Here is a 57,248-nt window from a genome sequence, read left to right on the forward strand (position 1 = left end):
TTTCCTCTTCTATAACACATCGCGTGTTGTCTTTGTGTTTGCATCTTTGTAGGACCCTCCATGCATTAAATGTCATATCATCATGCATTTTGTGCATCTTGCATTTATTTGTATGCATTGTTTTGCTCTTGATCTTACTTTTATGTTTCTGCTTTGTGTGAGTAAAAAATCCAAAACTACATAAAAAGTGAAAAATTCAAAAAGTTTGATCGTATATGGTTGAGAACATATCATTTGTGAGTTTGGCCTTGTACCTTTGTACAAATGGCTTTGTGCATTTACGAGCTTAGCTTGTTATTTTTGCACCTATATCTTTGTGGGAAAAATCTTGACATTTTTGTGTGATTGTTGTAAATCGATCTTCAAGCTTGTCATGAATGATTAGTCAATAGTCATGTTGGTTTTGATACATGCGTAGACTTGTGCTTATATCTCTTCCCACTCTTTTATTTTTATTGCTTAAAGAGCTCAATAAATGTAAATCTCAAAATGAAAAGAGATGATGAGCTGCAAAAGCCGTCGCACATACTAGTATTCGACTAGGAAAAAGGGAAAGCGACTTATATGAAAATGTATGATGCCCAAAAAGCCAAAGGCTTGTTCATCAATTTGAAATATCAAAAATTTCAGGCATCAATCTAAAAAATGAGATGTATTGCTCAAAATGAGTTGTATTGATTCAAAATGATCAAATGATATGAATTGTAAGAAGCCAAATGAAAAGCTTCAATCTTATGTAATCATTTTCTTGTGGGAGGTCATATATGTTCATTTCTATAATTGAGATAGACCACTTGACTTAGTACTAGTTGTGTATGACTTGATTGAATTGATCATTGAAACTTCACTCTAGACTAAGGACTATTCCACATTTGATACACACACAACACACTTGCCTAATGTTCAATGAATGTCTTATTCATTTGTTAGATTGTACTTGTCTAAATGTGATGTGCGTGTGCTCAATCTTATATGGATTAATCCAAAAATATTTTTGATCATTTTATATGTTTTTGGAAGTGATTTTTATCACTTTTTGTGTTTATGTTTAGTGCTTACTTTGTTTTTCAATGTTTAAACATGTTCTGGTTTGAAAAACAAGTGTCAGATTTTTTGGCCACTCATTTTGGCTACTTGCGTGAGCTGCCAGCAAGTTGCCAGTTTTGGCTACTCTGTTTGGCGGCTTGCAAGCCACGAGTTTAAGCCGCGAGTTCATACAGAGAGGTTTCGCGGCTCACTCGCGACTTGGCTCGCGACTCGCCAGTCGCGAGTCGCCCAGAATCAGCTTTTTAAAGAGCTTTTTCGTGGGAAACTTGTTTTAAACCTCTCCCATCCTCTCTAAAACCCCTCTTTCAATATTTTTACATCAAAACCCAACCAATTTGAATGGTTTTTCAATCCATTAACATCTCTAAGGTAATTATAAACTCTTTTCATTGATTTTGATCCTTAGATTATGTTTTGGAGAGTTTTGTGCTCTTGGTTGGGATTTTCATCATAGGGGTTGGGAAAACTTATTTTTTGTCAATTTTCTTCATGGGATTGGTTTCTTTTGTTGATATGCATTGGATGTTGGCCCCTTGTGGCAGAAAGAACACGTATTAAGGGTGGATTTCATGATGTTCATGCATTGTTTCACATTTTTGTTCATAGTGTGCATGTTAGGTGTTTGATAAAATGCCTCTTAGACATTTTCTCACTTGTTTGGACTCCGATGAGTACCAAACTTTGGGGTTTCTCATGTTTCCTCATTAGGAACATGTTTGGTTCATTGGTTGTGTATTTTAACATACTTTGCCCCACATATGCATTTTTCATGCATTGGTCATGCATGCACTTAGCCATCTCTTGCACGCACTTAGCCACCTCTTGCACACACCTTTGCTACCCTTGTCATGCATTGGACTTTACCTTATTTCTTCATCCTAGCATGTCATGTTTACCTTATGCTTTGTAGCATGCTACTTTGTCTTAGGTTTGAGCTTCATTTTCTCATTCATCTTGCACCCCTCATGCATCATTATCATTGTTTGTTCATTCATCTCTTGCCTTTTTTTTTCTCCTTGACCCTTTGTCTATTCCTGACAAAAAGGGAGAGAGTATACTCTAGAGAGTATACCGAAGTGTTTTGTCATTTCTATATGACTCTTGTTATGACTCTTGTGCACATCCTTAGGGGGAGAAATTCTATTTCTCGTGCACATTTGTAGGGGGAGAGATTTTCCATAGTGGAGATGCATATATCAAGGGGGAGAAGACATTGTGTTATCTAGAAAACTTTGTTCTGTTTGTTTTCTTGTTGGCTTTATGGTGCTTTGAATTATGCTTTGTTGTTCTCATTGCATCATGTTTGTGCTTTGGACATGCATATATCCCTATGCTATTGTGCTTCTTTGAATGCATGTTCGTATGATCATTTGCTTTGCTATGTGATCATTGTAGTCATTTCTATATGACTGTTTTGGTGTATGATCAAGTTGCTCACATGTTTCACATCATGTTTACTTGATCACAATTTACTTGTTACATTATACTTGTTCTTTTATTACTTGCTTTACCTTGAGGGTCTAATGTGTTTTGTGCAAGTGTTTCAGGTTACAAGTATATATGTTCTAAGTGCATCACAGCTTCTCATCATTTTGAAGGGGAGAAACTTTAAGCACTTTTAGTTTATATTGTTTAAGTTTTTATTCAATATAATGTGCTTTGTACCCATGTGCTTTTGTAAGCTTTTAGGGTTAATGTGTTATGCATGTGTTATGCATAGTTTGTAGGCTTTATGGTATGTATCTTGCTTAATGCAGCCTTTATGCTATGTTGAAATCAGTACTTTAATCTAAATGTCTTGTATTTTGATTTATGTACTGTCACTCTTGTGCCCTTGTAGGATTGTTCCTAGATGCATATACCTTGTGTATTATGCATTGGTTGAGTGTTGAGCATACAAGTGTCTTGCCTTGTGCTTGTTAACTTGTATGTCCTTGTGTTCATTCCAAGTGTGAATGAGCACTGTGATCACTACCTTGTGGTGTTCACTTGGTTGATCAAGCCATGGTTTGTTTCTTAACTCCATCTTTGCTTGATCACATATTGCCTGTTTCATATGCATTTTATGATTTTCTGCTTACAATGATCATGGTGTATTGTTGTGTTTCAGGAGATTCATGTTCATATGATTCAAGAGCTGCACAGCTTCTAGATTTAGGTGTGAGTGAGTTTTGCCATTGTTCCCAAACTCACGTTTAAGTCTAGAGTCTGTTTTAGGGTGTTTTGTCATGGAATAGCCAAAGGGGGAGATTGTAAGGTTGAATTTAATCAACCATGTGTTGGCTTTATTCCATGACAAATTTGCTTGTAATATAGCACTTAGAAACCTTGTATTTAGGTGGGAATCATGTAAGGGTAGTGTGTGAGAGAGTGCGAAGAAATGCTCAAGACAGTGCAGTGAAGCAGAGACTCGCGGCTAGGACTCGCGGGTGGCTCGCGGCTTGCAAGCCACCAAAAGTTGCTCACGTACAGAGCATGCAGGGGAGCTGAACAGTCACGCCACCTGGAGCACTACACGACAAAAATCCAGACTGGCCATTAAGTTAGCTCGCGACTTGAACTCGCGACTCAGTCAAGTCGCGAGGTCAAGTCGCCAACCAGCCCTGTTTTTGGAAAAACTGACTCTTCGCATTCCATTCTCACACCAGTATAAATACCCCTCATTCCCACAAAATATGTATGGCTATTCAGAAAGAAAAACCCTAAGAGAGGTTTCTTCAAAACACCCACCCAATTAGAGAGAGCTACTCATTCTTAGAGAGAAATCTTTGTAGTCTCTTCTCATTCCCTCTCTCATTGTCATACCTATTGAGAGGAGATTTCTATCCAAACACTACCCACACCCATTCAGAGTGTTGAGTGTTTTTGGAGCTTTGGGAAGCATTGGAAGATGCCAAGGATGGCAGATGCTACGGTCTAGTAGCGGAATCCGGTAAGCTAGAAAAGAAAAAGGTTCGGCGCAACCTCGTTGGAGCAAGAAGCTTGGAGGGCTTAGGTACATCGGGTAGATTAGGCTTGGAGGGTCTATTGCTGTTCATGTATCCCAACTACATTTTCTAGTGGATTATTGACCGCTTGGAAGGCGGCGGAGAGGTTTTACGCCGAGGGCTTCGGTTTCCTCTTCGATAACACATCGTGTGTTGTCCTTGTGTTTGCATCTCTCTTCCCTTTATCTTTGCCTTTTATTTTCTGCTGTGGATGTGTTTTTAATTGGCTTAGATTGTTTACCAATTCTGTATTAAGCTTTTGTTCATGTTCCGCACATTAATTGTTTGATTTAAAGCTTGTATTGGTAATTTGTATATTGGGGGTCTAAACGTTCAAGGGTGTTTATACACATATTTGAACTTTCAAGATTTTTATTTGGCTTAGTTAGTTTTTCCAATTCCATATTATAGCTTATGTTAATTTTCCGCACACTAGTTGTTTGACATAATGCTTGAATTGGTTAAGTTGTAATTTGGGGGTCTAAACGTTCAAGGGTGTTTATACACATATTTGAACTTTCATGAGTGATAAATAAAAAATAATTAAAAAAAAAAAAGAAAAAAAGAAAAGAAAGAAAGATATGGTATTAGTGTTAGGTCCATGTGACAGTAACCTTCTACAATTCACAGTTTGTTGTTACAACAAGTTATGAAATAAGTTATGATATAAATAGTATTTATAACAAAGTAATATGTAACATGGTGTTAATGTGTTATAGTGAATCCTAATGCACAATATTTATGTGACTATTGATAAATTTGTAACATCTGCAATAACTAGACATGGCAAAATAGGTCAGAATTTTTTGACCCGAACCAACCTGACCTGATTTTTTTTACTCGAAGCAAAAACAGGTTAACTCTTGACCCGACTCGTGTTTTTTGTGGGTCAACCTGAACAACCTGTGACCTGAACCATTTAAAAAAAAATTGGTATAAAAATAATAAAATTAAGACAATATTGGTTTATTTGTTTATTGTTAGCTTTAATGAAACTGTTAGGTTCTAAGACTTTAGAAAATAATGTATTAGAATTTCAATATGTATTATATTGGTAAACCATAATCAAAACAAAGAGTCTAGGTTTAGGCTTGCTCAAAGTGTGATATATTGTAAAATTGGAATTGAGTGACTGCAGGATTTATTGGACAAACTTTGCAAGGCTCAATCGATCAAAAATTAGACTCGATCGATCAAAACTTGTGTAGATTTAATTTTCTACAGAAACTCCAATTCAACCTAAGCCCATATAACATGTAGGGTTTTGTGTTTCACTCCAAGTATAAAAGGAAAAACCCTAGCTATGTTTTAGAAGTCTTTGGAGAGTTGTGTGTTGAATCTTCTGTGAGATTTAGAGGTGTTTACCTTCATACACACACATAGAGTTGTCAAGATCAAGATTCGCTTCAAGAACTTGATGATATCTTCAATTGCTATATAAAGAACTTTAAAGAAGATCTGAAACCTTAGAGTTGAGTTTCAAATTCACAAGTAGGAGAACTTGTGGTTGCTGCAGATCAAAGAAAAAAGTAGTTCATGGACTCGGAGTTGTCATGTGGTCGTGTGAAAGTTCAAAAACGTGTACAAAAACACTTTTGAACGTTTAGACCCCCAAAAACCAACTTAACCAACCCAAGCAATATGTCAAACAACTAGTGTGCGGAAACTTAACATATGCTATAATAAGGAATTGATTAAACAACTATCTAAGCCACAACAAAATAAACCACAGCAGATAATGTAAAGGCAGAGATAGAGAGGAAGGAAGATGCAAACACAGAGATAACACCAGATATGTTATCGAAGAGGAAACCGAAGACCTCGGCGAAAAACCTCTCCGCCGCCCTCCAAGCGGTAATCAATCCACTAGAAAATACAGTTGGGATACAAGGACAGCAATAGACCCTCCAAGCCTAATCTACCCAATGCACCTAAGCCCTCCAAGCTTCTTGCTCCAACGAGGTTGCGCCGAACCTTTTTCTTTTCTAGCTTTCCGGATTCCGCTACTACACCGTAGCATCAACCAATGAATATTGGCTCCTTCCTAACTGCTTCCCAGAACTCCAAACAACTGTCTCACAGAGATGATAATGGTGAGAACCAGGTTTGGTATAAAGCCTCTCAAGGATTTGACAATGGAGAGGAAGAGAGTGAGGGAATTTGATGAGACTCTAAGGTAGAGATTGTGGGTGAAACAATCTGGTTTTTCTTTAGGGTTTCTCTCTCAAAATTCTCTCTGGAAGCTCTCTTTCAATTGTGGGTTAAAAGGGTATTTATACTGGAGTGAAGAGGAATGCGAAACGTCAGGTTTTTCCAAAACAGGGGTGGCTCGCGGCTTGACCTCGCGGCTTGACTAAGTCGCGAGTTCCAGTCGCGAGTTAACCGTATGGCCAGTTGTCCTGTTTTGTCCTGTAGTGCTCCAGCTAGCATGACTGTTCATCTTCCAGCATGCTTGGCACGTGTGCATCTTCTGGCGGGTTGAAGCCGCGAGTCCACCCGCGAGTCCCAGCCGCGACACTCTGTTTTCTTGCACACTCTTGAGCAATCTTCACACTATCTCACTCACTACCCTTACAACAATCCCACCTAAATACAGGGTTACTAAATGCTGAATTACAAGCAAATTTGGCACGGAATAAAGCCAATTAGATGGTTGAATAAATTCAACCTTACAATCTCCCCCTTTGGCTATTCCGTGACAAAACCCTAAAACAGACTCTAGACTTAACATGTGAGTTGGGAACAGTTGAACAAAACTCACTCACACCTAACTCTAGAAGCTGTGAAGCACTTGAATCATATGAACATAAACTCCTGAAACACAACAATACACCATGATCATTGTAAGCAGAAAATTATAAATGCATATGAAACAGGCAGAATGAGATCAAGCAAAGATGGAGTTAATAAACAAACCATGGCTTGATCAACCAAGTGAACACCACAAGGTAGTGATCACAGTGCTCATTCACACTTGGAATGAACACAAGGACATACAAGTTAACAAGCACAAGGCAAGACACTTGTATGCTCAACACTCAACCAATGCATAGCTCACAAGGCATATGCATCTAGGAACAATCCTACAAGGGCACAAGAGTGACAGTACATAGACCAAAATGCAAAACATTTAGATTAAGTACTGATTTCAACATAGCATAAAGGCTGCACTTAAGCATGGTACATACCATAAAGCCTACAAACTATGCATAAAACAATAACCCTAAAAGCTTACATAAGCATATGGGTACAAACCAACAAATACCTGAATAACATCATCAAACATATATTAAAGTTTAAACCAAGAGTATATGAAAAGAGTTAGAAACAAATATACACCAAAACACAGTGTATCAAAACCATAAAAACCGTAAGTTTAGAAGATAAGACAAAAAGCAAAAGTATGACAAAAGTATGTGTGTACTCCCCCTATCACTATGCACACTTCCCTTTGAACTTTTCTCCCCCTTACTGAATGCTCTCCCCCTTTTTGTCACGAATAGCTAAAGACTCTCGTCCAACTTCCGTTGAATCTCATCTAGCTAATTCTCCATAGTCTCGAGTCGCATTTGGACATGGTTGTTTGTGGAGTAGAGAAGTGCCACAAGCTCATCAACGCGTTTCTGAATATGCTCAAGAACACTGCCAACTCTGTCAGTATGAGAAGCAGTTTGTGCTTGCGGAATACCAGCCGGTGAAGCTTCAGGAACATCACGAGATGCAGATGTGGTATGTGCAGGTGTCTCTGAGTCAGGGGCAAAAGAAGGAACCGGAGAGATGTGAGCACTTCTTGGTGATTTGGAGGAGTGACTTCTGCTCGCTTGAAGAGTGAACAAAGAAATGGGACGTTGACGAGTCAACATTTTACCATCTGCAGGAGGAGTAATGCCTGCACTAAGAATAAGCTTCATGACGAGACTGCAAAATGGGATGATTCCTCGAGCTGTAGATCGACATGCGGTCTTCCTCAAGTTGTAGTAGATGTGAGCACATATATCAATGGGGGCTCCGGTAATGAGATCACACAGAAATATAGCTCTCCCAAGATTGATGAATGTAGTGTTGGACAGTGGGTAGAGATTGGTGAACATGATCAACTTCAGTGTGGTCAGCTCAGGTGCAAACTTTGCGGTGCTGATGGAAGTTCCTGCACTGGATACCTCATGATCGTGTCCTAGGATTTGTAGAATTTCTCCAACCTCTGGATTTCGTTCATCATAGGGAGTTAAATTCACATTTTGAGGTCTGGTGATGCCGAGAAGATTTGCGATGGAGTCTGGGGTAACACTAAACTCTGTTCCTCTGACCCAGAAAACGAGGATAGGTCCAAGATCAGATGCATTGGAGAAGCATTCTTTGACCAGCTCATCCATTGGATCATCAAAGTTTCCGAACAAGTTTGCCCAGTCTCGTTTCTCAAAGATTCGAGGGATGAAAGTAGTCCCCAAGGTGTTGAACTCTACTACCCGCTCCACTATAGTTGTTGACTTGTCAAACACATTTGAGTAGGCGTGTGAGTTAAGGGGAACTCTGAATCTATCCTCATTGGGATCTTGAGATGCTTGAGATGATAGACGCGTCCTTTTAGCAACTGGGGATGCTGGTTCGTCAGCAACAATGTCTTTACCCCTGGAAGATCGACGAGACATCTGCAAGAGAACAGACCAACAGAAAAGAACCAAGCAACAAAACCCCACAAAAGATTGTCAACAAGATTCAGTAAAACCAATATTTCAATATATAAACCCAGACTGAAAATAGTGCAGACCCAACCAAACCTTCCAACAATACACAGAAACACAAACTAATACGTGCATCAAACTTGGTCAAAGTGCACCAAGAAAAAGAAAGACCTCACAACTGTCATTGAGACAGGTTAACAGGACCATGATATGCAATAAGAAACAGCATTTGAATCATTTTGAGCAGATAACATAAAACACTCCATCAGAGACATGAACATGGGGAAAATATTTCAAACATGAAGAAACCAAACATCCACACTGGAGCACGTGGTAGAGTAACACACATTATGTTATCATATCAACTCAGAATCAAAACCAAACACCAACATCAATATTCAGGCAAGTGTAATGAGTAAGTCACATAGACACCAAACCCATTTCAGAAAAGATTCTCAGATTCAATAATAAGCAAAAATCAGAACAATGAAAAACACATTGTGATTGCTCAGCATGAAAACAGGTGAGAACCATAACAAACAAGACACTCCATACCCATTACACATAGAGATAAGTATAACGAATACAATACCAGTCCAAACAGCAACAGAAATATGCAGGAAAAAGAAAATGAGATTGAGAAGACAAAACCCATACCTTTTCTTGATGATTTGGAGAAGAAATGAAGCACCAAAGGGGTTTGAAAAATGGATTCACGAAGAGTTTTGGGAGGAAGAACAGTTTTAAGAGAAGATGAACAGTTACAAAAGTTCGAGGGAAAACTGAAAGAGGTTTAAAAACTGCTCCTGTTTCTGCAAAACACGCGATTTTCGCGACTGGATTAAGTCGCCACATAGTCGCCAGATCAAGCCGCCAAAGCACTCAAGAACCAAATTTTGAAAAAATTTTCTAAGTGTTTCTCGCGACTGGAAGGTCTACCCGCGAGTGAGTCGCGAGCTGAGCCGCGAAAATCTCTGAGTGATCCTCGCGACTGGACCTTCCACTCGCGAACAAGTCGCCAAACATGACCAGCGAAGATGCGACTGAGGCTCGCGACTTGACATACCCGCGACTGAGCCACCAAAACAGGGCAAAACTGTATTTTTGAAATTTTCAGATTTTTCCAACAAAACACATTCCAAAAACACCTAAAACACTCAAAAATATTTTTGTGCTTGAATTAACAAAGATTGAGCATGTGAAAACACATTTTATCAAGTACAATCACACAAATGAATAAGGCATTTATTGAACATAAACTTGTGTGTTGTGTGTGGATATCAACAATGAGATAGTCCTTTGTCTAATGTGAAGCTTCAATGATCAATTCAACCAAGACATACACAATTAGCACTAGATCATGTGACCAATCTCAATTATAGAAATATGAATATATGACCTCCCACACAACTTGATAACATAACTTGGAGCTTTTCATTTGACTCCACTTTCAATCATAACATTTGATCTTTTTGATCTTTTTGAGACAATCATCTCTCATTGTGAGAGGGATATGTAACATTTCTCTTTGAAGAACAGGCCTTTGGCCTTTTTGAATGAAATTTCACTTTTTAAAATAAGGTCGCTTACCCTTTTTCCTAGTCAAATACTAGAATGTGCGACAGGCTTTTGCAGCTCAATATCTCTTTTCATTTGGAGATTTACATTTGGTGAGCTCTTTTTAGCAAAAAAATAAAAAGTGGGAAGAGATATAGACACAAGTCTATGCATGTTTCAAGATCAACATAACCATTCACTAATCATTCATGACAAGTTTGAAGATCTATTTACAACAATCGCATAGATTTCCAGATTTTTCCCATAGTGATATGAGTGCATGAAAACAAGCAATGCTCGAAAATGCACAAAGCCATTAGCACAAAGGTACATGGCAAAACGAGTTTTAAGACAAAAACTCAACAAAGTCAATCAAGCTTTTTGATTTTCAAATTTTTTATGTAATTTTTGGATTTTTGACTCAAGAAACAAAAAGATTGATAAAACACAATTAAGAAATATTCACAAGAAGAATAATCAAGCAAACAACCAAAAACAAAAACAACAAGCATACCAAACAAACATAGTCACAAAGCATAGGAAGTATTAATGCATGGACATGTTGTAATGCTTATGCATGTGTACCCCTTTTCACCCACACGTCACTTGCGTTTGGGGTGATTTCCTTAAAGGATTGGGTACGGGAGTTAGGGCTTTCAAACCTTCGTGAGAAGCTTTCCAAGCAGTTGGTGAATGCACCAATCATCTTCATCACGTTCATCATTCCGGGATCTCCATTTTGCTCTCTAGGTTGATCCCCTGCCCAAGTTCTCCTATCAATTCTTGGTCCTCCTGACCTTTGAGGAGTTGCACTGTTCTTTGCTCTCAGCTTTTGGCAATTTGGTCGAGTGTGCCCTTGAAGTCCGTAATAATGGCACACATACATTCCTCTAGGACCTCTTTGTGGTCGAGGACGTGACTTGGCACGAGATTCAGACCTGCCCACCGACTGATTACGATGATTTAGCATCCGTTGGTCCACCACATTCTTCTTCTCCTCCACCTCGAGCTTCACACCAGTAGAGTCAGCTACAACTGGATCTTTGGCCTTTACAAACTTCACTTCTTTAGTGACATTTCCAGTTGAGCTACTTCCTCCGGCATATCCCAGTCCGGATTTGTCTGAAAAGCTCTTTTGAGATGATATAACATCATCTAGCTTCTTGGTGGTGACCCTCTCTATTTTAGCATTCGCTTGCATCACCTCGTTCTCAAGAAATCTCACTTTAGTGTAAGCTTCGGACAGCTCACCATTCAGAGTTTCAATCTCGCATTTGGCCTCCCTATACCGGATTAGGAGACTTTTGTAGTCCTCCTCAGCCTTCTTCATCTTTCTCACAGCAACCTTGGCTACCCTTGTGTATTCACCCGACTTCTCCAAGAGTGAGTTGTAATTTTCTTGAAGAGTTGCTGTGCTTTCTTCTTCTTCAGCTTCAGACTCTTCAACAATTCCTAGTGAGTCATCATCACTATGTTCTCCAAGGTCTTGAACAAGCAAATTCAATTCATCCGAAGACTCAACATGAGCAATAGTCATGAAAGCTGAATAGTTCCCTTCTCCATCACAGCTCTCTTCAGATTCTGAGTCGGACGAGTCTGAATCACTCAAGGTCGTGGCATACACCTTGCCTTTCGATTTCAAATAATTACGACATTCCTTCTTGAAGTGTCCATGCCCGTTGCATTCAAAACAAGTTACACCTTGTGTGGATTGGGATTCTTTTCCATCTTTCCTTTTGAAATCCCTCTTCTCCCTTCCAGAGTTTTGGAATTTTCTCTTATCATCAAATTTTCCATTGTTTTTGAATTTCAAAAACTTCTTGAAATTTTTAACAAGATAGGCTACATCCTTGTCCACCATATCTTCTCCCGATGAGCCTTGATCTTCCACCTTCTCATTAGTGGTCTTTAGAGCAAGGGATTTGCTCTTCCGTTGATTTGGCAGCGACATCTCATAGGTCTACAGAGAACCAACCAGCTCCTGTACTCTGATGTCGTCAAGATCCTTGCTCTCTTCAATGGCTGTCACCTTAGCACGGAAGCTTTCCGGCAATGATCGAAGGATCTTCCTTACAATCTTTGAGTCCTCCATCTTCTCCCCCAAGTTAAACTTACTGACAACCACTTCATTTAACTTCCCATAGAAAGAGTCGAAAGACTCATCCTCACTCATCTTGAGCTCCTCAAACCGAGTGGTCAGCATTTGTAACTTGGTATCTTTTACTTTCTTCGTGCCTTCATAAGTTGTTTCCAGAATCTCCCATGCATCTTTGGCAATGGTAATGTGAGAAATCCTGTGAAATTCATCTGGAGACACACCACAGAAAATAGCATTTAGTGCTTTACTGTTAGCATTAGATGCAACAAGTGCTGCCTTATCCCATGTGGATTTGGCTGCCTCAGGTTTGGTCCAACCAATCTCAACAGCATCCCACACGGATTCATCAATAGAGCATAAAAAGGCTCTCATACGAACCTTCCAAAATGCATAATTACTTCCATCAAAATATGGAGGTGCATTAAGGGATTGAGACCTATCCATCTCAAAAAGGGAGTCAAGGATCACACAATGGTAATGAAACCAAACAGCTGTGTACCCGCTCTGATACCAATTGAAAGTTCAAAAACGTGTACAAAAACACTTTTGAACGTTTAGACCCCCAAAAACCAACTTAACCAACCCAAGCAATATGTCAAACAACTAGTGTGCGGAAACTTAACATATGCTATAATAAGGAATTGATTAAACAACTATCTAAGCCACAACAAAATAAACCACAGCAGATAATGTAAAGGCAGAGATAGAGAGGAAGGAAGATGCAAACACAGAGATAACACCAGATATGTTATCGAAGAGGAAACCGAAGACCTCGGCGAAAAACCTCTCCGCCGCCCTCCAAGCGGTAATCAATCCACTAGAAAATACAGTTGGGATACAAGGACAGCAATAGACCCTCCAAGCCTAATCTACCCAATGCACCTAAGCCCTCCAAGCTTCTTGCTCCAACGAGGTTGCGCCGAACCTTTTTCTTTTCTAGCTTTCCGGATTCCGCTACTACACCGTAGCATCAACCAATGAATATTGGCTCCTTCCTAACTGCTTCCCAGAACTCCAAACGACTGTCTCACAGAGATGATAATGGTGAGAACCAGGTTTGGTATAAAGCCTCTCAAGGATTTGACAATGGAGAGGAAGAGAGTGAGGGAATTTGATGAGACTCTAAGGTAGAGATTGTGGGTGAAACAATCTGGTTTTTCTTTAGGGTTTCTCTCTCAAAATTCTCTCTGGAAGCTCTCTTTCAATCGTGGGTTAAAAGGGTATTTATACTGGAGTGAAGAGGAATGCGAAACGTCAGGTTTTTCCAAAACAGGGGTGGCTCGCGGCTTGACCTCGCGGCTTGACTAAGTCGCGAGTTCCAGTCGCGAGTTAACCGTATGGCCAGTTGTCCTGTTTTGTCCTGTAGTGCTCCAGCTAGCATGACTGTTCATCTTCCAGCATGCTTGGCACGTGTGCATCTTCTGGCGGGTTGAAGCCGCGAGTCCACCCGCGAGTCCCAGCCGCGACACTCTGTTTTCTTGCACACTCTTGAGCAATCTTCACACTATCTCACTCACTACCCTTACAACAATCCCACCTAAATACAGGGTTACTAAATGCTGAATTACAAGCAAATTTGGCACGGAATAAAGCCAATTAGATGGTTGAATAAATTCAACCTTACATCGTGGTAGTAAGTTTTCTACTCTAGGTAGCAATAGGATGTTAATGGTCTATCCTTGAACAAAGTGACAACTTCACCGAGTCTGAGGTGGATCCAAAGGATGATAGTGTCGTTCTTGCCCAGCCTGCTATGGACCAGCCCGTTATTCCTCTAACCCTGTCAGCCCACCCTCCAAATGCTGAAGATCCTTCAACTCAAGATGTCCAGGACCCTCCTCCTAAAGGTGATGAGATCCCTCAAGACCCCCCGACCTCCTGAACTTGGCCTTTTTCTTTCCTCTTTATTGTAAATTTAATTTAATTTTTGGAAAATGTTTAAGGCCGCTTTTGTTTTTGGGCTCTGTTTGTAAAAACTTCACTTTATTTACGATATTTCATATTTGTCATTTTCAATATGTGTGTTGCTTATTCCCTTGTGAACCCGTCTTTTTTATAACTTAATAATTTCATCTATTTGTGGGCTAATAAACTTCATAATGGACTCGTCCACTTTGTGGGCTAAGAAGCTTGTTCCTTTATGGATTATAATCTCTTCATGTGATGAATTTGTCCACTTGTGGACTTTTTAAGCTTTATAATGGACTCGTCCACTTTGTGGGCTTGATCATAGATCCATCCACTTTATTGGACTTGTTAACTTTATGGGATGAATTCGTCAATTTTATAGGATGAACTCGTCAACTTTATTGACTAAGTTATGAACCCTTCTTTTTGTGAATCTGTCTTCTTTGATCATGGATTATATTAAGTCATCCTTGCGGAATGAGCTCGTCTACTTCATGGATCCCTCCATTTATGGGCCAAATCATGAACCCATCCACTTGTGGGATGAACTCGTCCTTTTATGGACCTATGAATTCGAATACTTGTTGATTTTTTGTTAATAACTTATCCTTTATGGTATGAACTTATCCACTCTATGGGCTTACTAGCAAACTTGTCCACTTTATGGACTTATTAATAAACTCGTCCATCTTATGGACAATAATTCATCCTCCTGGAATGAACTCGTCCACTTTATGGACTTACTAATAAACTCGTCCACTTTATGGATTCATGAACTTGTCCACTTTATAGACTTACTAATAAACTTGTCCACTTGTGGACTTGAAAATATTTTGTAGAAAAACACATTATTCATATTTGAATAACCTCCTCTTATTATGATAAATCATGCATTCATAGAAAAATGGTTCCCTAAAAAAAAACCTGCCCTTTGGGCTTAAAAGTATTGTAGCAAAAATTAACAAAGGTAAACTAAAAAACTGAGGAGTGTAGCTAAAATTAACTAAAGTAAGTGAAAAATGAAGAGTGTTGCTTTCCACGCTATCAGCTCTACTGGTAGTACTTATGTAGGTGCTCAATGTTCCACGGATGGTGCAACTTCCATCCGTCTAGTGTCTCTAGGTGGTAGGTGCCTTTCCTCTACCATGACGTAATCTTGTAAGGCCCCTCTCAGTTAGGGCTGAGCTTCCCTTGGGTAGGGTCTTTAGCAGAGTGCATTACCTTTCTTAAAACGAGATTTCCAACCTGAAAGTCTCTGTTTCTGACCCGAGAGTTGTAATGCTTGGCCATGAGATCCTAGTACCGTGCGAGTCTTTGTTCGGTTGTTACCCTGACTTCATCCAATAGATCGAGCTGTAGGCGCATAGCCTCGTCATTTTTTCTTTCATCATGATTGTCCACCCTGTAGCTTGTAAGCTTGACCTCGGCTAGAATGATCGCCTCGCTCTCGTATGTTAGTCGAAATGGTGTCTCTGTAATAGGTGTCCTTACTGTTGTCCTGTATGCCCATAGTATACTTGGTAGCTCTTCAGGCCATATACCCTTTGCCCCCTCAAGCTGAGTCTTGATAATTTTAAACAATGATTGGTTTGTGGCTTCAACTTGTCCGTTAACTTAAGGGTGGGCAGGAGAGGAGTAGTGGTTTTTGATCCCCAACTGTGAGAAAAAATCCGGGAAGGAGTTGTTGTCAAATTGTTTTCCGTTGTCTAAGACCAGGCCCCTAGGGATCCCATACTTGCAATTGATGTACCTCCAGACGAAGCTTCGTACATTCTTCTCTATAATGGTTGCCAAGGCTTTAGCTTCCTCCCACTTTGTGAAGTAGTCTATGCCTACTATAAGGAACTTCAACTATCTCACTGCTATCGGGAATGGTCCTATGATTTCTAATCCCCACTGAGCAAATGGCCATGGGACTGTCATCGGGGTTAGCTCTTTGGATGGCTGTCTGATGATGTTGCTGAACCTTTGACACTTGTCACAGGTTTTGACATAAGTCTAGGCATCCTTTTGCATGGTGGGCCAATAGTACCCTACTCGAATCAGTTTGCATACCAATAATCGTGACCTTGAGTGGTTTCCACAAATCCCTTCGTGGACTTCTCTCATGACATAGTTTGCTTCCTCAGGGCCCAAATACTTTAAGTATGGGCTGGAGAAGCCCCTCTTGTACAAGACGTCCTTTATTAGAACGAATCGCGTTGCTTAAACCTTCAGTTTTCTTGCGGCTTCCTTCCCATTTGGTAGCACGCCATTTTTCAAGTAGGAGACTAATGGTATGGCCCAGTTATTTTCAGAAGCAATCTCCTGCACATCGATGGAATCTATTAGTGGAGAGAGCTAAACAATGGAGAGTACATTGCCAAGAATGATCATATGTTCTGCTGAAGCGGCTTTGGTAAGGCGGTCGGCTTGCTCATTTTCTCCTCTGGGGATTTGAACAATCTTGGCTTATAAGTCATCTACCCTTCTCTTTACTTGCTACAGGTACTTCTTCATCCTTTCATCCTTACATTCGTAATCCCCGTTTACTTGGTTGGTGACGACCTGGGAGTCGCAATGAATGACCACACTTGTAGCCCCCACCGCTTTGGCTAGATCAAGTCCTACCACTAAAGTTTTGTACTCTGCTTCATTGTTGGTGGTAGGGTAGTCAAGGCTAACCATATATTCAATATTATCTCCTTTTGGAGAAAGAAGCACGATACCTGCACCACCAACCTGTCTGTTAGACGATCCATCTATATGTATGCTCCACCAAGGACACTCATCTGCCCCCTTACCTTCCCCATTGGTGAACTTTGTTATGAAATCAGTGACGACCTATCCCTTGATGGAGGTACACGGATGGTACTAAATATCAAATTCACTCAACTCTATAGCTTATAGTGCCAATCGTCCAGCAGCTTCAGGGTTGCTCATCACCCACCGTAATGGTTTATCGGTTAGGATGATCATCATATGGACTTGGAAGTATGGTTTGAGCTTGTGGGCTACCATAACCACAGTGAAGGCGAGCTTTTCCATTGGCGAGGACGTTTCTTCTGCACCACAAAGTGCCCGACTAGCGTAGTACACGAGCTTTTGAATCTTGTCTTCTTCCTTGACTGAGGCCATGCTGACGACTACCAGGGAGACAACAAAGTAAAGGAAGAGCTCTTCCCCAAGTTGTGAGGGACTCAGTAGTGGTAAGGAAGAGAGGTAGGCCTTCAGATCCTCAAACGCCTACTGACACTCGGCCGTCCACTCAAAAGAATTTTTTCAACGTGCAGAAGAAGGGTAGACACTTGTCCGTTGCTCTCAACATGAATCTATTCAACGCTGCTACTTTGCTGTTGAGGCTTTGTACTTCTTTCACGTTCCTTGGGGGTGCCATCTCTACTATGGCCCAGATCTTGTCAGGGTTGGCTTCAATACCCCTTTGAGACACCATGAATCCTAGGAACTTTCCTGCCGTCACCCCGAAGGCACACTTACTCGAGTTGAGTTTCATGTTGTAAGAGCGAAGGATGTCGAATGTTTTCTTGAGATCCTCCAAATGGTCATACTCCCTTCGGCTTTTTACCAGTATGTCGTCAACGTAGACCTGAACATTCCTCCCGATTTGGTTTACGAACATCTTGTTCATGAGCCTCTGATACGTCACACCTGCATTCTTGAGGCCGAACGACATTACTTTGTAACAAAAAAGGCCTTTGCTGGTAACAAATGAAGTCTTCTCCTGATCTAATTCGTCCATCCGAATCTGGTTATAACAAGAAAAGGCGTCAATGAAGCTCAACAGCTAGTGTTGGGCCGTGGAGTCTACTAGGACATCGACTCGTGGAAGAGGGTAGCTATCCTTTGGGCAAGCTTTATTCAAATCTATGAAATCTACGCATATTCACCATTTCCCATTGGCTTTCTTGACCATTACCACATTTGCTAACCAATCGGGATAGTATACTTCTCTGATGAAGCCTGCCTCTTGCAATTTGCCAACTTTTTCTACTATTGCGTGGTCCCGTTCCTAGGCAAACACCTGTTTCTTCTGACGAATGGGTGGAAAAAAAGGCGACACATTCAGCCTATGTGTCGTGACCGAGGGGTTGATTCCTAGTATGTCTTCATAGCTCCAAGCGAATACATCCTAGTTCATTTTGAGAAAAGTTATGAGTGCTAGGAGAACCATCGGGCTGGTGAGGGTGCTGATCCTTGTGGTTCGATCTAGCCTAGAGCCGTCGAGGGGTATCTCCTCGAGTCTTTCTACCGATTCCGCCATCGTCCGCTGCTCTTCTATATTCATGGTTTGTAGATGGTCATTCACCTCTAACATTGCAATATAACATTCACGCGCAGCTATTTGATCTCCGTGCAACTCTCCTACTCCATAATCTATAGGGAACTTGATCATTAAGTGATAGGTTGAGGTCACAACCTTCCATGCATTGAGGGTGGGCCTTCCATGTAGTCGCCAACTGTCACGGGCAACGTGACCATACCCAGGGGATTCACCCTTGTTCCCCCAAAACAAATGAGCGGAGTGTTCATTAGAACCAATTGTTCTTTGTCAATCCTCATCTGCTAGAATGCTGGGTAGTATAAGATGTCAGCTGAGTTGCCATTGTCAACCAGAACCCAGTGCGTATTGTAGTCGCCTACTTGTATGCTGACGACAAGCGCATCATCATGTGGGTGGTGAAGACGTAGAGCATCTTCTTCCGAGAATCTAATGGCAGGGTTGTCGATCTGCAGCATCTTTGGCATGGAACCTGTCAACTAGACATTGTGAACTATCCTGAGGTAAGTTTTACGGGCCTTTTTAGATGACCCAGCGGCCTTTGTACCCATCACAATCATTCTTATATCTCCTATGGGCAGCCTAGGACACTTGTTTTCTTGTTGGGGAGCCTACTCTTGGGGTGGATCCTCTCTCTCCTTGCTGATAAACCTCTGCAGCTTTCCTTGCCCGATAAAGGCTTCAACTTGCTGCTTCAAGTCGTAGCAGTCAGCGGTGCCATTGCTATGATCACGGTGGAAGTGGCAATATTTGTCTCTAGACCTTTTATTAAGATCTCCCTTTAGCTTGCCAGGAAAGGTTAGGGCCTCTTTGTCTTTAATCTGCATCAAGACTTGGTCAATTGGGGCGGTTAGCGGGGGTGAAGCTTATGAACTTCCCTACAGAGGGCTTGGAACGTCTGTCCTCTCGCTGTTCTTCGGTTCTTGCTATCTTTTGCCCCCTGTCTGGCCGCACGTCCTCCTGTCTTCCGCATTCATGTACTTGGTCACCCTATAAAGTACATTTGACATAGTCTTCGAGTCATTCTTATATAGTGAAAATAGAATCTTACCCTTCCGTAGCACGTTGGTAAATGCTGCCACAAGTATCTTATCGTCCGCTTCGTTGATCGAAAGGGCCTCTTTGTTAAAGTGGGTTATGTAAGATCTTAGCATCTCGTCCTCCCGTTGTTTGATACTCATCAGGCACGTGGTGTCCATCCATTCCTTCATCATCTACATCTCAGCGACTATGTGAGATGGAACCGTGTTGATAATGTATGGGCGACTCATGTCTAGTCGCTCTAGCCTACTTAGGACATTACTTCCTTCCGACCCTTCTTGGTTCCTTCTCTCAGCGTTGGTACCCTCTTGGTCTTCCTCCTAAGTATTAAGGTCTACATTCTTTTGACGTAACTGCTTCTCTAGATCATGGTTCAGTTAGGTGAGGCGCTCCACGACAGCAGTGAGAGTTTGAACCTATCTCTCGAGGGTGGTCGTGTGTGGTTCGTCTCCTTGAACATCGTTAGTGGTTGCCATTGAGAGAGTGAGCACCATGCAACTCTTCATCCGAGAAGCAATAGTACGGCTTATAAGTCGCAACTTCCCACAGACAGTTGATGATGCTGAAAAAATCACCAGTGAGTCACACAGTCCTTGGGCGCTCGCAATGATACTCGCATAACAAAAAGAGAAGGCCTAATAGAGAGCATCGGTGTGGTGCCAGCGAAATACCCTCCAAAGGTCAAGTTAGAACTTTTCACAACTCTAGAGTGCCAGAGCTAAGGTAAATTATGCGTACCTTGGTTTGTAAGGGTTTTAGGGTTTTTATAGTAGTAGAGGGCTGACATCTCTTCTTTGGTTTAAAAGTCTTTTCCTTATAGGAGTCCCTATGAGTGCATTTTGTGGAACCCTTTCCTTGTAGGAGTCCTTTTGATTAGCACTGAGCGTGGGGCATAAGATATTTCCTTATACACGCATGCATGGAGACCTAGTTAGGGCCATGTTAGAACCGTCAGTCTCACATACCCCCTTCAGCTTATTGGTGTCAGCTTTCCATCTTCCTCGCCCAAGGTGCTCCCATCAGCTTCGAGGTGAACCCATAGAGCTCCTACTGTTGCCACTTGTCAATGGACACATTTAAGGCCGACCGGTTGGATTGGAATGTCACCTTATTCCTTTTCATCAGTGAGTGTTAATATTACAATTTTGTCCTTATCAATTTTCTTTTTATGATATAGAAAGATTAAAATAGTTTACATTAAAAATAATAATAAATATAAATAATAGAAAAGCCAATAATACGACCGAGTCCCAAACTAAAACAAAAATTCGGACAGCCCAAAAATTCGACTACTTTTGAAAGACTGGTTTCGATACATGTAGGCGTAGGCAAGATTCAGGAATCATTCGGGGAAGTCTGCACTAGAAAAGAATAGCTGGTTGTTTTTTCACGTGAGAGTTAAGGCTTAGAATTTACCTTTTAAAAAGTGTACTCTTTAACAACTAATAACAAATCTTTACGTAACGGTAAAATTGATCCCAAAAACTGTGTACGTGCATTGTGTTACAGAGAAGAAATACAAAACTAAAAAAATTGCATTATTTTAAGAAACTAATCTCTAAAAATGAAAATTAAATGCCACATATATACTGTCATAGTAGCGAGTTTTTTGGTTGTGATTTAATGATAATTCATTAAATCCATATAATCCTTTATGTTATAATACTCTTTGTAGGCCAAAATGGCCCAATACCAAGTTTTTTTGAAATTTTTAGCAACAGAGCACTGTTTCGGAAATAATCTGGGATCTACCACTTTTTGTGGTACTCGAGCTTGGTGAGCTTGAGTACCACATTTTTCCATTCCAACGTAGCCCCATATTCAAGGAGCCCTATAGTGGTGTTTTTAAGCCCTATAGTGACGTTTTCGGGCCCTATAGCGGCGTTTTTAAGCCCCCATACCAGGTTAAGGGGCCCTATAGTGACGTTTTCGGGCCCTATAGCGGCGTTTTCCTGCAAAATTTTTTTTATAAGTCCCCCATAACAGGTTCAAGGGCCCTATAGTGCCGTTTTTAAGCCCTATAGTGATGTTTTTGGGCCCTATAGCGGCGTTTTCCTGCAAAATTTTTTTTATAAGTACCCATACCAGGTTCAAGGGGCCCTATAGTGGCGTTTTTAAGCCCTATAGTGACGTTTTCGGGCCCTATAGCGGCGTTTTTTTTTTTGAGAAGATGTTGACCAATGAAAAAATGGTACTCGAGCTCACCATGCTCGAGTACCACAAAAGGTGGTAGATCCCAAATTATTTCCGAAATAGTGCTCTGTTGCTAAAAATTTCAAAAAAACATGGTATTGGGCCATTTTGGCCCTCTTTGAATGTTCAAATAGTATGTATAACACCTTGAACATTTAGACCCCCAAATTACAAATTATCAATTCAAGCTTCTTATCAAACAATGTCTTTGTGGAATATGAAAATAAGCTAAACCAGAATTGATAAAACAATCTAAACCAAATAAAATCATAACCACAGTAGAAATTAAATAGCAAAGATTAAGGGAAGAGAGATGCAAACACAAAGACAACACAGTGATGTGTTATTGAAAAGGAAACCGAAGTTTTCGGCGTAAAACCTATCCACCGCCCTCCAAGTTATTAATAATCCACTAGAGAATGAAGTTAGGATACATGAACAGCAGAAGACCCTCCTATCCTAATCTACCCAGTGTACCTAAGCCCTCCAAGCTTCTTACTCCAACGAGGTTACGCCGAACTTTTGTCTTCTCTAGCTTACCGGATCCCGCTATAGCCCATAGCATCAACCAATATCAATTAGTCCCTTCCTAACTGCTTCTCAAGCACCAAATAGCCTCCTCATAGATATGGGTATGGTGAGAAAATGTTTTGGCTAATGTACCTCTCAAGGATATAACAATGGAGAGGGTGAGAGTAGAGGAATTTGGAGAATCAAAGTGTAAAGATTGTGGATGAGTCAATCTTGTTTTCATCTAGGGTTTCTCTCTCAAAATTATCTTTAAAAGCTCTCTACAATACGTGAGTATAAGGGGTATTTATACTGATGTGTGTTTGGAATGCGAAAGGTCAGTTTTTCCCAAACAGAATGGTTTGGTGACTTGACTGAGTCGCGAGCTAACTGCCTGGCCAGACTGAAAGTTTTTTCCTATAGTGCTATAGCTGGCGTGACTGTTCAGCTCCTCTACATGCTTCACACGTGTGCAAATTTTGGCGACTTGCCAGCCGCGAGCTAGTCATGAGATCTAGTCATGAGACCTTGCTAAGTGCACACTCTTGAGCTTTTCTTCATACTCTCTTACACACTACTCTTACATGATTCTCACATAAATACAGGGTTTTTAAATGCTGAATTTAGGGCTGTCCATCCAGATCCGGAACCTGACCCACCTGTCCCAACCGTCCGATCTGACCCGACGCCGGTGACGGTCGGCGGCGGGTCTCTACTCCCTGAACCCGAAAACGGCGGGTCGGTTGGCGGGTTTGAGGCTGAGAAACCGATATTTAACCGACCCGACCGGAAAATCGCACCTTTTCTGTCCGATCTGTTGAGATCCGGCTTGAACTCGAAGGAAAATCGTCCATTTTCTGTCCGACCTCGAAGGCTTAGGCGAGATCTCGTCGAGATTCGGCTTGATCTCTTAGAGATATACCGAGATCTCATCGAGATCCGACCATATCTCGTCGAGATTGGCTTGATCTCTTCGAGATCCGCTGAGATCTCGTCAAGGTCCGATCAGGTCTCGCCATATCTGGCGACTTTTGCCAAAATCCGGCAGATATTCACACAACTCGAAACCGACCGAGGACCGATCTGAACCCGGCGAAAATCCGAGCACCCGAACCGACTCTGTTCACGGTCGGCGGCGGGTCTAAAAATGGAAAACCCGAAATGATCGGGTCGGTTCCGGGTTGGGCACAAACCCGACCCGAACCGACCTGTGGACAGCCCTAGCTGAATTACAAGCAAATTTGGCACGGAATAAAGCCAATAAGATGGTTGATTAAATTCAACCTTACACTCTTAAACATCTTGTACTTGGGATATCATAAAAAATATTTTAGAATAAAAAAAAAATTTGGAGTACTGCCTCCAATTTGAGTACTATTGCCATTTGATTGTAAATAGAAAAAAAATGATAGTTTTCTAGATAATGTACTTGAGAAAATATGTGTGACATTTAGCAAGAAATCAAAGTCAATTTATGAACTTATCAATAAAAGAAAAAATAAAATATAAAAATAAATTTAATTTGAGAGCTTACAAAACTTACCAATTAAGATTCATTTAACTGTTGGAAAGTGTAATTTTGTATAGATTTTTAATAAGACAAAGTTTAAGCTACAAAATTAGTTCTAGCCTAAGACTACAACTAGAGACAGAGTTAGAACTTTGAGTTAGAGGGACGACTTTATTGTTGGTTGTGTGTGGTAGTTTTAACTTCTGTCTTTACTACTACTTAGGTTTAACTATTGAGTTTTTTTTTTTTTTTTTTTTTTTTGGTGTTAAGAACAAAATTATTTTTGTTTAGAATTTCTTTAAAGGGCAGAGTTATTTATTTTGGATAAAATTGGTTAGTTGAGCTTAATTTTTTTTTTTTTTAAATTTACTATTGGTAATTTTTGTTGTTGAGCTATTTTTTAATTTTTCATGCTATTTTATAAATTACTAATATAATAAGTGGTAAATAAAAAAATGATGTGAGTGGTGGGCCTATTATGCAAACAAATTAGAATTTGCTACAAAACAATTTATAAAAATGTTGTAAAAAAGTTTGTGAGTATAACATTATGCTTAAAAGAATCAATGATATTATTTAAGGGAAACATAATGTAATTTTATAGAAAAAAATTGCCAAAATTAGTACACATATATATAATAATATTTTTTTAAAAAAAATTGGGAGGGCCATCTAGTCTAGTGATACTTCTATCCCTAGTTATAATCTTACTCAATAAAATAAACATTACTACATATTTTGAAAATCTAATTATTAAATTATATGTTCTCTATGCTTTTAACACACATGTCAAATTTTGTGTCAATCGGATATTATTTACTATATAATCTATAAGCTTATATGTCAATTGGATATTATTTACTATATGATCAATAATAAATATTTAGGAATATTTTTAAAATACAAAAACTTGCAATTTAAAAAATTTATTGATGACATAGTTATTAATCTTTAATTTTATAGAAATTATGCAAGTATGAAGAATATAAGAAGAAGACTTCATTCAATGATGGATTTATTAGAATTCACCTCCATAAAAAGATATTAAAGTAAGTTATAGTATAAGGTTACAACCAATTTTGTAATAAAACTTTATCCTATTTAATATGAGAGCATAGCAAGCCAACCAAAAAAAATAAACAGTATCAGACCATGAGACTTTGACATCATAAAGAATCTTGGGATACCATAATCAAATAGACAATCCTTGTTAGACTGATATATGCATATCCTTATATCTTTTTAAATAGTCATTTTCTTTCAGGAATGAATCAAAAATACGGGAAAGTCATTTGATACACCTCCGTTTAATTCGTGTAATTGCGTAGCACTTTACTGATTAGAGTAATTGAATGATTTTTAGTTATTAACATCAACTTCAATGAATTTAATTGCTTTTTAGACTCACTGGGAGAACCCTAGTATTTTAAGCATGAATTTAATTCTTTTTTAAACTCATTCGAAAAACCCTAGTATTTTAAGCTTATGAAATGAACGTAAGGTAATAAGTAGAGGTTCAAAAGTCGATATGTACCAAGTCACTAAGACGAAGCCTAGCTGATCAAACTGGGGCTTAAATAAGTTCCAACTGGGTAAATTTTGTTTTTATTTTTAGAGTTTCAGCATATAGTATCTACTCATGATAATAGCTTTTTATCAAGTTCCAGTTGGGTAAATTGATTGTATAGTTTTTTCTTTTTTTTTAAAAAAAAAAAACACTTTCACATTATTAAAAATTGGCCACTTTATTACTTCATCATTAGTCATGTACACAAACAAATTAATAGAAGTAGATAGTGATGAACTCTGGGATATCAGTGGACTGAAAATGCCGGGCCTTGCTAAACTTGCGATTGAATCCTGAGAAAACAAGTAAAAACTCAGAGGAGACCGGTGGTAGCCGGCCAAGAACCCTCCGATGGTGAAGTTAGTCTCTGACTGAAGAAATGTAAACTTAGTTTCTCAAGAACAGAATGCCTTACTCTTTCATTGACGTGTGCTTATATAGTATACGGGAAGCGGTTACTTGTTTAGTAACCGCTCCTACAGTTGGGGAATCCAACAAGCTCGGAAATTAACTTCCGTAACTGATGTAGAAGTTCGTATTTCACAACGGTTGGCGACGGTTCGTTCTTCCACCCGGCGGAGACGTAGTAATCCTCCCTCTTGTCTTTTACAGACGAGGAATGGTAGCGAGCTCGTCCGTCCATGTCAGACGGACAAGTGCTAAGAAGCCCGTCCGTCCTTAAGGACGGACGGAGGTCAGTAAGCTCGTCTGTCTCGTCTACCTTGAGGACGGACGGATGAGTAACCAATGACTTACCTCGTCAATCCTTTGGACGACGCGCATGGACAAGATAACTTAGCAAATTTTCGTTACACATCAGATAGAATAGCCACTAAAGCTCAACTTTTAAACCCTACGACTAAAATTGCTCATTTGAAAGATTAAGGATTGAAAAAGGTTAACGTAACCACCGCATACCTGTGGTTCGATAGCCACTTCACAATTATATATAAGTGCTTGTGGGATGTGAAGGGCAAGGGCTGGGATTCAAGTCCTAGGAGGAAGTTTCACACACATATTCACTTAGATTAGGCTAGGATAGAAAATCTATCTTGTATATATATGTATATATATATATATATATATATATATAAAAGGTTAAGGTAAAAAACCACAGGCTGGTTACCAAAAAAAGGAAGAAAAAGACCACAAGTTATTAAAACTTTCGTTTAGAAACATCAATTAATCAAAGTGCATTAAGTTTCAATGTCATTAAATGTTAGTCCAGATTCATTTGATTTTTTAGTCTTTTGGAATACCCCTAACAAAATCGTAACCCATAATTTATATAATACATACTCAATATATATATATATATATATATATTATAAAAATTGTTAAATCCTCTACATAATTCCAAAATGGATCAAAATAATAAGGGAAAATTATTGAATACTTCAGGAGTATTATAAACGCGTACTCTCTCATCTCACATGAATTGTGGGTCCCACCCTTCAATTAGTGGGACTCACAATTATGTGAGAGGAGAGAGTACATATTTATAGTACTTCGGGAGTACCCAATAATTACCCAATAATAAGTTATTATAGGAAATGTAATTCTTGATGGTAAGGCATACCTGAGGACCCAAGAAAAAAAAGAGAAAATGAAAAAAGAGGTCCGTGATTGAAGCGTGGATCTAAAAGATACAAGGTTAGAATGTAAGAACGTTGTGTTACAAAATTTTAACCTACCTGCTCCAAAATCAGAAGGTAAGAACGTTTTTACGATTACAGCATAGAAATACAAGATTAAGTTATAGTTTTTAAAAATAAAAAATAAGCTTGAAAATTAAACATCACACTGTTGATGTAATATGTTTCAATTGTAATTCCGTGATACAATCAAAGTAAATTTTTTTGAGAGGGCAACTCTTTAGCCCATCTTATAGCCCAATAGGCAACTTTGGTAAATTGGTCTGAAAATCTTCATATGCGCATTGACGGAATTGAAAGACTTATCTACTCCACCAACAATCAAGTTCAATTGCGACTCACAACCATGGAGAAACAGCTAGATGCTATTCAGCAAAAGCCAGAGGACAACCTTTAGCTATTCGTGCCAAAAAGGGGGAGAGCTTATTGGGGAGAGCTTATTGAAAGGGGGAGAGCAACACAAAGGGAAGTGTGCATAGTCAAAGGGGGAGTTGTGTGCTCAAGAGGAGAAAGCTGTCATATGCACTCACACATAACTTTGAACATATTATTGCCTAACTTTGGCTAGCCTAGTTTATCAGTCATTTACTTATAATCTTTTATTGTCTTTATAAACTCTTGGTTTTGTATGGCTGTGTTTCTTGGTTATTGGTTTGTTTAAAACTCATGGATATGTTTTTAAAACACTCATGCTACTCTGGTTTGTTAATATTTAAAGTTATTATTCAGTATGTTTTTAGTTTGTTCCCATGTTGCTTTTGTAAGCTTTTAGGGTTTGTTTTCATGTGCTTGTAGGCTTTTATGGCTTGTACCATGCTTTGTAGCCTTTATGTTCTGTTGCCTAATACTTCTAGCTAAATGTTTTACATTTTCTTTAAGTATTCTCACTCTTGTGCCCTAGTAGGATTTTGTTCCTGGACGCATATACTTTATGTATTGTGCATTGGTTGAGTGTTGGGCATGCAAGTGATTTGCATTGAGCTTATTAACTTGTATGTCCGGATGTTCATTCCAAGTGTGAATGAGCATTGTAGTCACTATTTTATAGTGATTACTATTTGGTCAAGCCATGGTTTATTTCTCATTCCATTTTGCTTGATCGCATTGTGCTTGTCTTATATGCTATTACAAGTTTTTCTGCATACAATGATGATACTATGTTGTTATGTTTCGGGAGATTCTTGTTCATATGATTCAAGAGCTTATCAGATTCTAGAGTTAGGTGTGAGTGAGTTTTGTTCAACTGTTCCCAACTCAAATGTTAAGTCTAGAGTTTGTTTTAGAGTTTTGTCACGGAATAGCCAAAGGGGGAGATTGTAAGGTTGAATTTTATCAACCATCTTGTTGAATTTATTCCATACCAAATTTGCTTGTATTTTAGCAATTAGTAATCCTATATTTAGGTGGGAATCATGTAAGGGTAGTGTGTGAGAGAGTGTGAAGAAATGCTCAAGATTGTGCAAAGAAGCAGGGACTCACGACTGGATCTTGCGGGTGGCTCGCGGCTTGCCAGTCGGTAAAAGTTGCACACGTGCCAAGCATGCCAATAGCTGAAGAGTCACACAAGCTATTGCACTATAGGACAAAAGTCCCAAGTTGGTCAGGCCATTAGCTCGCGGCTTGAACTTGCGACTCAACCTAGTCGCGAGGTCAAGTCGCCAGAACACCCTGTTTGGGAAAGACTAACTTTTCACATTCCTTCTCACCCTACTATATATATACTGTTATACCCATGGTTGTCAAAATCCCGATCTGGATCTTACGATTCTACGATTTTACGATCCCACCTACCTAAAACGATCTAAATCTTTCAAGGATCTTTGCGATCATTCAGGATCGGTAGAATCGTACGATTCTGACAATCCCAGACGACCTTGGTTTCTTGTAATCTTCTTTAACTTGACAAAAGGCTCAGTTAGACTTAAATGAAAAATAAAATCCCAATAGACCAAAATTTTCCACTCTAATGTAGAGAGAGTGTCAGCTAAACTCAAATAAAAAATATTCCAATAAAGTATCACATTTTGAGGTTTTTGACATCTTTAAATAATACTTATAAATGAATGTAGTGATGTATGGTAATTATATCAATGAATGTATAATTTATGTGATTATTTAACATACCAATGTGTATTTTTTGTTTTTTTCTCAAATAATGTAGGATCTTACGATCTACGATCCGATCCTACGATCCATGATTCTACCTACCTCCCACGATCCTACGTAGGATCCCAATTTTGACAACCTTGCTTATACCCATGATATTCAGAAAGCTTTCAGAGAGAATTTTGAGAGAGAAATCCTATAGAAAAACAAGATTGATTCATCCATAATCTTCACATAGAGACTCTTCGAATTCCTCTACTCTCTTCCTCTCCATTGTTAAATCCTTGAGAGGTACATTACCAAAACCTTTTCTCACCATACTCTTATTTGTGAGAAGGCCATTTGGTGTTTGGGAAGTAGTTAAGAAGTGATCAATTTCATATTAGTAGATACTATGGTCAAGTAGCGGAATTTGGCAAGCTAAAGAAGAAATAGGTTCGGCGTAACCTTGTTGGAGTAGGAGCTTGGAAGGCTTTGGTACATTGGGTAGATTAGGCTTGGAGGGTCTTCTGCTGTTCATGTATCTCAACTACATTCTTTAGTGGATTGTTTACCGCTTGGAGGGCGGCGGAGAGGTTTTATGCCAAGGGCTTCGGTTTCCTCTTCGATAACACATCGAGTGTTATCCTTATGTTTGCATCTCTCTTCCCTTAATCTTTTCCATTTAATTTCTGTTGTGGATGTGATTTTATTTGGTTTAGATTGTTTATCAATTCTATATTAAGCTTATGTTCATTTTCCGCACATAAATTGTTTGATATTAAGCTTGAATTGATAATTTGTTAATTAGGAGTCTAAACGTTCAAGGTGTTTTATACACTTATTGAACTTTCATAAGTGAAGTAATAAAATTTTCTCACAAGCAAAAAAAAAATGAAGTAATTAAAAAAAAAGGGTTTTGGAAAAAAAAAATGATTCATTTACATGCCAGCTGAAATTACCACATCAAGTAGAATTTAGTGAAATGGACCGAAACAAGTGGAATGGAGCGAAATAAGCTAGAAGTTGGAATGAGATGGAATAGAATTGTAATTTGTTTCGGTTAACTAATTGGAGTGGAAAATTCTGGCTATTATGGACGAAACTGAATAGAATTCATAACTATGGAAAAGACAACCCAAGAATAATACCATTTGACCTATGTGAACCATTGTCATTTTATTAACATGGGTCATGCTAATGGGTGCCCTTAGGGTAATGGTTAACAATTCATTTTAGAAAAATTTTGACACCACTTTTATGGGAAATGGAAAAAACTGTTAAAACATTAATTGTTTTAACGGATTGTTAACCATTGCCCTAAGGGTATCCATTAGCATTTTCCTATTAACATTAATTAGTTTCCATTAAAAAAAAACATAAATTAATTGAACCCCTTGAAAAGTAATTAACATTGATTTCATTGCTTTATTCAATAATGAGTTGTATTCATGGAATGAAAAGAAAAAAAATTAAATTAAATTTGAAAAGATAAGTAAAATTTTGGATTGACATAATTAATGATTCAATTTTCTTGACTAGAAAATTCTTAAATTTTAGAATTGGAAACAATATACTTTATTTTATTTTTCTTTAATTTTTCCTAATTAATTTACTAATATCAGTTATAAAAATAAAGAAAGTAGAGGATAATTTGTTAGTATTTATGGTCAATAAAACATAATGTTGAGTAATTTTGATAGAATTGAATTAAAGTGTCATTTTCGTGTCAAATTGTTGGTGTTCGCATTTTTTTTTGAAGTTATATTTTTCTCTCATCATTATAGTCATCAATTTATCAACTCTTTTTTATTTATTCCAAATGCTATATAATTTTTTTTGTTCTTAGAAGGTGATATATATATATATATATATACATAAGGACCCGATTTGAGTTTCTAGCCCAACACGTGGATGGACTTAGGACCAAGAAGTCCAAAACAATGAATTTGTAGAGGAATGGGTTGGAAAACTGGACTTTAGTTGGTCAAACAACGAGCTAGATAAGCTTGATGACAAAAAAAAAAAAAAAAGAACAATCGTAAAACGAAGGAAGAACGTCCTCGGCGAAATCCGAGGACAATAGTTCTTGTATAATGCTCTTAGATAACGTTACAAGTTTGACTGTGGATTGCTACAATATCTCTTCTCTCAATTTTTCGATCCCTTCATCTTGTTCTCTCCTCTTTCTTTTATACTCTCCCTCCTTTTCATCTCCACTTCCACCTGTATACTAGATGGTTAGTGCTGATACTTGTCCCATCAACACTTCCCATAAGTCCTCATGTAGTAGCGGTAAGGCTAAAATACACTGTTCAAGTATCACTTCTATATTAATGCGAGCATGGGATTAGCTATAGTGCATTTAATGCGGAGGTAGTAGTTTTCTTCTTAGATATTTTGGGGCTCATCCTTATCTTATATCTCTGCAATGCTTGTCTACCCCAACTGAATTTCAAGGGTTGTCATCCTTGCTGTCAAACCATCTTACAGGACCTCAGTCAAGTCCGGCCGAGGAAGTTTTCATCCTTGGCACATTATTTAGAGCTATTATGACCAAATCCCACCTTTTATTTATCAACACAATCTCCTCTGATAAAGACTTCTCCTCCTCGGATAGATCCTCATTCTCAACTTGGGCCATAGGCCCAATATATGGATAAATAATGAGCTTTTAGGCCCAAGGGTCCCACAATATATATTTATGGTTTGGAATTAGTTGATAGATAAGATATAACAATATAATTTTTCTCATATAAAAAAAATTTAGGATATCCTTTTTGGTCCTCCATGATGAAATCTTGGTTCCGACCATTGGTAGAGGCAAAGAAAGGGGGAAAAAAGGGGGGGGGGGGGGAGGTGGCCTCCCCAAAAACTCGTTTGATTTCAAGACACGTTTTACCCCTCCAAATTGATTAGTCAGCCCCCCTCCAAAAATAGGTATATTATTTTTTTTAAATCGATAAATAACGGATTCACCATACATTTTTTTCCCTCCTAAATTGAAGATTAGAAGACTTAGCAATACGAAGTGAGAACATGAATCGAAGGAAGTATGCAACTACGAGGAAGTTACTTAAGGTATGTTTGGTAGACTGTAATAGGCACTAAAATGTAATAGTTATTCTTATGGTTTAAGTATTCAGTAGTCTGGTTATGTTTTTATTACAAGGAATAATCATTCTTTATGAATAACTATTTTTAAAAATGAGGAATAACTATTACTCTCTAAAAGTGTTGTAATAGCTATTCTTTAGTAGGTATATTAATTTTAAAATTAATATATTTTCAGATAAATAAATTTTTCATAAGCATATAACAATTATGATAATAAAAAATAATAAAAAATAACTAATCCTTCTTTCAAATTTTTTAAAAAATATTATTTTTTAGGAAATATAAATATATGAGTAAGATATTTCTTAAAATATATTTTAAGTTTTTATAATTTGATTTAAAATGCATTCATTCCATTTGTCTTCATGGTTCTGAGTTTTACATCACAACATCTTGTATTCCTTGTAATTCATATTTTTATTATTATGTAATTACCATTACAGTCTAGTAAACGTGTCCTTATACGTGATCCGTGTTGTTTAATAGCAAAAGTTTGCATTTAAATTTTGTTTTGCCACACAACCATACCGTGGAGAGACTTTGTAATGGCACTGGCCCAACTGTGTAGATATTGTCCACTTTGGGGCCCATACCCTTCATAGTTTTGTTCTTCCCTATGTTGTACTAGGAAAAAGGCCTCTACACATTGAAGAGAGGTCATTCCTTATAAACACATTCTTATGTACTTCCCTAGGTGATGTGGGATTCCATAGATTGCAAGACCTCCCTTTTTGGGTCACTACAATCCACCCTCCTTACGGGCACACGCGTTCTCGTGTGTAGGGCCCACACTTCCGACTAGGACATGACTTTGATACTATCTGTAATGACCTAAGGAAAAGTGCTAGCTATATTTGCGCTATACCTTAAAAAGACTAGTCACAATTGAGGATCCTTATAGTTGTTAATAAAGCCCAGATCTACCTAGTAAATACCCGATGTGGGACTCATCACACATCCACACATATCACACAATCAATCAAATTGCATTCTATGGAATCTCACATCACCTAGGGAAGCATATAAGAATGTGTTTATAAGGAATGACTTCTCTTCAATGTGTAGAGGCTTTTTCCCTAACGCAACCTAGGGAAGAACAAAACCATAAGAGGTATGGGCCCCAAAGTGGACAATATCTACACAATTGGTGCGGGGCCGTTACAATTGTGATATCAGAGCCAGCCCGGTAATCCCATGTGGGCTCAGAGACACTACCTCACAAAGTGGGCCCTAAGGAGGATGTTAGGGATTTAAGTGGGGGAGATTGTGATACCCCAATTTGATTGATTGTGTGATGTGTGTGGGTGTGTGATGAGTCTCACATTGGTATTTACTAGGTAGATCTAAGCTTTATTAACAACTACAAGGAGCCTCAATTGTGACCAGTCTTTTTGAGGTATAGCGCAGATGTGGCTAACGCTTTTTCTTAGGTTGTTACAGGCCTTGACACAAATACTTATTATACTTTTGCGTTTCTACCCAATAATGAATATGTTAAAAATATTATTTTGGTTCCTGTATATTTTGGGGTTACAGTAGGAAATTTAGGGGGTGTTTGGTAGAGTAGTTTGAGAATTTTTATTTGTAGTTTTTTGAAATACATATAGATGAAAAAGTGTGAAAATATGTGTAATGTTATTTAAAATGTGAAAATGTGAGTTTGAACTCACTCACCAAACAGACCCTTAGAGTTCTCTATTTTATCAGCTTTACCCTTCAGTTGAAATTCTTGATTACTTAAAAGATAAACTGACTGAAGCCTTTGAAATTTCGAATATGTTTGTGTCAGGGGAATCTTGTCTCACAAGATTTTGACATACGAAAGGAAGCGGGGGGATCTTACATAGGCATTGAGAGGGATTTTCCGGCTCAAGTATCAGAAAACTATCTTGATATCCATTTCTTTTGGGCTGGGAAAGGGACTTGCTGCGTACCTGTTGAAGGTACTTATGGACCTTCTATTTCCGCCATAAGTGCCATCAATAACAACCCATTCTTAGTCCCAAATGCTACTACAGGTACCATAATGCAAAAATTGTAGATGCAATAAGAAGATGAGGTACTGCTTTCCTTTAATGTTGGTGTTGTGTTTTTGACTGCCTTTCTTTTGTATAGAATTTACACCCAGTTCTAGTAGTAGCAATGGCAATTTGATTGGTCTGATCGTGGGTATCAGTATTGGTGTTGGAGGCATTCTATCTGTTTTCATAGTTTTCTATATCATCCGCAAAAGAAAACGACTTCAAACCAATGACAATGAAGAAGGTGAGCCAGAAATCATGTTACACATTTATGGTAGTTGTTGGACTTCATTCAATTTAGTCTACGAATTAAAATTACTGAATTTTTTCCTATTTTACTAAATTATATAGTGAGTTGGCCTCTCAGTGCTGCACGTTGTGTTTCGTACATAACACTGCGCATTCAACTTCAATTCAATTTCACGTTCGCATAAAAACTGCAGCTTCATAGAGGCTTTTATACCAAAGCCTCTTCTACTATGTCTGGAAATAATAAAAAACACATGCCCATATGTACGTGTACACACACATGCATATCATGGAAAAGTAAGGAGAAACCTGAGTTACTTCACCAATGAAGCCCCATCATCAATCCAACAACATTCTAGAAAAAACCACATTGATAATTAATGCTTAACATGGGGATGCTTTCTCAATTTAGCAAGTTAAAATTATCCCGCAATTTCTGCACACAACTTAATAAAATTGATTACTAAACAATGGATTTAGAGTTACAACCTGTGTTTATGTTGAAATTTGCAGAGCTCTTAGGAATGGACGTCAGACCATTCGCATTCAGCTACGCTGAACTAAAAACAGCTACAGAAGATTTTAATCCAACTAACAAGCTTGGAGAAGGAGGATTTGGGCCTGTCTATAAGGTAAGTTCCTAAGCAATTAACAACATTATGTGCATAAATCTACGTCGGTGCCATAAGGTCTGCAATCTGATGTAAGTTAACAGAAATTAGACATATATTGCAATCGCCAGGAGCTTTTAGACATGTTGCAATTGCCCAGCAGTAAAGAATCACAATGCAAAATCATCTATTTCAATTTTGTTTCTATATATATTTTTTCTTTATTTCACATTGCTTATGATTTCTAACATCCTGGCAGTTGCAATTGTTGTAGAAGTACATACATGAAAATAATTAAATATTCATAACACAAATCCATAAGCCCTTTTCTACTTCTTCCCTAGTTCTAATGCACTCACATTCCCAAATTGTTGTTAGTCTTTTTTAATTTTTTATTAAAACTGTGGTTCAATCAGTAACCCAATGACCCAAAACCTACATAGGGTCAAACTTCAGTCTATGTCTAATAACTATGCATTGGAGAAAATAATAATCTGAAAGCGAAAGTTTTTGATTCCATGTATTGAAATTGTAGAACAAATATTTATATGTGTAATCTAGTCATTCTTTTCATATATTTTCCATTTGAATGGTATCAGTTAAAAACTGAAAACGGTTAGGTTTGGCCTCCAATTCCAGGGTATAAATAGCCATTCCTCACACACACAAACAACATTGAGTTTTATCCATGTAAATTTATCTGTAAATGAATGTATGCAATTTTATTCAACATAGTTTGATTGTATTTGAGCCATCAATTAGATAAGAAGTGTGAATTACATCTATTGGAGCCACCCACGTCATTGGCTAGGTTCTCATTTTCTATTTACAGTATACACTAGTAGATCAAAATTATCTCTTGTTGAGTAACGATTTATCGTTTAATTATTTTCTTTAATATTTGTGATTGAAACTCAATGCAAAATAGGGAACACTTAATGATGGAAGAGTAGTTGCTGTGAAGCAACTGTCTGCTGCATCACACCAAGGAAAGAACCAGTTCGTCACTGAGATTGCTATTATGTCTGCTGTGCAACACTGTAACCTTGTGAAATTGTATGGATGTTGTGTTGAGGCAGATAAAAGACACCTTGTTTATGAACATCTAGAGAATAAAAGCCTTGATCAAGCATTATTTGGTATAAGAACACATCTTTGTTGCTTCTCTATCTCACTTTATGTGCACATATAATTATGTATAGTAAGTAGTTTAAATTTTTATGATTGCATGAGACAGGAGAAAGAAGTTTGAATCTCAATTGGTCAAACACTATGATATATGCTTGGGTGTAGCAAGAGGTTTAGCTTATCTTCATGAGGAGTCACGACTTCGAATTGTACATAGAGATGTGAAAGCCAGTAATATCCTGCTTGATTTTGATCTCATCCCCAAAATATCAGACTTTGGCTTGGCCAAGCTATATGATGATAACAAGAGTCACATAAGTACTGGCGTTGCAGGGACTATGTAAGACCCCAGAAGCTTAGCTAGTTACTATTTTATTTCATCCCCAAAATATCAGACTTTGGCTTGGCCAAGCTATATGATGATAACAAGAGTCACATAAGCACTGGCATTGCAAGGACTATGTAAGACCCCAAAAGCTTAGCTAGTTACTATTTTATTTCATTTTTAGTTATGTTAATATTCAATTGTGCATATAATTGTGTTACTAATGTAGTGGATATCTTGTACCGGAGTATGCCATGTGTGGACACCTTACAGAGAAGACTGATGTGTTTGCCTTCGGCATAGTGGCTCTAGAGATGGTTAGTGGGAGGCGAAATTCAGACTCAACCTTGGAAGAAGAAAAGATGTATCTTCTTGAATGGGTATGAATTATGTTTATGTGTTGCATATAGAAGGTTGCTATCTTTCTTTAATTGGATGCGTAGTCGTTTGAATTGGAGTGAAAATTTAAAAAATTTATTTTGACTATGCAAAGTAGTTGAAAGATGTTTCTGCTATCTTGTAGCTATCCCAATGCTAGTTTTTTTTTGGATTTTGTTAGCAAAATTTTAGTTTCAAGCTAGTGCTTTACTAATGCTGTAACGATTATCTTTTCCTTCCCAAAGAATGGGAGTCTTATTATATGGAGTTATCACTTTATTTATTCATATAAAAAAATTTTGGAAACCTCAAAATTGCACTGAATTGAAAAACGATGCATTGAATCTCTAATAAGAATAAAAAACATGGCTTTTGACCATAATTAAATCTGAAAATAAAGCTACACTACTTTAGTCCTAAACACAATTTAAAATTTTAAAAATAGAAAATGACAAAAGCAATACATGGGACATGAACAATACCTATGATCTATGTCCCCCTATTTATGTTCAGGTGCTAAGTTATGGATTGGGAAAGCGTAAGGCTCTCGCCCCACTCAGTCCTACAAACTGGTTTCTAGTGTCTATTAGCAATATAAACAATTTACCACAAAACAACCTTGAATAACATATATTCATATTGTTACAATCAATTTTTTATAAAAGAAAAAGAAAAAAGAGCAAAACATCATCTTTCCACAAGAATACTAGAGTCTAGAGATATCCATGTGAAATTATTAGAATGATTAATATTCAACATAAACAAATCATTATCTAACGAAAGAAAAAGTGAAACAATACATGAAACCTAACTAATCAAGCATTTCAAGCATGTAATAAACATGCAAAACCTGATATGCAAGAGTGTACTTTATAATGCATGAAATGCATGGATATATGAGAGTAAAAATAACAAATTTAAGTGAAATGAAGATGATCCTTGGAACAATCAAGAAAACAGCTGGATTTGTCTAGATCTTTTACAATTTTACAAATTCATATGTAAATATACTTATTGGCCCCCCTAAGATTTTAAGGATAGGAAAAATACTAATGATTAAGTTGATGTCCATCTTAGATTCACGATCCCCATGATACATTGGTGTACATGGCTTCAAAAAAGATTTAATATTTGCTTTGTTGTCGTGGATTAAAGATGTTTACAATGTTAGTTGTTGTGTTTGTATTGATTGTAATCCACTCTCTTTTTGTAATTGTATTAAACTTTGGATTAGAATGAGAGAAAACTGAAATTGTTTTCATTGAATTGATAAACATTACAACTCTGTTAATATATATAAATATACACACACAAAACAGAGTAAAAAGGAGAAGGAAAAACTAAATAGACAGAGACCTAAAGACGTACGGTTTTACATAAGATTCAAACTTGGACAAATTAAGCTACATGTCATACTGTACAAAACTTGCAGCAACTGAACCAGAGCTGAACTTGCAGAAGCCTTCATCTTTAACACTTTGTACCAATATATTATAGTTTACAATAAAATAAAAATTTCTCCTTTTTTGAACCTAAAAAAAAAAAAATTTAATCCTCTCTTAAAATAGCCCAACCACATCTAGTGATGTAAAATTGGCTTTGGCTTACAAAATCAAAATAGAAGATGATCTCTTGACGGATTCTTTGATTTTATACACTGATATTTAGTATATAATCATAGAGAAATTATGAAAACAAAAAGAAGGCCGAGTTCCCTTTTAGTAGATTAGTGTATTGTAATATATTAAAAGGTTAGTTTTCATGAATTTGTTTTTTCATACTTTGTCCTCTCCACACCACCCCCCACCACTCTAAATCCTAGCTCTGTCCTTGTCACAACCAATACCTTTAGACTATATGCTGAACCCCTTGACTCATTTGAACAATTGGATTTCTCCTTTCCACCACCTTTGTACTATATTCTGAACAATTAGAAGGTTGACTCATTGGAAAAAAATGGAATACTCACTGTCACTGCCTATATACTATATTCTGAAGCCTAGTAACAAAATATCTTTCTCAGGCTTGGCAACTACATGAAGACAACCGTGAAGTCGATCTTGTCGATGTCAAATTATCAGAATTCAATGAGGAAGAAGTAAAACAAGTAATACGAGTATCTTTTTTGTGTACTCAATCATCACCTGCATTACGGCCATCAATGTCGCGTGTGGTGGCAATGCTTTTAGGAGACATTGAAGTGAGCACTGTAACTTCAAAGCCTGGATATTTGACTGACTGGAAATCTGATGATCCTAGAAGCTTAAGAAATGATGTTGCAGCTAGAGGAACTGTTAGCATCTATTATGACTATTCAGAAAGTTCAAGCATGGTGGGTTACATAGATAATTCACCAGTGAGTGCTTCTAAACCCATGCTTGGTAAGGCTATCAAACAGGGTAGATGAGAATTGGTCTATACTTTTCTTCATCATTTTCAATTCCTGATTACATATATATAATCAGAGATATAATTTTTTGTAATATTTTCTTTCTCAAATATGTTTGGCACCATAATTCATTATATGTCATAGAAATGGAGTTTGTATCAAATTATGAGTGAAATACTCAAATTTATGGCATTACTGAAGAAGCCATTCAAATATTTCACATGGAGATTTATCTGTTTTTTGGCCTTCAAATTTACTTTGTTGAAATTTGATCTAGACAAAGCATATGATTGGTTGGAATGGGATGTTATTACAGAATGTTGGTGCGAACACAATAATAATGGAAATAACACACAAAGAGAAACTGAATAATACTTTTGAATATTATTGATATAAAGAAAGGAAATACACAACACTATTTGGATTGAGGCGCGGCACTCGCTCTCTTTAAGGAGATTCAAGCCCTTGGTTGGCTAAATCTTGTAACCGGTGCAGATTTTCTTTGACTTGTCTTCCCCAGGATACAACAGCCCAACAAGTGTCGTATGGCTAGAACAACCTCTGCACGAAGTGTTCAAGCCCAAAGCTCCACCAGAAAGAACACCCTTCCTTGCCAATAATCTCTCTATTTTTTTTTTTTTTTTTTTTTTGTGTATTGTAAATTGCAGTAACATGGATTGGGTCTAAATGAGTCTATTTATAGGCTCAATGGGCCTCACGAAACTACTACCCAATTTATTCTGTTTAATTAGGTCCAATTATTCTGATGTAGTGGGTGTTACAAGATTAATTGTTGGATATTAATCTGATGGCTAAAGTTACACAATTAATGGTGAGATAAGGAGTTTCTGAAGAATGAATAGGCCCAAACGGATAGTCCATTAAATGGGTTAATGGCTCTTCATTGTGCATAATAAAAATGGAGTATTAATTTGGGTCATTTACTCACCAACGGATATGGTAATTATTCTGAATGAGCTGTCAAGTAGGAGGATCCAAGAGGCTGATTCATTTCCATTTTTGATACCTCCACTCTTCACCTCCCCCTTGCGCATGTATCTAGCTCGATATCTGAGACAATTCATGTTAGCCCATTAATCACCACAATTAAAAAGAATAAAAAAGTCTCTCTCCTTTTCAATATGGGATTAAACATTTTCACAACTCTTCATCTTCCATAGTCACTCCCACATCTTTACATTTATGTTATAACATTTACTCATTTTAATTATTTAATATTAAAATGCTCCAACAATCCCCCACTCATTTTAATATTAAATTTTAGTTAAAGAGAGATTACAAGGCAAAGATGGGTCACTATGCATCATGAAGGTGTGCTTTGCATTGAACTTTCACTTAGTAAAACAGCGATCTCAACTCCAGAGTCATAGTGGTCTCCGACTTGAACTAGGACTGCTTTAGGGAAATTAAGCATCACTGCTTACACATAACAACCTAGGTGTTGACATGAGCTTTTATAACTAGCACTTTACGGCCATGTGCTGATCCCGATTTCATGAGTGTATTTGAGATTAAGTCCAAATCTCATAAGGAGCGGCCCCACCCCCACACTCACATAGGTGAAATTTGTCAAGGGAGCTCCTGTAATTCTGACACCCTACTCATACGAGCTACAAATTTCATTAAGAGTTTTTTACTCAACCTCTCCTCATTACAGGATAAATGCACTTACATCATAGGGATGAACAATTAAAAAATTATTTACAGAATAAATAATTAAAAAAATAAATAGTGCATTTCTTACGACCATCATATGATTCGTTTTTCCCATTGAACCCAATTCTCAGGATCTCTGGTCCTTGGTTTGGGTATCCTTATACATGGCTCATGATTCTATGTACTTTAATTCCAACCCCCTCGATGTATTCCAGACTCTATCTTTTGCCAAAGCCTTGGTAAATGGATCTGCAAGATTATCATTAGATTTAATATAATCCACAGTTATGATGCCACTACTCAAATAAGATCGCACAGTACTGTGCTTTCTTCTTATAGGTATGGATTTACTGTTGTAGTAACAGTTTTTAACTCTACCAATTGCGGCAGTGCTATCACAATGAATTAATATAGGTCGAATTGGCTTTTCCCAAAGTGGAATTTCATATTACAAATCTCTAAGCCAATTTGCCTCTTCACTAGCTGAAGCTAATGCTATTAATTCAGCTTCCATTGTTGAATTAGCAATTATCATTTGCTTTTTAGATTTCCAACAAATAGCACCACTACCTAAAGTAAAAATATAACCAGTGGTAGAGAGAGAATCACCTGACAAAATATTCCAATCGGCATTACTAAAAGCTTCAATCACAACAGGGTACTTTTTATAAAATAAGCCATAGTTTTTGGTACCAATTAAATATCTCATAACTCGCTCAATAGCTAGCCAATGATCTTTACTAGGCTTGCTAGTAAATCTACTAAGCACTCCTACTGCATATGCAATGTCAGGTCTAGTACAATCAGCAGCATAACGCAAACTACCAATGATACTAGCATAATCCTTTTGATTAAAAATCTCATCATCATTATTCACAGGAAATAAATGAACACTAGAATCAAAAGGAGTAGCTACACTTTTGTGATCATGAAAATTATATTTTCTCAATATTTTCTCAACATAATGTGATTGATCAAGATATATTCCATCACATGTTTTTGTAATTTTCATGCCCAAAATAAAATTAGCCTCACCAAGATCTTTCATATCAAAATGGCTTTTAAGCATATTTTTTGTTTCATTTATAACATGCAAATTTGAGCCAAAAATCAACATATCATCCACATAGAGGCTAATAATAACATGTAAATTATTCCATGATTTAGAATAAATACATTTATCACATTCATTTGATTTATAACCATTCTCAATCATGCAAGAATCAAACTTTTCATGCCACTGCTTAGGTGCTTGTTTTAAGCCATATAGGGATTTAGTTAGCTTACACACCTTGCTTACATACCTTGCTTTCTTGTCCAGGCTCTACAAAGCCTTTGGGTTGGTCCATATAAATCTCTTCCTCTAGGTCCCCATTTAGAAAAGCAGTTTTTACATCCATTTGATGAATTTTCAAATCAAAAATTGTAGCAATAGCAATTAACAATCTAATAGATGTAATTCTTGTTACCGGAGAAAATGTATCAAAGAAATCAAGATCAGCTTTTTGTTTAAAGCCTTTTGCAACAAGTCTAGCTTTAAACTTATCTATTGATCCATCCGGTTTCAACTTTTTTCTAAGGACCCATTTACAACCTATGGTCTTACAACTCGGTGGAAGATCTACTAATTTCCAAGTTCTATTAGAATTAGAGATTCCATCTCATCATTTACAGCCTCTTTCCAAAATATAGCATTAGGTGATGTTAAAGCCTCTTTTAAATTTTGGGGATTTTCCTCAATGTTAAATACATAATAATCAGGACAAAAATCCTTTTCAACTCTAGCTCTTTTACTCCTTCTAGGTTCCATTTCAAAATTTTCTTGATTTTGTAAATGTGAAGTCGAAGAACTAGGTTGTGACAAAATATTTTCTTCACCCCCACTATTTTTCAATTTAAAAGGAAATTTTTCTTCATGAAAAATTGCATCACCAGATTCAAAAATTATTTTGTTTTCAAGATCAAAAAATCTGTAGGCTGCACTATTAATCGCATAACCAAGAAAGGCACAGGTAGTAGCTCTTATACCTAATTCAGGCATTTTAGGGTCAGTAAGCCTTACATAAGCGAGACAACCCCATACTCTCAAATATCCCAAATTTGGCTTATGTCCTTTCCACATCTCAAAAGGTGTGGTGTGTGACTTTTTATGTGGCACCCTATTCAAAACATGACATGCAGTTAAAATAGCTTCACCCCAAAAATGTAGAGGTGCACCAGATTCAATTAACATGGCATTTGTTAACTCAATTAAAGTTCTATTTTTTCTTTTAGCCACACCATTAGAAGCAGGTGAATATGGTGCAATAGTTTCATGGATAATTCCCAAAGACTGAACAAATGAGTTGAATGCACTTGATTCATACTCACGGCCTCTATCACTTCTTATTCTTTTTATTTTTCTATCGAATTAATTTTCAACTTCTTTTAAAAAATCTTGAAATTTTTCAAAAGCATCACTTTTATTTTTCAACAAATAAATAGTTGTATATTTTGAGAAATCATCAATAAAAGTGATAATATATCTATTTCCTCCACGAGTTAAAATTCCCTCAAATTCACATAAATCGGAATGAATTAACTCAAGCAATTTGGTATTTCTTATAACATTTTCATGAGGCCTTTTTGTAATCTTAGCTTGACTACAAGTTTCACATTTTTCAAAATCTTTTGACAGTCTTGGAATTAATCCTAAACTACTTATGATTCCCACATATCTACTATTTATACGACACAAACGAGCATGCCAAAAATTAATAGAAGAAAGCATATAAACTGAACTGGTAGATGCTTTATTATTCTCAATATTCAATTTAAACATTCCATCACAAGCATAACCCTTGCCCACAAATAATCCCTTTTTAATCATTACATAATTATCAAATTCCATAGTTTGCTTGAAGCCAGCCTTGTTAAGCAAAAAACTTGACATCAAATTCTTCCTCATGGACGGAGTGTAAAGTACATCTTTCAATGTTAGCACACGTCCAAAAGTGAATTTCAATTCAACCTCACCACTCCCAAGAACCTTGGTTTTGCTAGAGTCACCAAGCATAACAGTTTTTTCTTCTTCAAAAGGAGTGTACAATTTGAACCAATTCTTGTCATAGTAGACGTGCCTATTAGCACTAGAATCTGCCCACCACCCTTCAACATATTGCACCATATTGATGTCTGTAATCATAGCCACTAAAGGCTCTTTGGTTATGTTAGCTTGTGGGATAGATTCACGTTTCCAAAATTTGCAAAATCGAGCAATATGCCCACTCTTGCCACAGACAAAACAGGATCTATTAAATTGATCTTGTGAAGGGGGTCCTTGGTTCTTATTGTAATTTTTATTTGGGTTTCCCCTTCCTTGAGGTCTATTATTATTTTTAAAGGCTCTTTTTTTAGGCTTCAATTGAACATTTCTAGGAAAATGAACAGTTTTTTCTTCTTCAAAAGGAGTGTACAATTTGAACCAATTCTTGTCATAGTAGACGTGCCTATTAGCACTAGAATCTGCCCACCACCCTTCAACATATTGCACCATATTGATGTCTGTAATCATAGCCACTAAAGGCTCTTTGGTTATGTTAGCTTGTGGGATAGATTCACGTTTCCAAAATTTGCAAAATCGAGCAATATGCCCACTCATGCCACAGACAAAACAGGATCTATTAAATTGATCTTGTGAAGGGGGTCCTTGGTTCTTATTGTAATTTTTATTTGGGTTTCCCCTTCCTTGAGGTCTATTATTATTTTTAAAGGCTCTTTTTTTAGGCTTCAATTGAACATTTCTAGGAAAATGATTTTTGGGCATATTATTATTGGATGAAATAAGGTTTACCTTTGTGGTGGAATTTCCATTGCTCTCTTGTGTCATGAGTGCATCTTGTCCTCTAGCCTCCTCCTTCACACGGATGCGTGTGATCAAAGTCTCCAAGGATGTCTCCTTTTGTTTGTGCCGCAAAGTCTTTTGGAACTCCCTCCAAGATTGTGGTAGTTTATCAATTATGCCAGCTACCACCAAATTATCTCCAATCTTTATGCCTTCGGATCTCAATTCTTCCACAATCATTTGGAAGTCTTGTGCTTGATCCACCACCGATTTCCATCCACCATTTGGTAACGGAAAAATCTACTAGCAACATACTTCTTTGCACCTGCCTCCTTGGTATCATACTTGCTTTGTAAAGTTTTCCAAATTTTCTTAGCAGAATTGTAAGTTGTATCATAATAATCATAGAAATGATCGGCAAGACAATTCAATAGATAAGAGCGACAATTATATTCATCTTTTGTATACTTTCTATTTTTTCTTGATGGAGAATATATTCTTCCTCACTCATCTCATCGGTAGGAACTTTTGATGGATTCTTGTCAGTGAGGATGTAGGAGACTTTGAGAAGACTCAAGTAGAAGACAACCTTTCCTTTCCACCTCTTGAAATGGGCTCCCTTAAAGCGAAAGGGCTTGTTGAGATCTCCAACAAGCTCATTTGGTTTCTCTTGTGTAGGCTCCATGTGTTTGAATCTCCTTAAAATTGTTGGTGCAAACACAATAATAATGGAAATAACATACAAAGAGAAACTGAATAATACTTTTGAATATTATTGATGTAAAGAAAGGAAATACACAACACTATTTGGACTGAGGCGCGGCACTCGTTTCCATTTTTTATACCTCCAGTCTTCACCTCCCCCTTGCGCACGTATCTAGCCCAATATCTGTGACAATTCATGTTAGCCCATTAATCACCATAATTAAAAAGAATAAAAAAGTCTCTCTCCTTTTCAATGTGGGATTAAACATTTTCACAACTCTTCATCTTCCATATTCACTCCCACATCTTTACATTTATGTTATAACATTTACTCATTTTAATTATTTAATATTAAAATGCTCCAACATAGAAAAACCCGAATTCTTCCATATTCCTGAATCCCTTAGAAAGCTTATCATGAGTATGATCACATCCAACTAATTTAAGATTTTATGGAATGGTACAGTCTTGCCAGAGTTACTACCCAGTAGGTTAATTACACAAGGGGATCCACTATCACCTTATCTCTTTATTTTATGATTGGAAAGGTTATCTATTATGTTGGAAGATGCAGTTTGGAAAAAACAGATACAACCTACTACATTTTGAGGACAAATTAGAATCTCACATCTGTTCTTTGTAGATGATATTTTCTTGTTTGTGAAAGCAAAGCAACAAGGTTGTCAAAAATTAAAGGATATTTTGGATTGGTTTTAGTGCATGTTCAGGACAGATTATTAGTACCCAGAAAACCAAGATAACTTTTTCTCCAAATACTAGTAGGCGGGTTAAGGAGATTATTCAAGGAATATTTGAGATCCCCACACTATTGGTTGGGACATGATCACTTGGCCTAAAGAGGAAGGTGGTTTAATTTTTTATTTTTTTTTAAATACGAGATATGAATATTGCTATGCTTACCACCAAGCTTGGAGACTCTGAAAAGCCCCAAATTCTTTATGGGCTAGAGTATTAAAGAGTAAATATTTTCCACATTCAAGATAGCCACACGACCCCCTTGGCTTCACACATTTGGAAAGCTATCCACCTGGGAAGTAGATATCTTTTTAAGACTAAAGGTATGCATTGGATCACAGGGGAAGGTAATCTTGTAAACATGTGGTATGACTCTTGGGTACCGGGTGGCCCATTGAGGAACCAAATAGCATGTCCTTTACAGCAACATGAGGAAACCAGAACTGTGGACATGCTGAAACAAAATCACACATGCAGTATGAAAGATCTCACCCTACAACTACCTGACCAAACTAAGGATATTACTAAAGGAATTCCTATTGCTCAATTCCACTCTCCTCAAGGTAAATTAGTTTGGTCTAAAAATAATGGTATCTGCTCTGTTTACTCAGCCTACAAGTTCTTGCATGAACAAGAACAAGTGGTGACTAATGATCGTTTTCCCACTAGAAACTTTATAATTTACATCAAAGTGGGATTGATCAAACTTGTCCTAGATGCAACCAAATTGAGACTTCTCTATATGTATGTGATTGCCCATGGGCAATTTATTTTTGGCACCATCTTCCTGGATTTTTACGTTTAAATTTCTTCCAGGAGCCACTTCAGAATTGGTTCAAAATAAACTCAAACTCCAATCATTCTGAGCAGACACATAAGGTACCTTGGAAGCTTCTTTTTGTCATGTCAATTTGGCAACTTTGGCTAGCACGCAATGAGCGAATCTTTAAGGACTCTTCTAGCACACAATCTCAACTTATCCACGCATCTAACTCTTGAATTTTATTATACAACCTATCCGATAAAACAAACAAGCATGAAAATATACAAACTCGTAAAATGGAGTACTCCTATGGAGCCTTCCGTCACCTTGAACACGGATGGCAGCTCCATTGGAAACCCAGGCAATGCTGGGGGTGGAGAGGTGTTAAAAGGCCAATTTTTTGTCATTAGTTAGGCCCATGCTCTAGTTTTAAGGCTTGTGCTCTTCAAGACCATAATAGAATTATGGGTGAGCTGGGTTTGGTTACACTGCGGAGGATAAATCTGTTTCTCATAACCAACCTATGCACAAACACCAGTCCAAAAGTCCAAGAGGGAAAAATACATATATGTATAGAGAAAAAAGTATAGTTTAATGGATTTTATTATTTATTTGTGAAACCCAAAGTATTGGTTCCCAAAGCTATAAGGTTTTAAAATTCATGGAAACGAAGACACAACAATACATATATACAAATAAAGGAACTAAGAAAAGTTTAAAATAAAGTTAATGCTTCGATGAACTTTATTATTTTCTGTGGAACCCAAAATACTGGTTCCTAGAACCACAAGACCTTTAAATCCCAAATTCCACCAACTTCAATAGACCCTTTAGGATCCACAAGACTTGTGAGACTTCGAAGCCTAGATCAATGTGGTTTTCAAAAATACAAGTTCTATAAGTATAGATTTTCCTTTCTACAATGCTTTTTTCTCTTAGAGAGTCTAGGGAAAAAGTCCAAAAAGCCTATAAATTCCAAACTTCACAAACTTAAGTAAGTCCTTGAGACTCTACAAGACTTGTTAGATCTGGGACCTTAGATTAGTGTGGAGCTTCCAAGTATTTCTACAAGTTGAAATTTCTATTCACACTATTTCTGTAAGGTTGAATTTTATCAACCATCTTATTGGCTTTATTCTGAGCCAAATTTGCTTGTATTTTAACAATTAGTAACCTTGTATTTAGGTGGGAATCATGTAAGGGTAGTGTGTGAGAGAGTGTGAAGAAATGCTCAAGATTGTGCAAAGAAGCAGAGACTCGCGACTGGATCTCGCGGGTGGCTCGCGGCTTGCAAGCCGCCAGAAGTTGCACACGTGCCAAGCATGCCAGAAGTTGAAGAGTCATGCCAGCTATTGCATTATAAGACAAAAGTCCCAGGCTGGCCAGGTCATTAGCTCGCGGCTTGAACTCACGACTCAATCTAGTTGCGAGGTCAAGTCGTTAGAACACCCTGTTTGGGAAAAAATGACTTTTCACATTCCTTCTCACCCTACTATATATATACCCTTATACCCACGATATTCAGAGAGCTTCCAGAGAAAATTTTGAGAGAGAAACCCTAGAGAAAAAAAAGATTGACTCATCCCCAATCTTCACATAGAGACTTTTCAAATTCCTCTACTCTCATCCTCTCCATTGTTACATCCTTGAGAGGTACATTACCAAAACCTTTTTCTCACCATACCCACATTTGTGAGAAGGCTATTTGGTGTTTGGGAAGCAGTTAGGAAGGGACCCATTTCATATTGGTTGATGCTATGGTCAGTAGCGGAATCTGGTACGCTAAAGAAGAAATAGGTTCAACGTAACCTCGTTGGAGTAGAAGCTTGTAGGGCTTAGGTACACTGGGTAGATTAGGTTTGGAGGGTCTTCTGGTGTTCATATATCTCAACTACATTCTTTAGTGGATTATTTACCACTTGGAGGGTGGCGGAGAGGTTTTGCGCCGAGGGCTTCGATTTCCTCATTGATAACATATCGTTGTGTTGTCCTTGTGTTTGCATCTCTCTTCCCTTAATCTTTGCCATTTAATTTCTGCTGTGGATGTGATTTTATTTAGTCTAGATTGTTTATCAATTCTGTTATATGTTTATAGTCACATTCCGTATATCAATTGTTTGATAATAAGCTTGAATTGGTAATTTGTTAATTAGGGGTCTAAATGTTCATAGTGTTTTATACGCTATTTGATCATTCAATTGGTATCAAAGCGGGTTCACTTATATTGGTTTCATTACCTGAGTGTGATCCTTGACCCCATATTGAGATGGACCAGTCTCAATCCCTAAATGCACCTCCATATTTTGATGGTAGCAACTATGCATTTTGGAAGGTACGGATGAGAGCATTTTAATGTTCTATTGATGAATCCGTTTGAGATGCTATTGATATAGGATGGACAAGGCCTGAGGCAACCAAATCCACTTGGGATAAAGCTGCCCGCGTCTAATGCTAATAGTAAAGCACTTAACGTGATTTTTTGTGATATGTCCCCAGATGAGTTCCATTGGATTTCTCATATCATTGTTACCAAAGAAGCATGGCAGATTTTGTAGACCACTTATGAGGGTACAAAGAAAGTTAAAGACACCAAGTTACAGATGCTGACCACTCGGTTTGAGGAGCTAAGAATGAGTGAGGATGAGTCTTTTGACTCTTTCTATAGCAAGTTGAATGAAGTGGTCATTGGCAAGTTTAACTTGGGAGAGAAAATGGAGGATTCAAAAGTTGTATGAAAAATTCTTCGTTCATTGCTGGAGAGCTTCCGTGCAAAGGTGACTGCAATTGAGGAGAGCAAGGATCTTGATGAAATCAAAGTCCAAGAGTTGATTGGTTCTCTCCAAAGGTATGAGCTTTCATTACCAAATCAAAGAAAGAGCAAATCACTTGCTCTTAAGGCGATAAATGAAAGGGTAGAAGCTCATAGTTCATCAGATGAGGATGTAGTCGAAAAGGTTGTTGCCTACCTTGCAAAGAATTGCCACAAATTTCTAAAGTTCAAGAACAGTGAGAAATTTGGTGATAAAGGGAAATTCATGAGTTCTGGAAAGGAGAAGAAGGACTTCAAGAAGAGAGAAGGGAAGGAGTCCTAATCTACTCAAGGAGTCACTTGTTTTGAGTGTAATGGACATGGCCATTTCAAAAAGGATGTCCTAATTACTTGAGATTGAAGGGCAAGGTGTATACCACCACTCTTAGTGACTCAGATTCCTCCACCTCTGATTCGAAGGATAGCTATGATGAAGAAGGGAATTTCTCAGCATTCATGACTGTTGCTCACGTTGAGTCTTCTATGGACTTGAATTTACTTGTGGAAAAGCTTAGGGAGCATAGTGATGAGGAATCCATGGGAATTATAGAAGATGAAGATATAGCTGGTCTTCAAGAAAACTATAATTCACTCCTTGAGAAGTCAGGAGAATATGCAAGGGTGGCCAAGGCAGCTGTGAAAAAAATGAAGAAAGCTGAGGAGGACTATAGAAGTCTCCTAGTGAGATATAAGGAGGCCAAGTGTGAGATAGAGATGCTAAATGGCGAGTTAACTGAAGCTTACACCAAGGTGAAATTCCTTGAGCTTGAGGTGGTTCAAGCAAATGCCAAGGTAGAGCGAGTATCCACAAGGAAGCTTGATGATGTTCATTCCTCTCAAAAGACCTTCTCCGCCAAAATTGGATTAGGATACACCGGAGAAAGTAGTACAGCTGTGAACATCTCCAAAGAAGTGAAGTTTGTGAAGGCCAAAGAGCCGGTTGTAGTTGCCCCTACTATGGAGAAGGCAAATGTTGAGAAGAAGAAGAATGTGGCTGACCAGGGAGTATTGAACAAGCCCCGTAATCAATCTGTGGTTAGGTCTGAAGCCAGAGCAAAATCTCTTCTACGATCACCAAGAGGTCCTAGAATGAACCATGTGTGTCATCATTGCGGACTTCAAAGGCACACCCGACCCAATTGCCATAAGTTGAGAGCATTGAGGAATGCAAGTGATCAAAGGTCAAGAAGACCAAGAAATAACAAGACGACTTGGGCTATTGAGCCATCAAGAGATCAAAATGGTGATCCCGGACTGATGGACATGATGAAGATGATTAGTGCATTCACCAACTGCTTGGAAAGCTTCACTAGAAGGTTTGAAAGTCCTAACTCTCGTACCCAATCCTATAGGGATATCACCCCAAACGCACGTAACGTGTGGGTGATGAAGGGTACTCATAGATAAGCATTACAACATGTCCATGTATTAATAGTTTCTATGTTGTGTGACTATGTTTGGTTGTGTGCCTGTTGGTTTGTTTATTGATTATGTGAATTGAATTTTTTTTTTTTTGTTTTTGCTTTCTTTCATTTAAAATGTTTTTACATTGTTGTTTTTGATCAATCTTTTCCTTCTTGTGTGTCAAAAATCCAAAAACCACATAAAAAGTAGAAAATCCAAAAAGTTTGATCAACATTGTTGAGTTTTGTCTCAAAATATGTTTTACCTTGTACTTTTGTGCAAATGGCTTTGTGCATCTACGAGCATAACTTCTTCCCTATGCACTTATATCATTGTGGGAGAACTCTTGACATTTATGTGACTGTTGTAAATAGATCTTCAAACTTGTCATGAATGATTAGTGAATGGTTTTATTGATCTTGAGATATGCATAGACTTGTGCCTATATATCTTCCCACTCTTTTATTTATTTATTTATTTTTTTGCTAAAAGAGCTCATCAAATGTAAATCTCCAAATGAAAAGAGATATTGAGCTACAAAAGTCTGTCGTATATACTAGTATTTGACTAGGAAAAAGGGAAAGTAACCAAAAATAAAATTGTACGATGCCCAAAAAGCCAAAGGCTAACTCATCAAAGTGAAATATCAAAAATTTCAGACATTGATCTCACAATAAGATGTGTCAATTCAAAAAGATCAAATGATATGTTAAATATGGAGCCAAATGAAAAGCTTCAAAAATATTGTACTCAAATATATGTGGGAGGTCATATATGCATATTTCTATAATTGAAATGGGTCATATTATCTAGTGCTAGTTGTGTATGCCTTGATTGAATTGATTATTGAAACTTCACATTAGACTAAGGACTATTTTATTTTTGATATCCACACATAACACACATGTCTATGTTCAATGAATGCCATATTCATTCATGTAATTGTACTTGATTAAAAATGTTTTCACATGCTCAATCTTTGTTGATCAATCACAAAAAGATTTTTAAGTATTTCAGTTGTTTTTGGAAAGTATTTTGTTTTTACAAAAATTTGTCAAAATTTCAAATACAGTGTTGCCCTGTTTTGGCAACTTAGTCATGGGTAAGACCAGTCGCATGCCCCAATCACGAGCCCATACAAAGATTTTTCGCGACTCACTGGCAGCTCAGTGGTGGGTAAATGTTTCAATCACGAAAAAGACTTAGAATATTTTTCAAAATTTTGGGTTTTCATGTTTTTCGCAGCTCAGGTTGGCGACTTGTTCGTGGGTGGAAGGTCCAGTCGCGAGAGGTACACAGAGATTTTCGCGGCTCAAATTGTGACTCTCTCGCGAGTGGAACTTCCAGTCGCAAAAAACACTTATAAAAATTTCAAAAATGTTTCTTTCAAGTGTTCTAGCGGCTGGCCCTGGCGACTTTCCCGCGACTTGATTCAGTCGTGAAAATTGCGTGTTTTGCAAAAATTAAGGCAATTTTTAAAAATGTTTTGAGTTTCCCTCGAACTTTTGTGACTTTTCATTATCTTCCTTACCTGAAACACACTCAAACTCACCGTGTCATTCTCGAATAAACTTCCATTTTTACATCATTTCAACTCAGAATCTTCAAGAAAAAGGTATGGGTTTTCTCTTTCTCTCTACATACTTCATGTTCTGAGTTTTGTTTATTTGAATCTGTGAGTTGTTGGTTTGATTTGGGATATTTGTTGTTTCGGTGATGGGTTGGATGAATGTTTGTTGTGTTTGGATTTTTGGGTATTGTTGATTAGGCTTTTAGGACTCTATTTTTGCTTTCATAGTTGATATTGATTGAGTGTGTCTATTGATCTATTTGGTGTTTAAATCTCTTACCCATTATGTTATGATTTTTTTTTTTTTGGTTTACTATAATGACTTTGTCTGTGTTTTTGGTTGATTCCAAATGCTTGTGTTTAGATGGTTGGGCCATTTGTTTAAACTATTTACGGTTATCATATGTGTTGCTTCTGCCTTATGGATATTGTCTGCTCTATGTTGGTTTGAATACTTCATACTCTTTATGACATATCTCATAGTCATAAGCCCCCTTTTGGTTGAGTGTGTTTTACACTACTTGTGGGGTACTTTTGGCTCTTTACAATTGATTACTGCATGTTGAAGTATATGTTTGGTAATGTACCCTAGAGCTTTTATGGTTAAGGTGTTGTGCTCTTTGATCATTGATATCTCTATATGTTATGCATTAGTATGAGATATCTCTTTCAATGACTGTTTTTAAGCTGAATATGGTCTTAGTGTTGGCTTGATCTTCTGTTCTTCTCTATACCACTAACCTGTTACTAATGGTTGTGTTCATCTATTATGCTTTGTTGTTGTGGCCTTTTCTGCTTGTTTACAGATGGCCCCATTTCCTACAAAGAAGAAAACTACTGCTAAGAAAGCTGACAAAAGGTTGAAAATGGACCATAACCTATTTAGGTCTGTTCAACACTTTGAGAGATATAGAGATTCTTTCTTGAGGGGAACCATTATTCAGGAAAGGTTTATAGACTTGGGGGACTTGAAGGACACCTTCATTCTAGGTTGTTTTGAGGGCAAAGGATGGGATAAATTGTTGAGTGACCTACCTGCAGTTTGTGAGCCTTTAATAAGGGAATTCTTTGCAAATGCTGTGATAAGGGAGGATGAGTTGAGCTGTTAGGTTAGAAGAAAGGAATTCACTATAGGTGCCCATGACATAGATAAGGTGCTAGGGCTTGAAGGTTTAGATGACCATGACTTCACCAACTACAAGGACAGGATGCTATCTATAGAAACTGTCCATACTCGCATTGGTGAACAAAGAGAGGGGAGATGCCTCAACACTACAGCATTTCCAACTGACATGAGGTGCCTAACCACCATCATGATGTTCAACTTGTACCCAGTGAGGAAGCTGACTACAATTGACAATGCTAGACCTATCTTCCTTATGGAACTCAAGGAGAAAACCTTCATTGACATCAACTCTCACATCTTTGATGCTATTGTGGATGAGACTAGAACCACCTTTAGGCCTAAGCTGATCTTTCCTAGCCTTCTTATGAGACTTTTCAGAGTAAAAGGTGTTGAAATCCCTCAAGATATCAGCCCTATGCCTACACCTTCAGCCATCAACAAGCTAGCCATCATCAGAATACAAGTCCGTCTTCCAAGTGATGAAGAGGAAGGTGACCAAGGTGAAGGTGACCCAATGGAGACTGAGACAATGGCTGCAGGACAAACTTCAACATCCAGAAGCCGAGGCAAGAGGAGCAGAGCTTCAATCTCATCAAATGTACCTCCAGATGCATTCCAGATCATTCTAGAGAGGATTGATGGACTCAGAGCGGTCCAAAATGAGCATTCTAACAAAATGGAAGCAATTTAGGATCAGCTCGACATACTTTCAGCCAAGTTTGATAGCATCAACACCTAGCAGTGACCCTTTGGCCATTCCGATCAAAAAGGGGGAGAATTTTTGAGGGGCAGCTCTTGAGGGGGAGTGCCATTTTGAGGGGGAGCTTGTCATAAACAATGTTTATTCAGTTTATGTTTCAGTTTTACTTTATGTTTCTTATGGTATTATGTTTGGATAATGCTCTCATTATGGGTTTAATACACTGTGGTTAAAGTTTTGGTTTAAAGGTTTAAACTCATGGATTTGTTTGGCTGTGATACTTTGGTTTATTAATATTTAAAGATGTTATTCAGTATTTTTTTTGTACCTATGTTGCTTTTGTAATCTTTTTGGGTTTGTTTTCTCGCATTTGTACTCTCACTCTTGTTGCCTAGTACTTCTAGCTAAATGTTATGCATTTCCTTTAAGTACTCTCACTCTTATGCCCTAGTAGGATCTTGTTCCTAGATGCATATACTTTCTGTATTATGCATTGGTTGAGTGTTGGACATGTAAGTGATTTGCATTGAGCTTATTAGCCTGTACGTTCGGATGTTCATTCCAACTGTGAATGAGCATTGTGGTCACTATTTTATAGTGATTGCTTGTTTGGTCAAGCCATGGTTTATTACTTAATTCCATTTTGCTTGATTGCATTGTGCTTGCTTCATATGCATTACAAGTTTTTCTACATACAATAATCATATAGTGTTGTTGCATTTCAAGAGATTCTTGTTCATATGTTTCAAGAGCTACACAGATTCTAGAGTTAGGTATGAGTGAGTTTTGTTCAACTGTTCCCAACTCACATGTTAAGTCTAGAGTTTGTTTTAGGGTTTTGTCACGGAATAGCCAAAGGGGAAGATTGTAAGGTTGAATTTTATCAACCATCTTGTTGGCTTTATTTCGTGTCAAATTTGCTTGTATTTTAGCAATTAGTAACCCTGTATTTAGGTGAGAATCATGTAAGGGTAGTGTGTAAGAGAATGTGAAGAAATGCTCAAGATTGTGCAAAGTAGCAGGGACTCGTGACTGAATCTCGCGGGTGGCTTGCGACTTGCAAGCAGCCAGAAGTTGCACACGTGCTAAGCATGCCAGAAGTTGAAGCGTCATGCTAGTTGGAGCACTACAGGACAAAAAGTACAGACTGGCCATTCAATTACCTCGTGGTTGGAACTCGCGTCTCAGTCAAGTCGTGAGGCCAAGCCGCCAGCCAGCTCTATTTTTAAAAACCTGACTCTTCACATTCCACTCTCACCCTAGTATATATACCCCGTATACCCATGAAATGTAGAGAGCTTCTAGAGAGAATTTTGAGAGAGAAACCCTAAAGAAAAATTAGATTGACTCATCCCCAATCTTCACATAGAGACTCTTCAAATTCCTTTACTCTCACCCTCTCCATTGTTACATCCTTGAGAGGTACATTACCAAAACCTTTTTCTCACCATATCTACATCTGTGAGAAGGTCATTTGGTGTTTGGGAAGCAGTTAGGAAGGGACCAATTTCATATTGGTTGATGCTATGGTCAATAGCAAAATCCGATAAGTTAAAGAAGAAATAGGTTCGACGTAACCTCGTTGGAGCAAGAGCTAGGAGGGATTAGGTACACAGGATAGATTAGGCTTGGAGGGTCTTCTGCTGTTCATGTATCCCAACTACATTCTTTAGTGGATTATTTACCGCTTGGAGGGCGGCGGAGAGGTTTTACACCGAGGGCTTTGGTTTCCTCTTCGATAACACATCGCTGTGTTGTCCTTGTACTTGCATCTCTCTTCCCTTAATCTTTGCCATTTAATTCCTACTGTGAATGTGATTTTATTTGATCTAGATTGTTTTTCAATTCTGTTATATGCTTATGTTCATATTCCGCACATCAATTGTTTGATAATAAGCTTGAATTGGTAATTCATTAATTGAGGGTCTAAACGTTCATAGTGTTTTATATGCTATTTGAACATTCAATTTCTTCCCAAGGTTCTCGACCTGGGCTAGTGTTTCTTGCTTATTTTTCCTAATACCATGCATATCTTAGATGCTCAGTGTTTTTCCTCCCCTTTTCTCTTCTGTTTTGATGTTCTTTTATAATGGGTATGGTTTGGTTCCTTGAAACAGTGTGGACTAAGTCTTTAGTCCGCTGGATCAATCATGGCTTTCTGCCATGACTTTGAAGAAGTTCTGGGTCTTCTTTTCTTTTTCCATTCTTATTGTATTTTCCTGGGAATCTGCATTTGAAAGCATTTTAATTGTTTTCCCTTCATAGAAAGTGGTGTATTAGATGCCATTTGAGTTCAATGAGGAAAGGACCTATTCATCGAGTTTCAGAAAGAGACATTTTGAAGGTTCCTTAGGCTGATAGCAACTTCTATTGTTGGCTCATTCTCTTGAAAGTAGTATAAATGTTTTTTTGAGATGGGTGAACTCCAAAAGCCTCCCAGGCATCTTTCTCATTTCGCTTTCCCCCTCTGACCGAGGTCCTTCGAATCTTTTTTTGTAGATTAGTCAATTTCAATTCCAAAGTTTTCGTACCTTTTAGAGCACAGTGCGTCTTTTTCATTCTTCTCTTACCAAGGAAC

At 37.7% G+C, this 57,248-nt stretch overlaps 1 pseudogene; it reads left to right on the top strand.

Annotated features, from left to right (window-relative positions):
- The first annotated feature begins 20,091 nt into the window (after positions 1 to 20,091).
- LOC126722198 (probable LRR receptor-like serine/threonine-protein kinase At1g56140) lies at positions 20,092 to 39,575 on the top strand (annotated as a pseudogene).
- The last annotated feature ends 17,673 nt before the right edge of the window (positions 39,576 to 57,248 follow it).

The sequence above is a fragment of the Quercus robur genome, chromosome 4 (assembly GCF_932294415.1).
Source record: "Quercus robur chromosome 4, dhQueRobu3.1, whole genome shotgun sequence".
NCBI classification, from domain to species: domain Eukaryota; kingdom Viridiplantae; phylum Streptophyta; class Magnoliopsida; order Fagales; family Fagaceae; genus Quercus; species Quercus robur.